The sequence below is a fragment of the Plecotus auritus genome (genome assembly GCF_963455305.1).
Source record: "Plecotus auritus genome assembly, chromosome: 10".
NCBI lineage: Eukaryota > Metazoa > Chordata > Mammalia > Chiroptera > Vespertilionidae > Plecotus > Plecotus auritus.
Genome location: NC_137785.1, coordinates 20,119,722 through 20,177,637, shown reverse-complemented (window position 1 = coordinate 20,177,637; position 57,916 = coordinate 20,119,722). Strand labels below are relative to the sequence as shown.

Below are 57,916 nucleotides of genomic sequence, written 5' to 3'. Positions count from 1 at the left end.
AAGAAGTCTTTTATTATTTTCCAGTAGGTAGCGCTGAATCACAAGAATTATTATTATTATTATTATTTTAACCTCTGTTACCTCCAAGTGCTGCCCTTCTTGGCTTCTATCAGACAGGACAGCTGCACTGATTGGGTGTGGGGTTTATTTTGCCCTGGGCCTCTGCGAGGTCCTCCCCACCCCTGCCTTAGCCGGGGATCAATCACGGAGGGTAATAGTGATTCTACTGCAATAGCTCTGTTTGCAGATAATGTGCTCCTCCACTGGACACCAAGGGCAACTGGAGGTGAGTTTTGGGAGTCCAAGGGGGTGGCAGGGCTCTGTGGCTCCATTTCTTTGTCGGAAACACCATCACTTGACAGCGGACAGCCATGGCAGAACCCCTAAGCTGTGTCCTTACTTGGGCATTTCTCCTGGCTCAGCCTCTGTTTGTACCGCTCACTCTGCTGGAGAGCCCACCAAGACTCTCTGTTCCTCCCTGCCCACTGAAGCACCTGCTACCATGGGCTACCTCCACCCTCACACCGTCTCCAGGCCAACCTGGTCGCCAGCTCCCAGCTACAGGGCTGCATACATGGCGTTCTGAGCTCTCTTCCCTTCTCGCCTCTTCATTTATTCCTGGTTGCTCACCTTTAGAAAATTCATGCGCAGGTCTCTCAGGTGCATTTCTATCTTGAGTAGGAAATCGTTTGTTGAGTTATAGTTGATTAACTAGTTGAAGTTTCAGGGGGAGAGGAGGGGATCTCTCATGCTGCCTTTCCTCTGATGTCACCTATATATTTTTATGTTGCTAGTTAGCATCATTTCATTTAAGTCTGAAGAACTTTCCAGCATTTTTTTATAGGGCAGGTCTAGTGATAATGAACTTCCTTTTATTTTTTTAATCCTCACTCAAGAATATTTTTTCCATCTTTCTTTTAGTGTTTTTTTTTTTTTTAAGAGAGAGTGGAAGGGAATGTGTGTGTGTGTGTGTGTGTGTGAGAGAGAAAGAGAGAGAGAGAGAGAGAAAGAGAGAGAGAGAGAGAGAGAGAGAGAGAGAACATAGATGTGAGAGAGACACACCAACTGGTTGCCTTCCACATGCATCCCTAATGGGGCAGGGAGGGAACCTCCCACCTGGGAATTGAACCTGCAACCATTCTGTGCATGGGCTGCCCACTGAACCACACCTGCCAGGGCAATGAACTTCCTCCTTTTGGTTGTCTAGCAAAGTCTTTAGCTCTCCTTTATTTCTGAGTAACATCTTTGCTGAATAAAGTAAATGTTTTTATTGCAGTATTTTGAATATATCATCTCACTTTGCCCTGCCAGATTGCTGCTGAAAAATCTGCTGGTATGCTTATGAGGGTAGCTTTTTATGTGAGAGATTATTTTTCTCTTGCTGCTTTTAAAATTCTCTCTTTATCTGATTTTAGACAAGTTTATTATATTATCATTTTTGCTTAATTACATAATTTTATTTAATTTTAGTAATAGTCTTTTACAGGTAAATGAAATATGGCTTCAGAGGAAAAGTCTTTCTCCAAGGACACATGCCGAGTATATTGTGAATCTAACATTGCCAACTCTCCCATGGCTTTACTTTTCTTCCCCTTCTCCTACCTCATGTACAGATGAAGAAAAAGTAATTTTTAAGCAAACGATCACATTGTGGCTTATTTGTGCAAGAATAAGCCAGGGAAGTGTTTAGAGTCTTATATTTAAAATTAATTTTCATGTTAGATAGGGTTAAACAGGAGAAATACATTAATGTAAGGCTTATGTCTAACTTACTTTTCTAGGTAAGTGAACTAAAACATTAAATGTTTTGAAATTGAGCTTTTAAGAAGTGTATTTATTATCTTTATTAAATTATATTATGTCTTGGAGAAGATAATTTTAGGTTGACATTTTAGGGGGACACATGGGTTTCATGAATTTGAATATCTAAATTTCTCCAGAGGTTCGGTAAGTTCTCAGTCATTATTTCAAGCATTCTGACCCTTTCTACCCTTTTTTATCATCCTGGCACTAATAGTGCACAGATTATTTCTGCTTAATGGTATCCTACAATTCATGCAGGCTTTCTTCACTCTTTTTTCTTTGTTCTCCTCTGACTGAATAATTTCAAATGACCTATCTTCTAGTTCACTAATTCTTTCTTGTGCTTGGTTGAAATCAATCTTAAAGCTCTGTATTGAAATCTTCAGTTCAGGTCATTATATTCTTCAACTCTAGGATTTTTGCTTTGCTTTAAAATGAGTTCTATTTCTTTCTTGAACTTCATATTTGTTCATTCATTGTATTTACTAATTTTGTTTAGTTGTCTTTTTTATTGTAGTTCACTGAATTTTTAAGAGGATTATTTGAGTTATTTGTCAGACACTTTGTAGGTATCCATTTCTTTAGGGTCATTCATTGGATGGAGCTGTATTAGTTTTCTTTGATAGTGTCATATTTTCTTGATTATTCATGATCCTTGTGGCCTTGCATTGGTGTATGCACATTTGCAGGAGTAGGCACCTCTTCTAGTCTTTACAGAATGGCTTAGACAGAAAATCCATTCACCTATCAGCCATTCTCGAGAGTCTGGGTGGGCCATCTGTGATGTCCATAGTGGGCTTGCCACTGGTGCCCTTGGCAGGGAGGTCTGGAGCCTTGGTCAACAGGTAGAAAGACATGATGCTTGGATTCATGATGCTAAGATATGGGTCTGTGTAGCTGTGCCTAGATTCAGGATCCATGGGGGCCACCTAGTGCTGGGTCAGGCTGGGAGCCAGCTTGGTACAGGCCAGAGCTGAGGTCCGTGGTAAGTCCAATTCTTACCTCACTTTCCCTCCTTCATGGAAAGGGTCCCTTTCTCTGCTCTGGGCTTCCTGGGGTGGAGGAGGTAATGCAAAACTGTCTTTCATACTCACCTCAAAGCATCTTTTCTTATTTCTCTGCCCCACACAGGTGCTGTAATCTCTCACTTAGAATCTTAGGTCTTGTGAAGATATTTTCGTGTGTGATTAGTTGTTCACATTGATATTTCTGGGAGGGGACATGTACTGAAAACTCCTATATCACCATCTTGCAGACTTTCTTCAAAGAGGTATTTCCTGGTCACCCTCTCATTCTTTTATTGCAAGCTTTTGTTTATGGGTTAATTTGCATTAATTTTCTTCCTCCTGACCCTCTTACTAGAATGTAGTATCTTATTCACTGTCAAATCCCCACTGCCTGGAACAGAATGGATACACAGTAAATAATGAACGAATGAGTGAATGGGCACAATTTTATATAAACTGGAAAATATAAACATGCAGTTTTGGTGTTTAGGTAAATCTATTTACTATGTAATTGTATTTATCTGAAAGAATATGAGTTTTATAAAATGCCGGGGCTAACCAGCAGACCCTGAGCATCAAATGAATGGATTACTTTGACACAACATTTGTTGTGAAAGAGAGGGCTAAGGGACTGCCTGGCTAAAGGAACCACATAGCCTTGATTGCCTGCCTCATTAGGCTTTTATGTAGCAGCAGTTTGAGATAAATTTATCTTTAAGATACAATCAGTAGGGTCAGTAATATTGGGAGGACACATGTGTTTGTAGTGTCTTTTAAGCAAGGACACACAAAGATTAAGTATAAGGATTCCAGTAAACACCCAGGGGTCTGCACATTCACAGACTTGTTTGGAAAGGTCAAGGAATAATTAGGGGCACCGCCTAAGTCGAAATTCCGATAAACAGAGCAGGCGGCCTTCTGCACACTTCCCTTTTCTATGAATGTCTTCCTTACAAACTTTCCAGTCAAGTCTCCTATGCTTCCCAACAATAAAACTTACAGTAATATTCCTAGGGCAATCTACTATAAGTCTGAGGCATTTCTTTGCCTATATTTAATCTCTATAACATATGAAAAAGGGAGGAAATAAAAGTATGATGTCTGGCCCTAACCAGTTTGGCTCAGTGGATAGAGCATCGGCCTGCAGACTGAAGGATCCCAGGTTCGATTCCGGTCAAGGGCATGTACCTTGGTTGCGGGCACATTCCCAGTAGGGGGTGTGCAGGATGCAGCTGATCCATGTTTCTCTCTCATCGATGTTTCTCACTCTCTATCCCTCTCCCTTCCTCTCCGTAAAAATCAATAAAATATATATTTAAAAAAAAGTATGGTGTCTGTAGAATTTTTATATATTGCTCTCTGTTCTGAGAAAACATGATGCATATTGGCTTCTTCATTATATTTCTTCTAAAGCATCTATTATTCAATAGGGAAATAGAGCATGCCACATATGTAATTTAAAATTTATTTTTAAATTTACATACCGTGAAATCCATTTTTTGACATGCAGTTTTATGAGTTTTGGCAAATACCTAAAGTCATGCAATTACCATCACAATCAAGATAGAGAACAGTTTTATCACTCCCCAAAATTCTGTCTTCCACACCCTTTGTAGTCAAATTCTCCTCTTACTCCCAATCCCAGGCAACCACACATCCATTTTCTGCTCCTAGAATTTTTCCTTCTCTGTAATCTTATATAGTGGAAGCATATTGTATGAAGCTTTTGAGTCTGGATTTTTTCACATAGCATACTGTATCCATTTCATAACATGTATCAGTACTTCATTTCTTTTTCATTGCTGAGTAGTATGCTATTATATAGATATATTGAAGTCCATTTACCAATTGAAGGACATTTGGGTTGGGTATGGTTTTTGGCAATTAAAAATAAAGTTGCACCCTGGCTGGAGTGTGTTGAGCATTATCCATGTACTGAAAGGTTGCCAGTTCAATTCCTGGTAAGGACACATATCTAGATTGCCGGCTTGATCCCCAGTAGGGGGTGTGCAGGAGTCAACTGGCTGATTTTTTGCTTTCATATCCATGTTTCTCTCTCTTTCTCCTTCTCTCTTCCTCTCTCTCTAAAATTCAATTTAAAAAAATAAAGTTGCTATAAACATCAGCATACTGGTTTTTGCGTGTGGTTCGTTTTTCAAATTGTTATTTCTGGGAGGGGACAAGTACTAGAAACTCCTATACGACCATCTTTCAGAGTTTCTCTCAAGAGGTGTTTTCATTTGTCTGGTGTAAATATTTACAAGGGGGATTGCTGGGTCATTTGATAAGTGTATGTTTAACTTTATAAGAATCTGCCAAACTCTTTTCCAGAGTGTCTATACTACTATACTCCTCCTCCCTCAGCCAAAATGAGGAAGGAAAATTTGTAATTAGGGGTCATTGAAGTCACTTATTTCAGTGGATAAAAAGATACTCTTAAAAAAAAACATATTTTATTGATTTTTTACAGAGAGGAAGGGAGAGGGATAGAGAGTTAGAAACATCCATGAGAGAGAAACATCCATCAGCTGCCTCCTGCACACCCCCCACTGGGGATGTGCCTGCAACCAAGGTACATGCCCTTGACTGGAATCAAACCCGGGACCCTTCAGTCCGCAGGCCAATGCTCTATCCACTGAGCCAAAGCAGTCAGGGAAAAAAGATACTCTTGATAACTTGTCCGTTGTGAGCAGTGGAGCGGTCATCCTTCTCCTTTAATAGGAATCTGTTTTGCATACCCCTCTTACACTGGGAGGGCCCCTCCAATGCTCAGATCCTTGAGACCAAGGGAAGAAACCCCAGCAGCAGAGAACTAAGAAAATTGTGCAGTTAACATCCAATTTTACTTGATATTATACTAAGTAGAAATTGAAGGAGACTTCATTGAAACATTTTTTAGTAATGTCTTTCTCAAGTTCTGAATTTTTTTTATTGAAGGAAAAGTACCAATTTATTTACAGCCTGGTAAGAAAGATGGAGTCTTCTGTCATGTTTGTCCAAGTATTTCCAGAAGGCAGTTTCGTAACACAAATATTTCACTAGAAATTATTATGTAATTTTATGTCTAAATTTTTGTTTTAACTTTTTATTAATTGCATAGCACCTCATTGTGTAATATACCATTCCCCAATAGATGGATGTTGGGAAAGGCTGTCTTATGTGTGGAGTCTTTCCAACCCTGCTTGGCCACATAAGAAAGATTCTTGAACAATTCCTTACCAAGAGATAAAAAGCTCACACAAAGTCTGTGCTGGGCTTCTAATCTTGGATAGGAATACCTTTTGCTATTTAAGCTAAACACACCTTTGAGCACACCTTTGTTCTGCTTGAGGATATTTATCATATGGTGCCTGGCAAACCCCACTGCTGTAACTGTCCCCATGGGGAGGGAATGTGGTGTTTCCATATGCTACAAGAGATGTAAACCATAGGTGAATTGCCCTATTGGCTACTAGGAGACACCTGTTGTCCATAGGGGACAATGGGCATTATTGAAGCTGACCTTGATCTGTCTCTTGTCTGTGTAAGTAAAGTGTTGCTTCATCCAGTGCTTGACTAGATTGTGTTTTCCTTGGTGACTCAAACCAAGACGCAGTGGCTAGAAGTATTTGGCCTTCTACTCCTGCTGGTTGGTACAGTGATGGTCTCTGCAGTCCTCCAGATAGGTGAAGTCCTTCCCTGGGACTGATAACCTATGCATGCTGTTCTGTTCGACAATGGACATATGATTATTTACTTTATCTTTATAAGCATTGTTGAAACGAATATCCTTGTGTTTCCATCTTTGCACATTTTTTTGAAGTGCAATTGTAGGGTCAAAAGGTATGTACAGAGAAGATTATTTCTATAACTAGAGATAATTGTACAAATCATAAAAGAAAGATTAGAAAGATTTTGACTTCATATGAAATAATTTTATGTTTAAAAATATCCAAATTCTAAAGCAAACACATCATGAGAATCTCTTTACCCAATACACAAAATAAGGGTAAGCATCTTCATTGTATCATAGAAGCAATGAGAAAAATTCTGAATGTAGAGTAGGTACATGAACCAAGGAGGTGATCAACAACTAATAAAAGTAGAAATGCAAAGGATAAACACATTTGTCCTCTCATTACTAATCAAAGCAATAAAAATTTACACCATAATATATCACCTTTCTTTCTTTTTAAAAAAAATTGATTTGAGAGAGAGAGAGAGAGAGAGAGAGAGAGGCATGGGTTATGCATATCCTATATAATAGGGCTGGGGTGGGGGTGGGAGCAAGGTAGAGGGGACTAATGGGGGAGGGGACTGCAATACTTTCAACAATAAAGATAAATTTAAGAAAACAAAAAACCGATTTTATGTCAGTAAACTGACATAACATTGTCTCAAGAAGGGAATTAATCTGATTATAAGTTCTCTTGAAATTTAATGGAGTGGATAATATTTCAATAGATTTTTAGAAACAATGTCAATATATTAAGTATATACTGTTCAAATAATTGAATTGATATCCCCTCCCCTGGGAATTTACCTTTAGGCCACTTCACAATGGACATTCCTCTTGCTTAGACCACATTCCACTTGCTAAGACCATTATCTCTCCCCTCTGGAGTTTCCCAGAATCTGGACCTGCACAGAGAATTCTTTGCCCAAAAAACCCCGCTTAGAGTCCTTTAAAAACCTCTGGCTCCCTGTCTTTGGGTGCTGGCACCATTTTGGGGTTCAGCCCATCTGGTATCCAGATGACCTAATAAATTTACAATCTTTACTCCATTTGGCCTCATGCGTTCCTCCTTCAGTGACCCTAACACATACAGAAACTTAAAAATACAGAAAATAAAAGATTTATACCTTTTTAAACTTTATATACCTTTAAAATGTTGGTTCCATATTTTTTTTCTTGACAAAGCTGTAATTTGGCAGGGGGTGGGGGGAAGCAAAAGGATGTTAGTTATCAGTTTAATTAATGACTTTGATTACTAAGTTTCAAGATATAATGCACCAAAAATTACTATTAAGCAACTATACATATTTAAAAGTTCTGGTAATATTCCTAGTTGATATGATTAACTGATTTAATAGTTTTTGTGTAAAATAACTCTATGTCTTCTCTTTGCTTTTACCACCATGTAAAAATAATGTTGGCATAATAATCGAGTCTGTTTATATTCTCGTTTTATTATCTTGTGAATACCTTAGTTATTTTGAATACTCCTATTTTTCCTGTGTTTTTTTTTTCTTCAGGTCAGATTAACTATCATCATTGTATTAAGATTACATATCATGTGTTTAATGGAATTAAATTATCATAATTAATGTCTTTATAAAAGGATCACATTCTTTTTTTTTAAATATATTTTATTGATTTTTTACAGAGAGGAAGGAAGAGGAATAGATAGTCAGAAACATCGATGAGAGAGAAACATCGATCAGCTGCCTCTTGCACACCTCCCACTGGGGATGTGCCTGCAACCAAGTTACATGCCTTTGACCAGAATCGAATCTGGGACCTCTCAGTCCGCAGGCTGACGCTCTATCCACTGAGCCAAACCGGTTTTGGCAAGGATCACATTCTTAAAATGCTACAGCCATAAGAACTAAATTTTTCTTTTTTTTTTTTTTTAAATATATTTTATTGATATTTTACAGAGAAGAAGGGAAAGGGATAGAGAGCTAGAAACATCGATGAGAGAGAAACATCGATCAGTTGCCTCCTGCACACCTCCCACTGGGGATGTGCCCGCAACCAAGGTACGTGCCCTTGACCGGAATCGAACCTGGGACCCTTCAGTCCGCAGGCTGACGCTCCATCCACTGAGCCAAACCGGTTTCAGCAGAACTAAATTTTTCAATGCAATTTCAGATTCTTAGTTAACTTTAAGAGCTTAGACTAATATTACTTTGAGGGGAGCTAATCCTATATAATAAAGAGGTAGTATGCAAATTAACCCTCATGCCCTCACAAGATAGCTGCCTACCACCAGGCCGGCAGGGGGGTTAGTGAGAAACGACCAAACGACTGAACAGAGGGCTGCGTGGGGTGACCAGGCTGGCGGAGGGGGGGGGGGGGAGGATGAGGAGTGACCAGGCCAGCAGGGGGGGCAGTTGGGGGCAACCAGGCCAGCAGGGGGGGGGCAGTTAGGGGTGACCAGGCCAGCAGCAAGGGACAGTTGAGGGTGACCAGGCCAGCAGCAGGGGGCAGTTATGGGTGACCAGGTTGGCAGAGGGGGGCAGTTGGGGGCAACTAGGCCAGCAGGGGGGGCAATAAGAGGCGACCAGGCCAGCGGGGGTGGGGTGGGGGGGCAGTTGGGGGTGATTAGGCTGGCGGGGGGGCAATGAGGGGTGACTAGGCTGGCAGGGAGGGGGCAGTTGGGGGTGACCTGGTCTGCAGTAGGGGGTAGTTAGGGGTGACCAGGCAGGCAGGCAGGTGAACAATTAGGAGCCAGTGGTCCAGGATTGTGAGAGGGATGTTTGAAGAGTCCCAGATTGGAGAGGGTGCAGGCTGGGCTAAGGGGACCCCCCACCCCAATGTACGAATTTTGTGCACCGAGCCTCTAGTTAATAAATAATCTTTGGATATCTAGACAATTTCAAATTAAGAACAAAGATACAAAAGACTGAGTCAGTAAACATAGTTTTATTTTTATTTTATTTTTTAATATATTTTATTGATTTTTTACAGAGAGGAAGGGAGAGGGATAGAGAGTTAGAAACATCAATGAGAGAGAAACATTGATCAGCTGCCTCCTGCACACCCCCTACTGGGGATGTGCCTGCAACCAAGGTACATGCCCTTGACTGGAATCGAACCTGGGACCCTTCAGGCCGCAGGCCGATGCTCTATGCACTGATCCAAATGAGTTAGGGCAACATAGTTTTAATTTATGCTTGTTGATTAAACTTACATATTGTAGAATGGTGATAAATTAATAAGATAAAGCATATAAAACTGCCATTGGATGATGTTAGTACCCATGTCCTTTTTTCCACCTTATAATTTTAAAAGTGATGTGTAAAGTATACTCATGGGCAGGTACACTTGGCATTTCTATGTTTTCTACTTCTTCCATTAAACAAAAGTTGGTTATATTGGTTAATGGCTGTAGTTAGTAGAAATGATTGAGACTATACTGTGTGCAATATTTGCAGAGAAATACGAATATGTATATAAAGGGTAAAGGATTATTTGATCTGCTTGTTTTTCAAGGGGATCACTATTGTTTATGAAGGGAATTTGAAATAGCCATGTAAGCCAAACATATGGAGGAGATAACATGTATTCAAGATAATTAACAAAAACTCAGTGAGCAAGGCTAGAGTGGATAGAGTATGAACCATGACTGATCGCTCTCTTTTTCTTTTGTTTGTTAATCCTCATCCAAGGATATTTTTTCTATTGTTTTTTTAAAATATATTTTTATTGATATTTTACAGAGAGGAAGGGAGAGGGATAGAGAGTTAGAAACATCGATGAGAGAGAAACATCGATCAGCTGCCTCCTGCACACCTCCTACTGGGGAGTCCCCGCAACCAAGGTACGTGCCCTTGACTGGAATCGAACCTGGGACCCTTCAGTCTGCAGGCCGATGCTCTATCCACTGAGCCAAACCGGTTTCGGCATTTTTTTTTTTTTAAAGAGAGAGTGGAAGGGAAGTAAAGGAGGGAGGAGGAGAGAGAGACAGAGAGAGACAGACAGAGAGAGAAACATTGATGTGAGAGAGATCCATCAATTGGTTGCCTCCTACATGCACCCCCACCATGGTTGGGGATTGAACCTGCAGCTCAGGTATGTGCCCTTGACCAGGAATCAACCCTGGACACTTCGGTGTGCAGGCTGATGCTTTAACCACAGCCACACCTGTCCAGGCTGATCTCTTCTTAGCACCTGACTCCACTCCAGACTTCTGCACTAGAACACAGGGCTCCCTCAACCCCAGATTCCAGCCAGACCTTCTTCCTGGTTGATATAAAAATGACTTTTAGTAATGCTATTGAATTCTATGAAAATTCTCTAAGAAGCAGAGGCACAAAAACTTAGATATATGTTCCTACAGATATTTTCCACCTTCTTAAAATTCACCACTGCTACCACCATGAAATGAACAAGGAAATAAAAATCCTCCATTCTGTTCATATAAACTGTCACATGTTCAAATATACCTTATCTACTTTGGAAGCTTCTTTCAAGCACCGCAATTCTGCCTTTCAAATGTCAGCCCTTAAATTTGTTAGCACTTTGAACTTCATTCACTGAGCGGAGTCGTGCCCCATGGCAAAGTCTGTGTTGTTTTCCTAAGCCACCCAGTTTGTGATAGCTTGCTGTGGTACCTAGGAAGAGACCAGCCTTGGAAGCTGATACATTCAACCACAGATAAATGGGCAAAAACAACCTGGTATATGCATACACTGAAATTTTATTCACTCCTAAAAAAGAATGAAGGTACAGTAGTCTCTCCTTATTCGCAGTTTCAATTTCTGTATTCCAGTAACCTGAGGTTAACTGTGGTCCAAAAATATTAAATGATAATTTCCAGAAATAAGCAACTCATACATTTTAAATTGTGTGCTATTCTTGAGTAGCATGAGGAAATCTTGCAATGTCTAGTTCCGCCCTTCCCAGGACATGAATTATCCCTTTGTCCAGTGTATCCACACTGTATATATGCTGCTTGCCCATAGTCACTTAGCATTTGTCAAGGTTATCAAATCAACAGTCACAGTATCACCGGGCTGGTGATCATGTAATCAATATTGTACTTAATGCCATTTATATAATTTTTATTACATCGTATTATCATAATTGTTCAATTTTATTATTAGTTATTGTTGTTAATCTTTTACTGTACCTAATGTAGAAATTAAACTTTAACATAGGGATGTATGTATAGAAGAAAAACATAGTATATGTAGGGCTTGGTGCTTTATGCATTTTCAGCCATCCACTGGGGGTCTTGAAATATATCCTCTATGGTTAAGGGGGTACTGCTCTCTATATAGTACCACTAGCATAAACCTTGAAAATACTATGCTAGATTAAAGAAGCCAGTCACAAAGACCACATGTTATATAATTCAATTCATATGAAAATCAGGAATAGATAATCTACACAGGCAGAAAGTAGATTAGTTGTTGCTTAGGGTAGGGAATGAGGTGACAGCATAGGGGAGTAATACCTAGAGGTATGACTTTTACTTTTGACATGATAAAAATGTCCTGAAGTTGACTATGGTGATGGTTGTACCTATCTATGAATATATCAAAGACCATTTAATTGTACTTTTTAAATGAGTGAATTTTATATATTTGAATTATATCTTAGTAAAACCTTTGTAAAAGACAAAAACACACAACAAAAAACAACAACACAGCAACCCATAACCCAACCCCATAATAAAGAAAATGTCCTCTCTAACGCATATGTCCTTTTTGGCTCTTCCTAGCACTGACAGTATGAAGACAGTTCATTCACCTAGTTTTTGAGAAGAATTGCTCCAGTAAAACAAATTACTTCCAAAAAATAAATGAAATATCAACTCTCTCAAACCTGTTTCCTACTACCTGGTGTTGCCCCAAACCAACCAGGCATCTCTTTGTCCATTATAGCCTTCAACACTACATTCTGTGCTTCCATCAGAGCTCTGACCACTCTGGGTTCTCATTGTCCATAGATGGGTCATTTTCCTTTACTGGACTGTGAGCCCCATGTGGCCAGTGAATGAGTCCATCCTGGTCACGGTTACATCATCAGGTTGTTCATAGGCCCTCACTTAGACCTTCTAGCCCTCAGAATTTCTAGGACCTTTGTAATGGGCTTTTATCAATAGAAGTGAAGGCTCTTTTGAGGGTCTAGAGCTCCTCCGTGCTTTACCTAGAGAGAAAGGTCAGCAGTTACCTCTCCTGTTTTCCGTTTGACTTGTACATAAGATACTTTGAGGAAGGTTTTCACAGCTAAAAGCATTTGATGACCACTGGACTTGTTGACTCTGAGAAAGAAGATACCTACCAAGAAAGGTTTTGGTGGCTAACTGGGCTCAAATTTACAAACAGAGCCTAGCAGCCATTGCTAACCAGGGGCCTTTCATACACGCTGCACGGAATTCAGCGTGTTCCTGCCCTCTCTTTCAGTACGGGTTAAGGCAGTGGTCGGCAAACTCATTAGCCAACAGAGCCAAATATCAACAGCACAACGATTGAAATTTTTTTTGAGAGCCAAATTTTTTAAACTTAAACTTCTTCTAACACCACTTCTTCAAATAGATTCTCCCAGGCCGTGGTATTTTGTGGAAAAGCCACACTCAAGGGGCATAAGAGCTGCATGTGGCTCGTGAGCCGCGGTTTGCTGACCACTGGGTTAAGGCGTTGCTGGAATTGTATTTCAACCAATAGGACTAAGACTTTCCCCATCCAGTTGGTGCTATACACCTATATCCCCATTAGCATCTTCACTGACCAATCAGAGCAGCCCCACTTTGGCCAATCAGGACAGCGCTTTTTGGGTCAAACTGAGAGTTTGGAGTCCTCATTTACATAAGGGCAAACCAATCAAGGACCAGAAGCAGGGACTTCTGTCTATAGGTACGTCCCCTGTGGCTTGGGAAGCACACCTTCCCTTTCCACAGGAGACTGTAAGCCTGCATTTTCCTGGTTGGAGCTGAGACACTGAGGATTTCCTGCCAGAATAGAGCAGTGCAGAAGGGAGCAGGCAGGAGCAGAGCTGGAGCAGACAAAAGTGGAGCAAAGCAGTTTAGCCCCCTCCCCTGAGGGCTGCCTCACCTGAGAGCAGACTCCCAGACATGTTCCAGAGTCATGCTGTCTCATAACTGAACTGCTCCATAGCCATGCTGTATCACAATTGAGCTGTTTGCACCAAATAAACTTTTCTTCTTCACTGCACTCCAAATTGGGGATTTCTATAGTCATTGAATTGGTGCCAACGCACATTGATTGACACACTGTAGCCTTATAAGGGTGTTTGTAGCTCCAAAATGCAATGCTTTTGGAAGGGGCACTATGGCTTTAATGATGTGTATTTGTATGTTTGTCAGTGGCAAGCACCGAGATGTGACACTCAGATCTGCCTCCAGTAAAGAGCTGGCCATTCAGCTGCAAGGAGTGCAGTGAGCTGACAGCCTCCAGTTGCAGCACCTTCAGGACCCACCTCAGCGTGGTGCAAAACCCATGCTCTTCCAAGGAAGCCCCAGCCAGCTACTGAGAACAGCCGGGGTCCAGGCCTGACTGCTTCTTGCCCAACATGAGACATCCTCACAGCGATCTTCACTTCAGAGCTACCATTGGGTAAACTGCAGCTCCGCATGGTGGTCTGCGTATCTCCATGGCCAGTTCTGCTTCTTCTCTTCTTTCCTTTTTTGGGTGTCAACTATGCAACTTGGTCTGAAGATTTTTCCTGACCCATTCTACTTCCTTCCTCTTTTGTATTTAACACACATTGCCCACTCCCTCCCCAACAAAATTATGTACTCCTAACTCCATCTAAGCCTCTACCTCCAAAGGGACCCAATTCACATAATGAGCAGCAGGGCATTTGCTATTTATTACATTCTCAGTCTCAAAACTCTTCCTATTTTGGAAAATCCCCTATTGTGTGACTTCATTAGTAGAAAGTCTTTGTCTCCCACCACAGAAGTTGAAAGGGCCATTGATCTTTGGGATCATTCAGTTTTCACTAGCAGCCCTATCCGGTTTGGCTCAATGAATAGTGCGTTGGCCTGCGGACTGAAGAGTCCCGGGTTTGATTCTGGCAAGGGCATATGCCTGGGTTGTGGGCTCCATCTCCAGTAGGGGGTGTGCAGGAGGCAGCCAATCAATGATCTCTCTCATCATTGATGTTTCAATCTCTCTCTCCCTCTCCCTTCCTCTCTCTGAAATCAATAAAAATATATTAAAAATTTTTTTCACCAGCATACCCTGAAACCTAAGGCTTTAATATCTGACAATGGCTTGGCCAATTGGATAATCCTTCCTGGAATTATGAATATTATTTAAGGAAGTGACAACAAAAACACAGGTACAATCAGGAAGTTGTCCACAGCGGTGGCAATGGTTCAAGAGTCTTATGGCGGGTGGGATGAGGGCATGTGACAGGGGGTAGGGGAGGCTGGGGGAAGGTCAATAGGAAAAAAAAAAAGGAGATATATGTACTAATATATGTAATACTTTAAACAATAATAAAAAAAAGAGTCTTATGGCAATGGTGTTCTGGGACCCCGGGGTGTGTGTGTGTGTGTGTGTGTGTGTGTGTGTGTGTGTGTGTAGGGTGGCAATGGAAGCAGCAGCAGCCCTTGGCTGATGGTTCTGGCTATTACCTTGATTATTTTGGCTGGCATCCTCCTGGCGCTGCCTCTTTTTTTCCCCTACTTATATTTGTAGTCTGACTTCCCATTGATTTTGTCAGCTAGCCATTCTCTTTCCAATAACCAGCAGCCTTTACTGCTTAAAATAACCAAAACTATTTTGTGTTGATTAAAAACAATGGCGTATCCTCCTAATTGATCCTTTCTTTTGTCCTACCATTTCCTTCAGTGTTTTTATTATAACAGCTAAAGTGAGCTCTTCCTTCCTTCCTTCCTTCCTTCCTTCCTTCCTTCCTTCCTTCCTTCCTCCCTCCCTCCCTCCCTCCCTCCCTCCCTCCCTCCCTCCCTTCCTTCCTTTCTCTCTCTCTCTTTTCTTTTCTTTCTTTACATTTCTTTTCTCTTTCTTTCTTTCTTTCTTTCTTTCTTTCTTTCTTTCTTTCTTTCTTTCTTGGTAAAAGTGAGACATTCAAAACATTTCAATAAATGTCCCCTATGCTCCCCCCCCCCAAAAAAAAACAACACACCCCATCTCACTCAAGTCCCCATTCAATCTGGCACTTTAACCCTCTACCCTCATCTCCTTTATTCCTACAAACTCTCTTACTCCTCCACTCCAGCCACACATGTCTCTTCCTGGATACACACACACACACACACACACACACACACACACACACATATTCTTCTCTCAGACTCTGTTCTTTTTAATTGTTTTTTTTTCCAGGAACACTCACTTCCACATATCTGTATGGCTTGCTCATCATTGCCTTATGAAACCACCCATGACCACCCATTTAAAATTCCAATCCTGGAATTCTCTATCCCACTTTCTTAGTTTGCTTTTCTAACATATTATTCATTTATTTATTATGTTTATTTTTAATTATCTACCTTACCAATTAGAATGTAAGGTTCATGAGGGAAGAATCATGTCCATTTTGTTTACTGATAAGTGCCAAATACTTGAAGAGTATGCAGGCCCACCTGCATATTCAATAAATATTGATTGAATAACATGAATGATAAGGGAAAGCTTTCATCGCTGATCAAGTTGGTGGAGTTTAGAAATGAAATAACAGAGCCATGGCCATTTAACTATTCTTTAAAATGGATTGGAGAGTGTTGGAATTGGAAGTTATAATAACACTCAGAGAAGCACGTATAGAAAGAAGAGAGGATGGGGAGGAAAAGGTAATGAGCCAGCAAGAAGGTTGAGGCTGGGTTATTACAAGGCTGGCTCAACCTGTGGGAAATCTTTGGTGGTGGGCTAGAAGAAAAGGTACATTTTAAGTGTTTGCAGTGGCCTATTGATGTCACACGCACAGTACACAATAAACATGCCACACACAACAGTATTAAACTCCTTGATGACTTTTTTATGGGGGGGGGAGGGGTATAAGATTCAAGAAAAATGGATGTGTCCTGTGTTTTGGTCAAGAACACCATAAAGACATGGAATCTACAACAAGAATTTGATACAGACACAAATCTAGCCAGAGGTGAAGGAACAATCTGCAGGCTTTTGCTGAAATTTCAGACAGGGCATGGCTTTTCCACTGGTGTAGGAGATATGCTACCAATTCACACTGCATGTTATCAGGTGACCCTCGCTGACCTGTGACCTGTAGTAATAGTGCCTTTTCTTAGGGTTGTTGACAGAATTTTGGGAGATGGGGGTGGGTGCCCTTGTACACTTGGGCAGAGCTCTGTTTTCCAATGGTTCCTTCCATACCCAGTAGGGGGGCAGTCAGCGGGCCACCAGGCAGAGCTCATAGGTTGGGGGAATGTTGCCAAAGCCTGAGATCTTGGGGGTGATATCGATGTCAGCAGGTGGCACCAGCGGGCGTAGGGAGAAGTTCTGAAGGATGGAGGTCAAGTAGAGGAAGAGTTCCATTCGGGCCATGGCCTCACCCAGGCAGATGCGCTTTCCTGTGAGCACATTGGAGGAAGGGAAGGTCAGTCACACTTGTACTGGGATAGTGGAGTCATGGGAGCCTTCTGACCCCACCACTCACCTGAGTCTCAGCTACTTCCTCGGCATCTCTGGGGTCATAACAACACTCACTTCATAGGGTTATTATAAAGACTCAGCTAGGATCGATCTGTCACTCAATATGTGGCAGCTACTTCTCTGATGGCTTAGATTCCATCATAATCCAAGATGGAATGGTTGTAAAGGAACTTTGAATATGAAGATTCTGTGCATTTCAATCTCTTAAATGTTTATCAGAAGCCTAATTGGTGCTAGATAGTGGTGAGGGGGAAAAACAAAAGCACACACGAATAGTGTGATTCACCTTCCAACGGTTTGGAGAGATTAATCTCCATTTTATAGACAGGAAGCTGAAGTAACTCCTCCATGGGCCCCACCATTTGTAAGTGGTGGAGTAGCATCCTGTTTCCTAACCATGGTCACTTTTGTACTACAATGGTGTATGTGACTGATTCACACTGCGTATTTCAGACAGAGACCATATAACTGGAAAAACCTAAAATAGTTTCTGTTTGGTCCTTAGCAGAAAAAGTTTGCTGACTCCTATACATACAGTGCTATTACTGTTCTAAATATAAGAGTCAATGATTCTAATATTCTGAGATTCAGGGATTCTAGGATTCTTTGACATAGCACTCAATTTCCCTTTCAGATATGAACCAAATATGGAGCGATGGTTGGGAGACATATCAAGCATGTTCCTGGGGGAATTCAGACCACAGAAACCTACCAGAAGAAAAAGGCACAAAGGCTTCATTCTTCTTGAAGTGGCCCTGCTCATCCAAGAAGTGTTGGGGATAGAAGGCATCTGGGTAGTGGAAGTATTTGGGGTCTTTGAGGACGGAACCAAGCAGGGGAAACACGTCAGTGCCCTGGGGTGAAAATAGGGGCAGTGAAGAGAAATCAATGTTGGAGTATAGGTTAAGGAACCAGGAGGAGAGAGGGGTATAGAGGAATATAGTGGAGGGAGAAGAGGTGCCAATGAGGGTGTACTCCACCTTGGGCAGAAGGTAGCCTCGGAAATGAGTGTCCCGAATGACATTATGTGGAACACCCATGGGCACGATATCTGTCAGTCTCTGTATCTCATGGATCACAGCATCTGTGTAGGGCATCTTGACTCGGTCTTCTACACTTGGCATCCGATGTGGTCCAATGACCTGGTCAATCTCTTCATGGATCTTTGCTGGAAGAGGCCAAAAAACATAACAAAGGACACAGGATATATTTCTAGGGGCCAGGTTTGGGCCATGGATTTGTATCTTTTTTTGTGTTTTTTGTTAATCTTCACCCAAGGATATTTTTCCCATTGATTTTCAGAGAGAGTGGAAGGGAGGAGGAGGGGGGGGGGAGAGAAAGAGATAGAGTAGAGATAGATAAATATATATATAGAGAGAGACCAGGGCTGGGCATGAAACCTACAGCCCAGGTACGTTCCCTTGACTGAGATTAAACCCACCACCCTTTGGTGTACTGGCTGACGCTCTAACCACTGAGAACACTGGCCATGGTCATGGGTTTGTATCTTCAGTACCTGTGGACCCTGAGGGAGTTGGCCATGTGTGTTTGGATTGCCTTTTTATTCACAACACTGGCACATTAGTGGGGTTAGTAAATACTCATCAGATCACTGAGAGGCACATAGCCTGGAGCCTTGAATGCCATTGTGACATTTGGTCTTCATCTTGAAAAAAAATCAAGGAGCCATGGAAGGCTGATGAACAGGGAGGAGTCCTGGTCCCAGCTGGGCTTTCATACCCAGAATTTTGACAGGATGGGGAAGAGCACGATAAATAACTAGGTCAGGACTGAAGCAAATGACAGTTATTATGTGACAGTGATTATGTGCACGTCATCAATGAGTAACACTGGGACAAATGACTTCACCTTCTGAGACTATCTTTCTTCATCTTCAAAATAGATGTGACAAGCTCTGAGAGTTTAAAATTTACATAAAATCCATTATGTAAGTAATTATGACAGTTCCTAGTACATAAAAAGTGTCCATTACATATGTGAATTCTTAGATTAGTAAGAGACAATTTGGACAATGGAGGAGACACTGAAAGAGTTTGAGTGGAAACAAGTTAGTCTTTCCCTTCATCTGTAGTAGAAAAAAATTGTCTTGTTTTGAATTGCATTAGAAGAAAGAGGGCCCAATATTGGGGATTTTTCTTAAGCAAGTAATGAGCTCCTCATTGCTGGAGATACTTAACCAGACAAGATTCCAATTGATTGGGGATGGATTCTAGTTTATTCTGACACTATAGTTAGCTAAATAGCAGTCATCAAAGACATTCACCTCCTAATTCCTGTGAATATGACCTTGTTTGACAAATAGCACTCTATAGAAATAATTAAACTAAGGATGTTGAGATGGGGAGATTATCCAGAATTATCAAGGTTGGCTCTAAATATAATCAGAAGTGTCTGTATAAGAAGGAAGCAGTAAGGTCAGAGTCAGAGAAGAAGCTGTGACAACATAATCAAGAGGGATTTGAAGATTTTTGCTGCTGGCTTTGAAGAGGAAGGGAAGATCATGAGCTCAGGAATGCAAGGAATATAGCTCTAGAACCTGGAAATGGCAAGAATCATGTTCTACCTTGGTTCAGCCCAGTGAAAGCCTATTGAGTTTATGAACTCAGGAACTATATAATAGATTTATGTTGTTTTAAGCTACTAAGTTTCTGGCAGTTGATGACAGTAGCTATGGGAAACAACACAGGCACCAAGTAGAAGACTAATTTAAATGGTCTTCCAAGATGTAAATCCCAAGATTCTGTATCCTGAGATTCTAAAGTGTGAAGAATCTAAAGCTGAGTTCCAAAATGGTGGTGGATTAAGTGGAAGCTATACTGACACCCTCCCAGGACCAAACTGGAATTTCAGCTAAAATACAGAAAAGCCATCCTGAATTATCAACTGAAGACTAGCTGGAGAGAACCCTGATAACCAAGGGTAGAAAGTGGAGACCCATAGAGGCTGGTAGGACATGTGAAGGCACAAGAGGCCTGGCTGGACTCCCACAGACAGCAGCTGATGTTCTCAGCTGTGGGGGATTCCCACTGAGAACTCTGGGGTCTAATCACCAAGCTGGGCTCGCCAGCCTAGAGCAACAGAACTGAGAAAGGTTTCCACAAAACATTTGATGGTGAAAAGCAGCAGGGTTGCTGTCTGTCAGGGAGAGATGGCTGGAAATGCAGGCACCCTCTTAAAGAGCCAATGCACAGAATCTCATGTGCAGCCACTAACCTTGGACTCTGGCAGAGGGAGGGCCGAGTGGACTAGAGCTGTGTGAGGAGAAGCCAGGGTTGGAGGCTTTGGGGTTAGAGCTTGCAAGGCAGCTGCCCCAGTTTCCTGTACTGAGTCACTCCCTCATACTGCAGAGGACATCTTTCTCAGGGAGACCTTTATCATTCAGGCAGCCTGGGGGTGGGGGTGGGGGGCGGGGACAATGAAACAATTGCCCCACTCTGTTGGAAAACCTCTTGCCTCACCCTCTGGAGCAGGCGTCCTCAAACTACGGCCCGCAGGCCACATGTGGCCCACTGAGGACATTTATCCGGCCCACTGGGTGCCGCTGCCTGTCCTGCTTAGCTGCTGACTCGTCCGGGGCCGCAGTGCACATAGGAATTTGTTCATAGTTTTTTTTTTTTAGCTATAGTCCGGCCCTCCAACGGTCTGAGGGACAGTGAACTGGCCCCCTGTTTAAAAAGTTTGAGGACCCCTGCTCTGGAGTTTAAGCCTTGCTGTGGTCTATAGCCTGAGGCTAATTAAGATGGAGAATAACAATCAGACTGCAGGTAGAGGTGGATCACTGGAGACTATGAGTCTTTGCCTGATCTCCTTCTGGACCCAGGGCTAGGAAAATCAGAAGTATCACATGATCTCATATTTTGAATCCAATGAACAAAATAAACTGATGAACAAAATAGATCCAGAGACATAGAAGCATGGAACAGACTGTCGAATCTCAGAGGAAGGTGAGGGTAGGTGGGGAGGAAGAGATTAACCAAAGAACTTGTATGCATATTTGCATAACCTATGGACACAGACATAACCCACGGACACAGACAAGGCTTGGGACTGGGGGACTGGGACCAGGTGTTGGCTAGAAAGGGCCAATAGGGAAAAGAGGGGACATATATAATACTTTCAACAGTAAAGGTTTAAAAAATAAAATGAAACTAAAATGCTACATTAATAAAAAGAGTCTAAGGCTATAGGGTTCTAAGGTTTCAAAGTTATGTCTTCTTTCCTGGTAGGAGTGGGAGTCACCAGGTGAGCAGCTCACGTGGACACTCACCTTCCACTTCAGGATGCTTCATTAGCAGCAGAAATCCATAGCGTAGTGTAGAGCTCACAGTTTCTGTGCCAGCAAAGAAGAGGTTGAGAGTGGTGAGGACCAAGTTCTTGAGGTTGAATTCTGTGTGTGGATTATTTTTGTCCTGAAAATGAAATGGATAAGAAATAGAATCCACCCTTTTCTGTCTTTATCTTCTTATTTTTCCCTTTGTGTATGGGAGGCCTTTGTGAAAACACAATAGATAGGAAAACCAAGTGGGTATCTGGGAGAGGAAATAGCCAGAGCAAAGGTTGTGAGGCAGGAGTATTCCCGGTGTGTTTGAGAACAGCAAGAAGGAGGACAGTATGGTTGGAATGGAGTGAACAATGAGGAAAGTGGGAAGAGAAGAAACTAGAGATTGCCATGTTAGATTTGAATGTTCTATGACATTAGGGTATAAAATTTTTAACTTCTAAGTACTGCTGTTTTATATTAAAATATCCAATTCTATAAATCTATGATACAGAAGTATTAAGCTTCTAATTTCTTTATCTCTATGCCTTTTTAAAAATATATATATATTATTGATTTTTTGCAGAGAGGAAAGGAGAGGGAGAGAGAATTAGAAACGTCGATGAGAGAGAAACATCAATCAGCTGCCTCCTGCACACCCCCTACTGGGGATGTGCCCACAACCAAGGTACATGCCCTTGACCGGAATCGAACCCGGGACCCTTCAGTCCCCAGGCCAATGCTCTATCCACTGAGCCAAACCAGTTAGGGCATCTCTATGACTTTTAAGTTTGAAATTTAAACTCTTAAGTTTAAAAACTTTATATGTCTAAGGGTCTCAAATTTTAAGACTCAAAAGATTCATCCTGGTTTTCTTTTGGTTTTAAATTATTTTTGTTGTTGTTGTTACTCCTCACCCAAGGATATTTTTCCATTAATTTTTTAGAGAGAGTGAAAGAAAGACAGAGAGAAACATTGGTGTGAGAGAAACACACTGATTGGTTGTCTCCTGAACAAGCCCTGACCAGGGCCTATGCAGGGGAGGAGCCTGCAATCAAGTACTTGCCCTTGACCCTTTGGTCCGCAGGCTGACGCTCTATCTACTGAGCTAAACTGGCTAGGGCTGGTTTTAAATTCTTTATTGTTTAAAGTATTACATATGTCTCCTTTTTCCCCCCATTGACCTCTCCCTGGCCATTTCCACCTCCCAGCATATGCCCTTCCCCTATACTTTCTGTGTCCATGGGTTATGCTTATATGCATGCATACAAGTCCTTTGGTTGATCTCTTACTCTTCCCTCCCTCCCCTGCCTTCCCTCTGAGGTTAGATGGTCTGTTCGATGCTTCTATGTCTCTGAATATATTTGTTCATCAATTTATGTTGTTCATTATATTCCATAAGTGAATGAGATCATGTGATATTTATCTTTCTCTGACTGACTTATCTCACTTAGCATAATGCTTTCCAGGTCCATCCATGCTGTTGCAGCATAGTATTCCATTGTGTAGAGGTACCACAGTTTTTTATTTATTTTTATTTTTTTATTTTTTTTATTTAAAAAATATATTTTATTGATATTTCACAGAAAGGAAGGGAGAGAGATAGAAAGCTAGAAACATCGATGAGAGAGAAACATCGATCAGCTGCCTCCTGCACACCTCCCACTGGGGATGTGCCCGCAACCAAGGTACATGCCCTTGACCGGAATCGAACCTGGGACCTTTCAGTCCGCAGGCCGACGCTCTATCCACTGAGCCAAACCGGTTTCGGCTGTACCACAGTTTTTTAATCCACTCATATGCGGATGGCACTTAGGCTGTTTCCAAATCTTAGCTATTGCAAATTGTGCTGCTTTGAACATAGGGGTGCATATATCCTTTCTGATTGGTGTTTCTGATTTCTTATCCTACTTTTCTACAGCTGTAAGTCTCTGGCCCTTATAATCATACATGATTAGAAACTTGTAGTTTTAAGTTTCCATGTTCTTAAAATTTTTAGATTCAACGTTTACTTTTGAAAGTGTAAGAGTTTATGCTTTTACAGTCTTTAGATCTCATTTATAAGTAAAATTACACCATGTGAAATAATGCTGGCTAATTTTTTGGTCTCTACCATATCTACAGATGAGTTTCAAGTTGCAGGTACTAGGGATTGAGAAGATGAGAGGAAAGGATTGGGGGAAGAGGATGAGTTACCTGGTGCATCTTGATGAGAAAACAGTCAATGAAGTCTCGAGGGTTCTGTGGATCAAGGGATTCCTCATTGATCTTGACTCTAGAGGCAATGAAGTCCTTGAGCTCCTCTATCAAGTAATAGATGCGATTGTGTCTTCCTGGCAAATATTGCATGATTGCAGAATACATGTCATATAGCTGTGGGGAATAGGCAAAGGTGGTTTGTCAGCAATGGGCACCCAAGGCCATTCTGGGCTGAATCTCGAGTTAGGTAGCTGGACTCAACATTCAGGGTCTGAGAACTAGGTGCGTCCATTTGCTTTTTGGAGATTCAGGGCATATTGATACTTGCCTCTTGGGGTTGTGGGGAGTATTATGCAAGATAGCAACTTATTAATTATTTGTGATTGGGGGTGGGCATAGAGGTAGCTGGTGGGAACCTGTGCCCAGGGTGTGCTCATTTCAATGAAACTCTCATTGATCATCTGCAGCAGCTTCAGGAACATCTTGTCCTCATAGTCGAAGCGGCTTCCAAAGACAACGGAACTGATGACGTTGGAGACAGTGCGGCTCAGGAAGAAAGTGGGTTCGGTGGGGGCACCTGGGTGATGAAAATTATCTATGATGGAGGCAATAATCAGGAGCCTGGGTTGTGGAATCATTTAGTCATGAATATGAGTCCTAGCTCCACTGCCTAATAGCATGTGTTAGTTATTTCATATTTATATATATATTTTTAAAATATATTTTATTGATTTTTTACAGAGAGGAAGAGAGAGGGATAGAGAGTTAGAAACATCGATGAGAGAGAAACATCGATCAGCTGCCTCCTGCACACCCCCTACTGGGGATGTGCCCGCAACCAAGGTACATGCCCTTCACCGGAATCGAACCCGGGACCCTCCAGTCCGCAGGCCGACGCTCTATCCACTGAGCCAAACCGGTTTCGGCCATATTTATATTTTGAGTCAATTCCCAATATGCAAATTGATTTAGTAACCACTTTACTGGTTCATGAGGATTCAGTAAAATTACCCATGTAAAATGCTGAACACAGTCTTTGCCATGTAGTAAACAGTAAAAACATGATGGTGGAGCATAATCATTACTTTTAGTATTGGTATTTAATTGTGTTTGTGCTGGAGAGTCACAAATTTGGAAAAGGAGTCCTAGAAAGGGATAGATTTAAAAAAAAAAAAAAATGATGGCTGGAGTTTGTCTATCTCTATCAATGGTTCCATTTGACCTATTAAGAAAATCCTTCCCGCCCTAACCTGTTGGGCTCAGTGGATAGAGCATCAACCTGTGGACTGAAGGGTCCCAGGTTTGACTCCGGTCAAGGGCATGTACCTTGGTTGCGGGCACATCCCAGTAGGGGGTGTGCAGGAGGCAGCTGATTGATGTTTCTAACTCTCTATCCCTCTTCCTTCCTCTCTGTAAAAAATCAATAAAAAAGAAAAAAAAGAAAATCCTTCCCTTGGCCTCAGCTTCACACAGGATACTTCTCAGGACAGTGCATTTGGGGGTGATTTCCCTAGAGCTGTGGTCGGCAAACTTCGGCTCGCGAGCCACATGCGGCTCTTTGGCCCCTTGAGTGTGGCTCTTCCACAAAATACCACAGCCTGGGCAAGTCTATTTTGAAGAAGTGGCATTAGAAGAAGTTTAAGTTTAAAAAATTTGGCTCTCAAAAGAAATTTCAATCGTTGTACTGTTGATATTTGGCTCTGTTGACTAATGAGTTTGCCAACCACTGCCCTAGAGTAATGCATATAATCACAAATATACAATTTTGCAAATTATTTCTGGAGATATATAGACATTCAAAGCCTTTATGTAGACTATTTAGTATCCAGGGAGTCCAGGTGAGGGACCTCTGACTTAGAGAAATTATCACCAATTCTGTCTCTTAACTATTCATCTTTGTTTTTCTCAGCCCCTGTGTGTTTTTTCTCTAGACCTCAGTGGTTCCAGATCTTATTTTTGGGTGGGGACCAGATTCCTTTAAAACTATAATGAAGGTATAGTGTTTCAGATTCTCAAGATGAAAAATTTCTAATGATCTGTTTAATAATAATGTGAATATGCTTAACATTACTGAAGAGTGCCCTTAGGAATGGTTAAGATGGTAAAATTTTATGTTATGTGGTTTTTACCACAATTGTGTGTGTTTACATTGATATGTAATTGAATTTGGTCCCATCACCAGAAAAAGGCACAAACTGACATATTGTCAAAGTCTGCATATGCTATCAGGAACTCACAAATTCCCTGAGATCCACTGATTAAAGTTTCTGGACAAGATATCTCTTAGTCTCCTTAATGTTAACTTTTTATATGGAACCTGGCTGGAAATGTCAGTGAATTCTGAATTTTCTTCATTCTCTCCCATTCCAGAACTTTCTGTCACCAAGGCCTATGTGTTCTCTACAACCACCCAGTCACTCTGTAGCTCCCTCCCTCCTTGAGGCCCATACCTTTAGTCTTCCGTAATTCCTCCAGTAGGAAGCCAGCCTCCTCCTGGATTCGCTCCTCAATGCTGCGCTTTCCCATCCCGAAGTCCCGAAGAATGGTCAGGGAGAAGCGTCGGAGAATTTTCCATCGTTGTCCATTAGCCAGAGCTACACCTGCCGGAATCTCAGTGTCAGGCTGCTGCCCGCCCTTCCCTTCCTGTGTCTAACTCTTTACTAGACTAGGATGTGGACAGATTATGACAGCTCTAGAACCTGCTTTTAGGGAAACCTTTCCCAACCCCCCCAGGCTTGATGGGGAGACTAAGATTTCTTACATATAGACCCTCAAAAAACAGTCTAGCACTGAGGTGGAGGAAAGGGAATCGGGCTCTAGTGATTGAGGAGATCAAGGAGTGTTTCCTACAGGATAAAGACTTAGAACTGGATGAATGGGATGGACACAAAGGAATGTGGAGGGAAGTGTAGATAGAATGCCATATAGAGTAGCCTGGAATGAGAAGGCTACTTCTGTTTTCTATATACCATTTGGATTCTTTTCTGTTGTTGTTGTTAATCCTCATCCAAGGATATTTTTTTTACTGATTTTTAGAAAGAGTGGAAGGAAGGGGAAGAGACAGAGAGAGAGAGAGAGAGAGAGAGAGACAGAGAGAGAGAGAGAGAGAGAGAGAGAGAGAGAGACATTGATTGGTTGCTTCCTGCACAGAAATCGAGCCTGCAAATGAGGCATGTGCCTTTGACTAGAATTGAACCCGAGACCCTTCAATTCTAGAGCTGACACTATCTACCGAGCAAAACCGGCCAGGGCTCATTTGGATTATTTTTTTAAAAACCCACATTTTTATTGATTTCAGAGAGGAAAGGAGAGGGAGAGAGAGATAGAAGCATTAATGATGAGAGAGAATCATTGATTGGCTGCCTCCTACACTATCCTCACTGGGAACTGAGCCCCCAACCCAGGCCTGTGATCTGACCAGGAATTGAACTGTGACCTCCTGGTTCATAGGTCAATGCTCAACCACTGAGTCAAGCTGGCCAGGCTCCATTTGGATTCTTTAGAAATATATATACATGTACACAGAAGCTCACGCCTGTACATCAAATATACCTACACAAAAAGAGTTATGTAGTAAAAATATTTAGAAATTATCACATGTGAATGGGTTGGTGAGTTAATATTTGGAAATTTAATGTAACGATTTTGGTGGATTAATGAAAGAAGAAAGAGTTTATGACAGGAATGACTGATGGATGGATGAAAGACTTAATGGATGAGTGAAGGATTTATGGATGGTTTGAGATGGGTGGATAAAAGGTTGGAAGGATGTGTGGACAGAAGGATTAATTCATGGATGAATGATGGAAAGATTAATGAATGGATGAATGGAATGGTGGATAGATGGGTAAATGGAAAGTTAATTGATAGATATATAGGTAAATTGGATAGAAAGATATGTGTATAGAAAGTCTAATTAATGAATGAATTTTTTAGTGGCTATGTGGATCAATGGAAAATGGATGAATGGAAGGAAAAGTATGGGGATAGATGGATGGATGGAATATAGGAAGAATAGTGTGAGGCTGCTTGGAATGGAAAGGTGTGGGCATTTAGAGATGGGTGTGTAGGTAACACTAGCAAGGTATCTACCTATGGGTTGGATCTGTGTGTATGTATAGGAAAATAAGAAGTAAGGTTGGCTATGAGGGCTTCAGTGGGTATACAGTGTAAACTAATCAATCAAAAATAAGAACAGAATTAACTCATCAGATACTGTAAAGTTGGATGGTTTAGGTTCAAAATAAAATGGTTCTACTATTTATTGTGTGATATTACCTAACCTTTCTCACCCTCACCTTCCTCATTTGCAATATTAGTAAGACATTACTAGCCCTCTCAAAGGAGTCAGTGCAATAATTCATGTAGAGTGCTTATCAAAGAACCTGGGATATAGCATGTACATTACAATCAGTTTGTTTTCATTGTTAATGTGTTGTTGTTACTTACCATAACCTTGGAAGTTCCGCTCTATTGAAGCCAATTCTCCACGGCCACTGAAATCATCTGCTCGGTCTATCAGGGCCTCCTTCACTGCTTCATGTCCACATAAAATAACTACTGGCCGGGGACCCATGTACACAGTGAAGACTGGGCCATATTTCTCACTGAGCTGGGAGTGAAGGAAGACACAAGAAGATGGGGCTGATTGGAGCACTAAATATAGACCAATAAAAGATTTTAGGAGGTTGAGATTTCAAGAGAATACAAATGTGGAATAACAGATAAAGGTAAGTCCTGAGCTTGGAAGGACTATTGAGAAAAGGGCACAGATGTCTTAGCTCTTGTGATCCTGTGCAAGACTCCCCAACACCTCCACAAGCCTTAGTTTCCTCATCTGTGAAATGATGGACCTGGATGAGATAAACCCCAAGATCCTTGCTTCTCTCTCTGAAATGCTAAATTTCTAGAATCCTAGGATTTCATGACACTCATTTTCAAAGTTCTAAGATAACTAGACTGCAAGAGTTATTGTGTTTAAGGATACAAGGTACTATGAGTCCAAAGTCCTGAGAATGTAAGTCTTAAGTTCCAATGTGCTAGGAATCTGTCTTTCCAAGAGTCTGAGATTCTGAAATGTCAGAATTCTGAGGTTCATAAAAATCTATGTTTCCAAGAGTCTGTGTTTTAGAAGTTGGAAGGTTATACATGTATTTGTCTATAGAATTAGTTACTTTCAGCTCTGATAGAGAAGGTAGACAGACTCACCTTCATGAAAGACTGAAAGGTGGCATCCGTACGAATTTGTAACAGGTTCCCCAGGAAGGGTATCGGTGTGGGACCTGGGGGTAGCTTTCCCCCCTTGTTGATCCGCTTCCAGGCAATGAGGATAAGCAGACAAGACAAGCAGAGTGCCAGAAAGATAGTGAAGGCCCCTCCCAGCTCCATGGTGCTAGATCGAGAGGTTGTATCTGAGGCTTCAGGTCTTGCCTAAATACGTTCTGGGAAATCAGCAGTGCAGAAATCTGAACACCCTGGGATTCAAGTTTTCCGGGTATGGATATCATTAAGGAAGAGATTGCTTTATCTGTGGATGGACAGTTATATAACTAATAATCTCCAACATGAATAAAGGTAGATTGAATTCACCCAGGTAAGTCCACTGGGAACATTCCCCTTTCTTCATATTTCCAGTCCCTCAATTCTCCCTCAGCTCAACCCCTGTTCAACATGTCTCGATTGGGTGTGGGAAGTATTGAACACCATTTTTAGGCTACTGCATTTAGTAATCAAACATCTGGGTTCCAATTTCAGCTCCATCTTTTCTTCACTGGGCAAGTGACCTAACCTTCTTGGCCTTAGTTTTCCTCACCTGCCTAATAAGGTAACCAAACTGTTTTTAGAAAGTCTTGATAGAGAATAGGGATGAATCTTTTCTCTTTGCCAGATCCTAATTAGTCATGTTAAAAGAGAAAAAAGAATAAAGGCAGTGAGATGAAGATTTAGGATAGCATGAGAACTCATTTGAAAGGGTTTTATTCAACAAGTTCTCTTGTTTATACTTAGGCGATACTAAATAGTAATAATCAACGATTACTTGTGTTGGTTTATCAGAACTTTGCTGGTGTGTGTGTGTGTGTGTGTGTGCGCGCGCGCACACACACACACGCACACACACACATTCATTTTCAAAGTCTGAGATGTAGATACCATCTCTGGAGGAGAAGACCAGTATTGAGGTATGGCCTAGTGATTGTTTTCTGTACTAATCTAAAGAAATGGTTTTCAACACTTTTTGTACCAAACATTTGTAAATCTTTTGTCCTGAAGCAAAATTCCTGAGTATTATATCCTACCTATACATATTATTAAACAAAACCCAGTGCCCTTCTCATGTGTCTAGATTCTCAGACTCAGAAATTGAATCTCTTAGGGAACGCACAGGTTTTTAAATAAGACTTGGCTAGCTGGGCTGAGGCAGCCTGTGTCCAGAAATGGTGAGAATTCTGGGAAAACTGAATGACTCACAAAGTGCCACCTTCTGGATCTTGGATCTCCTGCTAGGATGTCTTTTGTGGAGTAAATGTCAGTTCTAGGCTGCCTCTATTGACTCTCCCAGTGGTCACGTCTTTCTTCCATTCTGATCCCCCGCCCCCAGCAAACACACTTACAACCCATTCAGAACTAGTCTTTTGGTTATTCATGATGGTTCAGAAAAGGAGAGAGAAAGTATCCTTAGAACAGTTCCTGTTACCATGCCACTCCAGGCATAAAGCCAGGAGTGTAGGCCAAAAATCTGTGGTTTCCCACAGTTTCTATGAGTCGATGCTATTTAATGCCATAATCTATGTACCCACTAGGAAGTCTCCCCGGTTCTTACATTTACCCCCAACTTCTTTTCCACACCTCCTCTCATTCTGAGGCTCCAGCTTGGTGTTCCAGCCTAGAACTATATCATTTCAGAGCTTGAAGAGGCCTTAGAAATATTTCTAGCTCAGAGTTTCCTCTTTAATTTCCAATATATAAAGTGCAAAACTGTCATTATCTGGGGCATTTGAGATATTGTCTTGCTTCCCAGCAACTGTCATTAGTTTGGCTCAAATAAAATCTTTCTTTTTAAAAATATGTTTTTATTGATTTTTAGAGAGAGGGAGAGAGGAAAGAAGAGGGATAAGAGAAATAGAAACATCAACGAGAGAGGAACATCATAAGAGAGGAACATCATCAATCGGCTGCCTCCTGCATGCCCCCTACTGGGATTGAGCTAGCAACCCCAGCATATGTCCTGATCAGGGAATTGAACCACCGGCCTCTTGGTTCCTGGGTCGATGCTCAACCGCTGAGCCACACCAGCGAGGCTCAAATAAAATCTTTTAAAAATTCCTTACAGGTTTGGATGTTCTTACATCAAGATCTAGGAACACCCATTATGGGAGTTGTTTTACAGGGTGGTTCCAAGATCAAACTAAACAGCCTCCCCAAGTTAGCATTTTTCTGAGATACCGTGGTTCTCAGAATCTGTTGTTTTGAGGATTCCACGGTTCAATGATTTTAAGTTTCAGAAGTCTATGGGTTCTTCCCATTGGAAATGGGGGATTAGCTTTAGAAAAGTGAGCTGTGGAGAGGGGGGCTGGATGACCTTTCACCTCCTCATGGATGTTTTCATCAGGAGCAGGAAGGTACCACCAGTGCATGGTTGTTTCTTTCAGTCCCAATCAAAATCAACTTATAGAGTCTTAGAAAACAAATTCTAGAAAGTGAATTTAGCACATGGGTCATTCTTCTACTGGAGAGTTGGAAGGCTAGGGAATGGGACTTCTGAATTTCTTTCCAAAACACAGACCCAATTAAAAAAACACACAAAAAGTTAATACCAAAAACCCCACATGTAAGCATTTTATATTCAAAGTTCAGGAAACCAAAGAGGAAGGCACACTTCCAAGCTCTTTCTATGAAACCAGCATTACCCTAATCCCAAAACCAGATAAAGACACCACTACAGGCCAATATCCTCGATGAACACAGATGCTAAAATCCTCAACAAAATTCTAGCAAATCAGATCCAGCATTACATTAGAAAGATCATACACCATGACCAAGTGGGATTTATTCCGGGGATGCAAGGATGGTACAATATCTGCAAATCAATAAATGTGATACATCACATAAACAAACTGAAAGACAAAAATCACATAATCATATCAACTGATGCAGAAAAAGCATTGGACAAAATCCGACACCCTTCTTGATAAAAACTCTCAGCAAAGTGGGAATAGAGGGATCATACCTCAACATAATAAAAGCCCTATATGACAAACCTACAGTCAACATCATACTCAATGGCAAAAAACTAAACTCATTTCCCCTAAGAACAGGAACAAGACAATGATGCCCACTTCACCACTCCTGTTCAACATAGTACTGGAAGTACTAGCCATAGCAATTAGACAAGAAGAAGAAATAAAAGGCATCCAAATTGGAAAAGAAGAAGTAAAACTGTCCTTATTCACAGATGGCATGATACTATACATAGAAAACCCCAAAGACTCCATCAAAAAACTGTTAGACCTAATAAATGAATTTGGCAATGTAGCAAGATACAAAATTAACACCCAGAAATCTATGGCCTTTTTATACACCACTAATGAACTCACAGAAAGAGAAATAAAAAAAAAATCCCATTTACCATCGCACCAAAAAAATTAAGATATCGAGGAATAAACTTAACTAAGGACGTAAAAGACCTGTACCTCGGAAACTAAAGGACATTGAAAAAAGAGATAGAGGAAGACATAAACAAATGGAAGAACATACCATGTTCATGGATTGGTAGAATCAACATCATTAAAATGTCCATACTACCTAAAGCAATCTATAGATTCAATGCAATACCTATTAAAATACCAATGGCATATTTCAAAGATCAAGAACAAACTCTACAAAAATTCATCTGGAATAATAATAATAATAAAAAGACCCCAAATAGTCACAGCTATCCTGAGAAAGAAGAACAAAGTTGGAGGGATCACAGTACTAGACATCTAGCTATATTACCAAGCCACGGTTCTCAAAACTGCCTTGTACTGGCACAAGAATAGACATATAGACCAATGGAACAGAACAGAGAACCCAGAAATTGACCCAAGCCATTATACTCAATTAATGCTTGACAAAGGAGGCAAGAGCATACTATGGAGTCAAAACAGTCTCTTTAATAAATGATGCTGGGAAATTTGGTCAGATACATGCAAAAAAATGAAACTAGATCACCAACTTACACCATACACAAAAATAAACTCAAAATGGCTAAAGGACTTGAATGTAAGACAGGAAACCATAAAAATCCTACAAGACTTCATAGGCAGCAAAATTGCAGACATATGTCATAGCAATATCTTTACAGACACAGATCCTAGGGCAAGAGAGACTAAGGAGAAAATAAACAAATGGGACTACATCAAAATAAAAAGCTTCTGCACAGCAAAAGAAACCATCAACAAAACAACAAGAAAGCCCACTGCATGGGAGAACATATTTGCCAATGTTATCTCTGATAAGGGTTTAATCTCCAACATTTACAGGGAACTCATACAACTTAACAAAAGGAAGATAAACAATCCAATAAAAAAATGGGCAAAGATTCTAAATAGACACTTTTGGAAAGAGGACATACAGAAAGCCAAGAGACATATGAAAACATGCTCAAAGTCACTAATCATCTGAGAGATGCAAATCAAAACAACAATGAGGTACCTCACACCTGTCAGAATGGCTATCATCAACAAATCAACAAACCACAAGTGGCAGAGAGGATGAGGAGAAAAAGGAACCCTCCTTCACAGTTGGTGCTAATGCAGACTGGTGCAGCCATTATGGAAAACAGTATGGTGTTCCCTCAAAAATTTAAAAATAGAACTGCCATTTGACCCAGTAATCCCACTTCTAGGAATATATCCCAAGAAAACAGAAACATCAATCAGAAAGGATATATGCATCCCTATGTTCATAGCAGCACAATTTACAATAGCTAAGATTTGGAAACAGCCTAAATGCCCATCAGCAGATGAGTGGATTAGAAAACTATGCTACATCTACACAATGGAATACTACGCTGCTATAAAAAAGAAGGAATTCTTACCATTTGCAGCAGCATGGATGGACCTGGAGAGCATTATGTTAAGTGAAATAAGCCAGGCAATGAAAGAAAAATACCACATGATCTCACTCATTTATGGAAAATAAAGAGCATTATAACCTGATGAATAAAAAAGATAGATACAGAGGCAGTAAAGCACAGAACAGACTGTCAAATTACAGCGGGAAGGCTGGGGAGTGTTGGGGAGGGAGAGAAATAGATCAACCAAAGGACTTGTATGCATACATGTAAGCACACCAATGGACACAAGACATTGGGGGGGTGGGATGAGGGCATGCGACAGGGAGTAGGGAGGCTGGGGGAAGGTCAATGGGAAAAAAAGGAGATATATGTACTAATATATGTAATATTTTAAACAATAAAAATATTAAAAAAAAAAAAGAACAAAGTTGGCGGCATCACGCTACCTGATATCAAACTATACTACAAGACTATAGTTAAAAACAGCATGGTAATAGCATAAGAACAGACATAGGTTAATGGAACAGAATAGAGAGCCCAGAAATAAACCCATGCCTATATGGCCCATTAATATTTGACAAAGGAGGCAAGAATATACAGGTAATGACTATTCAATAACTGGTGTTGGGAAAATTAGACAGGTACATACAAAATATGAAACTAGACCATCTTCTTACACCATAAACTCAAGGCGGGTAAAAGACAAATGTAAGTGGCGAAACCATAAAAATTCTAGAAGAAAACATAGGCAGTAAAATATCAGACATCTCTTGTAGGACAAGGAAAACAAAGGAAAAAATAAACAAATGGGACTACATCAAATTGAAAAGCTTCTGCACAGCAAAAGAAACCCTCAACAAAATGAAAAGGGAACCCACTGTATGGGAGAACATATTTGCCAATGAAACATCTGATAATTTCCAAAATATATAATGAACTTATACAACTCAACACCAGGAAGACAATCCAATTTAAAAATGGGCAGAGGAGCTCTGGCCAGTTTGGCTCAGTGGATAGAGCATTGACCTGGGGACTGAACAGTGACAGGTTTGATTCCTCCTGGTCAAGGGCACTTACCTGGGCTGCAGGTTCTCCAGCCCCAGTAGGGACTTGTTCAGGAGACAACCAATCTCTCTCTTTCTTTCTCTCTCTCTCTCTCTTTTTTTCTCTCTCTCTTTCTCTCTCTCTCTTCCCCCTCCTCATTCCCTTCCCTCTCTGGAAATCAATGGAAAAAATATCCTTGGTTAGGATTAAAAAAAGAAAATGGGGTGGGTGGGTGGGAAGAGATCAACCAAAGAACTTGTATGCATATATGCATAACCCATGGACACAGACAATAGGGTGGTGAAGGCCTAGAGTAGGGGCTGGGTCGGGCTAGAAGGGATCATAGGGGGGAAAAGAGGGACATATGTAATACTTTCAACAATAAAAAAATGGTCAAGGGACATAGAGATGGCCAAAAGACATATGAAAAAATGCTCAAAGTCACTAATCATCAGAGAGATGCCAATTAAAACCCAAATGAGCCCTAACTGGTTTGGCTCAGTGGATAGAGCGCCGGCCTGTGGACTGAAGGGTCCCAGGTTCGATTCCGGTAAGGGCATGTACCTTGGTTGCAGGCACATCCCAGTAGGGGGTGTGCAGGAGGCAGCTGATAGATGTTTCTCATTGAGGTTTCTAACTCTCTATCCCTCTCCCTTCCTCTCTGTAAAAAATCAATAAAATGTATTTTTAAAAAAGAAGGCCATCATTTAAAAAACAAAAAACAAAATGAGATATCACCTCATAATCGTTAGAATGGCTAACATCAATAAATCAACACACAAGTGCTGGCAAGGATGTGGAGAAAAGGGAACTCTTGCGCTCTGTTGGTGGGAATGCAGACTGGTACAGCCACTGTGGAAAACAGTATGGAGTTCCCTCAAAAAATTAAAACTGGAACTGCCTTATGACTCAGTGATTCCACTTCTGGGTATACACCCCCCAAAATTCAAAATACAAGTTAAGAAAGATATATGCATCCCTATGCTCATTATAGTGTTATTTACACTAAAAGTCAATAATATTGTAAGAACTCTATCTGGTGCCAGGTGGGTATTGTAAATATTGAGGGGAACACTTTTCAAAGTATATGATTGTCTAATCACTATGTTGTACACCTGAAATTAATCCAAAATAATACTGAATGTAAACTGTAATTGAAAAATAAAATTAAAAAAATGAAGGCAAAATGTGGAGTTATTGTTTAATGGGTACAAAGTTTCAGTTTGGGATAATGAAAAAGTTCTGGAGATGAATAGTGGTGATGGCTGCACAACAATGTGAATGTACTTAATGCCACTAAACTGTACAGATAGTGTTGTAGTATACCTCCATCTTACAAAGGACACCTCAAGAAGTCGAATTATGGAGTCATTTATTAAAAGCTGGCGGCATACGAGGGAGCAAAAGCGCTCCAGACCTCGCAGCCCCGAAAAGCTTGCCATTTCTGGCTTATATGCAGAATATCACAAAAGTATCCATTACATCTTTGGGTTTGGAATGAGGAACCTGTTTCGTGAAAAGCATTCTAAAGTATTTACGAATCACTGAATCAACAGAAACATATTATCTGGGACCACCGGGGCAATTTAGAAAAATTGTGCTGTCCAGATTCCTGGACCACTGAGTCAACCGAAACTCCGTTATCTGTAGCTACTGAGACAATTTAGGATAATTGTGCTGTTCTGATTCCCAGAAGAATGTGCTTCAGTAACCAGTGAGATTACAATCCATGGGATATTCAAACCATCATCAATGGAGTATCGGGATCGCATACATAAGTTCAGAAAATCAAAATAACTTCCTATTGTTTTAGTAAACAAGTAAGTACACAACCCAAACAGCGGTTTCTACCTGAGTTGCTTGCTACCATACTTCAATAGAAATAGTTAAAATGGTAAATTTTATGTTGTGTGTATTTTGCCAATAATGAAAGGTAAATAAGGACTCTTTTGACAAAAAGAGGGAGGAGGATTCATTGCAAGCTTACTTGCCCTTTAAGAAATATTAAAGCAAGGGGGGGGGGGAGTGGCTGGGGAGAGGTCAGTGGGGGGAAAGGAGACATATGTAATACTTTAATCAGTAAAGAATAATAAAAAAAGAAATATTAAAGCAAATTCTTCAGAAAGATATGCCAAAGTAAATTTAATTTGAAGGAATATGATTAAAGTCAAAACTTGGATCTACACAAAGAAATAGAGTTAGAAATAGAATAAAGCTTCAATAGAATATTTTATTTTATTTTTAGTTTTTAATTACTGCAAAAAATAACTATTTAAGACAATACCAGTACAATGTATTGTGTTATAGCATATGAAAAATTAAAATATATGACAAGAGTGACACAAGATATAGGAAGGGAATAATGGTAATATACCATCCTGAGGTCCTTTCACTGCATATGAAATGGTGTAATTTTATTTTCAGATTAAAAAATCAACTCATATAATGTAATATTATATATTGCCCAGGGCAACCACTAAGAAAGCTTCAAAAGAGGTATAAATATGTCATATACAGAAATAAAATAGTATCATAAAATATGCTTAATTAAAATCAGGGAGGGCAGAGTAAAATAAATCAAGGAATGAAGTATGGTGCAACCATACTTGGGTAAAAATTGCTATTTAATATTTTAACCTTGCTGTTTTGGGTTCTGTACTCATTTAAAAGTTATTTTGATTTTCTGAACTTATGTATGATTGAAAACTCCATTGATGGTGGTTTGAATATCCCATTGATTGTGATCTCACTGGTCATTGAAGCACATTCCTCTGGGACCCAGGACAGATAGTGATCCTAAATTGTCTCAGCAGCTACAGATAACTGAGTTTCGGTTGACTCAGTGATCTCAGAATCTAGACAGCACAATTATTTTAAATTGTCCAGGTGGTTCCAGATAATGTGTTAGATAACTAAGTTGCTTAATTTCGCTTCTAAAATAAAAATGCTTTTTTTGCGAAACAGGTTCCTCATTCCAGACCCAAAGATGTAATCAATACTTCTGTGATTTTTGTGATATTCTGCCAATATAAGCCAGAAATGGCAAGCTGTTCGGGGCTGCAAGGTCTGGAGCGCTTTTGCTCCCTTGTATGCTGCCGGCTTTTAATAAATGACTCCATAATTCGACCTTTTTTTGAGGCGTCCTCTGTAAGATGGGGGTTACACTACAACAGGAACAATATAATACTAGTGAGCAATGGAGATTGTGGGGAGGGGGTGAGGGGTTGGGTAAACGTGGAAGATGGTATAGGGGGGATAAATGGTGATAGAAAAAAAATAAAAATTAAGAAAAGAATTAACTCGTTAAAAAAACAGCAGCAAAATGGTAAATTTTACTTCAAATATGTAAATAATCAGTTTAATGTGAATGGTTTAAATACACAAACTTAAACACAGAGATTGTCAGATTGCATAAAAAACAGCTGTTGTCTTTATGCTGTCTATAAAAAAGTGCACTTCCAATATAAGAACTAGATGAAAAAAAATCAATGAAATAGAGAAAGATATGCCATGTAAACTTAATTCGAAGAAAACTGGAGAGCTATATTAATTTTGGACAATGTAAATTTCAGAACAAAGATTACCAGGGACAAAAATGAAAAAGGGGTAAATTCTTCATGGATATGTAATATAATGTGTATGCACATAACAACAGAGCTTCAAAATACAAAAGACAAAAATTGATAGATCTGAAAGGAAAAGTAGATAAATCCACATTTATGATTGGGATGTCAGCATTCCTCTGTCAATAATTGCTCAAAAGCAGGCATAAAATCGGTAAGGTTGTAGATGACCCAATAGCACTATCAACCAACTTGACCTACTTAGCATTCATAGAAGGCTCCATTTACAACAGCAGAATACACTTTTTCTCAAGCAAACATGAAACATTCACTAAGATAGACCATATTCTTGTCTGGGAAACAAATCTTGACAAATTTTTAAAAGAATAGAAATAACATACTGTGCATTCTTGGATCATAAATAAATTAAACTAGAAATCTGTGGGAACCCCTTTCACGTCCGTGTGGTTCAGGGTTCAGGTTCAGGTGGAGAAGGCCGCACACAAATGAAAGAGACTAGAAAAGAATTAATTTGGGATTATTGGGGACCTGGCGGGAGCCCACCTCTAGGGGGAGGACTACACCCCACTCTAGCCTTGCTATCCCTTTTATTAAGGTTATGGGATACACCCATAGCCTTAAGGCAGGAAATTCCAATAATAGACAATCAGCAAGAATTTACATAAGACTAACAGGTGGAGGCTGCTTCAGCTACCAATGTCTCAACTAAACAATGAGTGAGTGATTAGCTCCGACCTTTCAGAGCATTTAAGGTTGACCAGCCTTCCGGAGTCCCTGTCCACATCTCTCTATTAGTGGGACAATGATCGGTTTCCGGCAGAAATCAATAAGAGAACAATATTTAGAAAAAACACAAATATTTGGAAACTACATAGCACACTAAAAAAAATGAGTCAGAGAGGAAGTCTCAAAGGTAACTAAGCATATTTGAACTAAATAAAAGTAAAAATTTATGGGGTGCAGCTGAGTAATACTTAAGCATTGAAATTATATATATGTATTAGAAAAAGAGAAAGATCTGGTATTAAAAAACCTAAGTTTCCACCTTAGGAAACTAGAGAAAGTAGAATAAATTAAATCTAAGGTAATCAAAGAATGTAAATAATAAAATTTAAAATTAAAGCAGAAATCAATGAAATTGATAGTGTGGAAAAAATAGAATTAATACAACCAGAATCTGATTCTCTTGAAAAGAGCAACACAATTGATCTAGTCAGGTTAAAGGGAGGAGGGGGGCGGGAGGGGGGGGGGAGAAAAGGGACGAAGACACACATAACCAATATCAGGAACAAAAAAGGGGAGCATTATTACTGTCCATAGACATTCTAATGGTAACAGGAGACTATTAAAAACAACTCTATGCCCATACATTTGAAAACTTAGATGAAATATGCCTATTCTTTGAAAGACACAAACTACCAAAACTCACAAAAGAAGAAATAGATAATTAGAATAGCCCTGTGCCTATTAAAGAAATTGATATACATAATCGAAAACCTGAAAAACGAAGGAAGAGGAGGAGAAGGCGGAGAAAACTAGAGGCTCAGATGGTTTCCCTGGAGAATTCTACTAAAGAAGAAATAAAACCAATTCCAAATGGCCTCTTTCAGAGGAAGAGAGAGCACTTCCCAACTAATTTCATGAGGCCAGCATTACCCTAATACTGACAACAGACAAGACACTAAATAAGAAAATGACACCCCAATATCTCTCATAAACATAGATATAAAAAAAAACTCTTAACAAAACCTTAATAAATCAAGTCTAGCAATATATGAAAAGAATAATACATCACAAAAAAACCTATTAATGATTTAACCATATTAATAAATAAAAAAGATTATATCAATAGTTGCAAAAAAAGAGCTTTTGAAAAAATTCAACATCTATTCATGATAAAGAAGCTCAGCAAATTAAGAATAGAAGGACATTTTCTTAATCTAATAAAGGATATCTTTGTAAAACCTACAGGTGACATCATAATTGTGAAAGATTAAATGCTTTCCCCCTAATATCTGGAACAAGGCAAGGATGCTCTTTTTTTTTCTTTATTGATTAAGGTATTACATACATGCCCTTATCCCCCCCCCCCCATTGCTCCCCCTGAACCCCCTATTCATGCCCTCAGACCCCTGGTGTCTGTGTCCATTGGTTAGGCTTATATGCATGCATACAAGTCCTTTGGTTGATCTCTCCCCCTTACTCCCACCCTCCCCTACCTTCCCTCTGAGGTTTGACAGTCTGTTCAATGCTTCTCTGTCTCTGGATCTGTTATTGTTCATCAGTTTATGTTGTTCATTATATTCCACAAATGAGTGAGATCATGTGATATTTATCTTTCTCTGACTGGCTTATTTCACTTAGCATAATGCTCTCCAGTTCCATCCATGCTGTTGCAAATGGTAAGAATTCCTTCTTTTTTACCTCTGCGTAGTACTCCATTGTGTAGATGTACCACAGTTTTTTAATCCACTCGTCTGCTGATGGGCACTTAAGCTGTTTCCAAATCTTAGCTATGATAAATGGTGCTGCTATGAAGGATGCTCTTTCTCATCACTTTTATTCTACACTAGAGGCCCAGTGCACAAATTCGTGCACGGGTGGGTTCTGGCCAGCCCGGCCCCAATCAGTGGATCGGGGCTGGGCCTGTCAAGAGGAGGAGACATTGGAGGTTGGCTGGCTGGCCTGCCCCAATTGGGGCCTGGTCAGGGCCAGGCTGGCTGAGGGGATGGGCTGTGGGTGATTGGCTGGCGGGCCCCGCTCCTGATTGGGGTGAGGGGGTTGATCAGGGGTCAGCAGCTGGGGAGGGGCCATGGAAGGTTGGCCGGCTGGCCCCACCCCCGATTGGTATGTGTGGGGGGCCGATTGGGGGCCAGTGACCTGGGGGAGGAGCCATGAGTGGTTGGCCGGCAGGCCCTGCTCCTGATCAGAGTTGGAGGCTAATCAGGGGGTGAAGCTGGCTGGGGGGAGGGGCCTTGGGCTGATTGGGATGGTGGGGGCCCATCGGGGAAGGACCGGGAAGGGGGAGGTGCCACAAGCAGTTGGCCGGCCAGCCCTGCCCTGGATTGGGGTGGAGGAGCCGAGCTGGCATGGGGCCAGGCAGGAAGAGGTGCTGTGGGATAATTGGGTGGTGGGGGCCCATCGGGGGTGGGGCTGGCCAGGGGAAGGGGCTTCAGGAGATTGGTTAGCAGGCCCTGCCCCCCAATTGGGCCGGTTTGCTGGCCGCAGTGGGCGTCATAGCGACTGGTCATTCTGGTCGTTATGGCGTTCCGGTCGCTGGCTTTTTTATATATATAGATTATGCTGGCAGTGCTAACTAACACAATAAGGTGAGAAAAAGAAATAAACAGCACATGGATAGGAAAGGAAGAAATGCAACTGTCCTTATTTGCAGATGATCTGGAATGTTTCAGTAGAAAATCCTGAAGAATACACAAACAAAAATAGAGGTAATACGTGAGTTTTGTGAGGTCATAGAATACAAGACAAATATATTACTACTAGAGGCCCAGTGCATGAAATTCGTGCATGGGGATTGGGGGTCCCTCAGCCTGGCCTGTGCCTTCTCACAATCTGGAACCCCATGGGGATGTCCGACTGCCCCAAGGGATGCTGCATGCACCAATGACCATACTTTTCATACAGGTGAAAGGCATCTTGCTGTTATATAGGCAGCTACATTTTTTTGCCGATTATAAAAAGTAGTGCATAACATGATCCTTCTGCGGCAGTAGTACCATTTTCCCCATCTTATGGGTGGAAAAACTGGAAAAACTGAAGCAGAGAGAAGTTAAGTAATTGGCTTTGTCACACAGTTATAAGTGTCAGAATCAGGGCTGACCACAAAATGTGCAAGCCAGAGTCCATGCATGTCATCGCTGCATCATCCTATTTTTTCAGTGTTAGAGTAGCCTTGCCAGGTTTTAATTTTTAAATCTAAGAGACTGTTCCCAAGATATAAGGTAAGGTCCCTAGGCCTGGCCGGCAATCAGGACCTATTTGTGGGGCAACTGGCGGGGTAATGGGAGGGGCCACGCTGGCACCCGCCTTGGCTGGTGGCCTGGCGCCACCCACTTACCGGCCCGACTGGGGGCAGCTCCTGTGTTGAGCATCTGCCCCCTGGTGGTCAGTGTGCATCATAGGGACCAGTCGTTCCACTGGTTTTGCTGTTCGGTTAATTTGCATATTAGGGTTTTATTATATAAGATATGTCAGCAGTAAACAATTGGAATCTAAAATTTTTTAAATGCAGTTTAAGTGAACACCTAAAATTAAACATTAAGTTCTAAATATTACAAAAGTTGTGCAAGATTTGTGTACAAAAAAACTATAAAACAAGTCAAAGGAAATCTAAACAAATGGAGAAATTACCATGTTCATGATTAAAGACTCAATATTGTGAAGATGTCAATTCTCCCCAGTTTGCTCTATAGATTTTATACAACCCCATTAAAAATCTCAGTAAAATTTTTTAGATATCAACAAGCTGATTGTAACATTTATATGAAAAGGCAAAGGAACTAGAAGAGTCAAAACAATTCTGAAAAAGAACAGAGTTGGAGGACTCACTGAATATCCTATCTAATAAAAGGGCAATATACAAATTAACTGTCACTCTGTCACAAAGATGGTGGTGCCCATAGCCACAAGACGGCAGTGCCCAGTCCTCTCAGCCCCGCTGGAGTCCCCCAGGCCTGGGGGGGCGGCACTGAGAGCGGGCAGCATTCCACACCCGACCGCGGATGGGCCTCTGGGCCGCGGAGAGCCTCTGGGCTGCGGAGAGCCTCTGGGCAGCAGGTGCGGAGTGGCCAGGCCCTGCAGAGAGCTATTGGTGCACAGATTCATGCGCAGGGCTACTGGTTTTTACTATAAAGATACAGTAATTAAGACAGGGTACTATTTGCAAAAGAATAGACATATTAATCAGTGTAATAAAATAGACCCATACAAATTTTTTACAGAAAAATACAGTGAGGAAAGGATAATATTTTCAAGAAATGATGCTGTAACAACTAGCAATCAGATTAAAAAGACACATCCTCAATAAAGCAAAACCAAAACAAAACCCATAGGTACATGTCTCACTCCTTATACAAAAATTAACTGAAAATGTATCATAGACCTAAATATGAAATGTCAAACTATAAAATTTCTAGAAGAAAATTTAAGAGAAAATCTCTATTACCTTGGTTTGGTAATAAGCTTTTAGATACAACATCAAAAGCACACTCCATGGAAAATTTAGTAAATGATACTTAATAAAAATAAAAAATGTTTGCTCTGAAAAAGACACCGATAAAATGAAAGTACAGCCCTGGCCAGTTTGGCTCAGTGGATAGAGCATGGGCCCGCAGACTGTTTCTCTCTATTTGTTTCTCCCCCTCCCTTCCACTTTCTAAAAATCAATGGAAAAATACCCTCAAGTGAGGATTAATAACAACAATAAAAAAAGTAAAGTGAAAGTATAAATTAAAAACTGAGAGAAAATATTTCAAAATCATATATCTGATAAAATACTACTATCCAACAATTTTTAAAATTCCAATATTTAAAATGGGCAAAAGATTGAAACAGATACTTTATGAAAAAGATATATGGATGGCAAAAAAGTGTACGAAAAGATGCTCAAGACCATATGTCATTAGAGAAATGCAAGTTAAAACCAATCAGGCCCGAGCTGGTTTGGCTCAGTGGATAGAGGGTCAGCCTGCTGACTGAAGGGTCCCAGGTTTGATTCCAGTCAAGGGCACATGCCGGGGTTTCGGGCTCAATCCCCAGTAGGGGGCTAGTAGAAGGCAGCTGATCAATGATTCTCATCATTGATGTTTCTCTTTCTCCTTCTCCCTTCCTCTCTGAAATCAATAATGATATACTTTAAAAAAAATTCATGGATGCATACAATTTTGCATAAAATTTCAGGGTAAGGTCCAAGATCACCCCAGCAAGTCCATGCCCGAACTATTTATTTCTGTTCCTGAAATATTTACACAGTCTCCAGGTGAGGGATGTAGTCAGCTGATTTCTCTACCCAATCCAGGAGGAATGTAGCTGGAAGAGTTGTCTATAAGGCTAGGTTGATGAACTGAGGCAAAAAGAGAGGGCTAAGAAGAAAATGTTCTTTTCTGGCCCCCTACTCATCCCTCACCCCATTATACTAGTATACATACCCCTTCAACCCCCGACTAGCCCAGGCCAGACTAAGTTTGATTATACAACAAACAGTTATATAATCAGCTCCGCCTTACCCCCTCCAAGGGCAGTGAGCCAGGAGGCGTAGTGGGGGCAAAGATCATGTGTAAGTAAGAAGGGAGCAAGAGAACAGGTTTCAGGGTGACAGAAAAGACGAGAAAGAGCAGCACTGGGCAGAGAGAGTAAAAGCCAGGGAGACCCAGAAAGAGAAAGACACAGACAGAGTCAGAGAGAGGTGACTACTGGCTGATGGGGTGGGGGCTGCTTTAGATTGCTGGTCAGGGAGGGCTTCTTTGAGGAGGTCACCCCCCTCCACGTGGCTCCACCTGCCTGGCTCCACCTTTAACCTAAAACTGTGAAGACCTTCCAGGCTGACTCGGTGATCAGGCTCCTAACAGTGACTTCCTCACAGGGTGACTCCCTCCTCATGGCCTTCCCAGGTCCAAGGCCCTGCAGGGGCCCATCACACCCTGTTCGCAGGCACAGCAGGCCTGCAGCATACCAAGCCCCCCCCCCCCCCCCCCCCCCCCCCGCACCGACCCCTCTACCCTGCCACCAGCCCAGGCCAGGAGCAGAAATTAGGGAGAGGAAGGTGATTGGGGTTCCTGGGGGAACTGGCAGGCAGGGTGAATAGCCCAGGATTGGCTAATTTGAATAACTGCGGTAGCTGTGGGGCATAGGGGCTACCCCTAGTTGTCCGGTACTCCGCCCTGATTTAAGGAAGTTAATTTTAGGGAAAATGTTGGCTTAGTGTGTGAGAGTTAGCTGGAGAGGGTGGCTGGGAACCTTGGTTGGCTTGTATATGAACGGCAGGCTCACCAACAGGTGGTTCACCATCTCTAGGAGTCAGCTGGCCCTGGAAGGGGCAGTCTTTCTCCAGCAGCAAGGCCACAGTGCCAGAGCATCAAGAATACAGAAAATATATTAATACAATCGGCCCTGGAATAATGGGATGTCAAATAGACAAACACTGAATCTAAGAAAATACAGTTAGAACAAGGGTTGAGAACCAGACCTTAAACCATGGTGAGTTATCAGAGTAAAAAAATGCCAGCCTGGCATCCTTTAGAAAGAGAGACTCCCTTCCTTCAAGTTTATCAGAAATCTTAAGGCTCTTGGTGCTGGGTTCGCAGCAGTGACTTCCAGCCCAGTCCCTCACTGTGTTCCCCAGTCCCCAGGCAGGCACCCTCTCCCGCCTCACTCCTGCTGACATAGCAACATGGACACATCCCAACCCTCAGCTCTTTCAGCCTCACACTCTGCTCACATTTCTGGGCTGAGGGAGGTGTGTTGGCGGGTGGGAGTGAACTTCCCACCTAGCTCGGATGACATATATGAGGAAGGTGGGAGAACAGGAGAAGGGAGACAAGAGGAGAAGGCAGCAGGTGTGCATGCCAGGAAGACAGGGGGGCAGGGAGGAGAGGCTGGCTGTGCAAACCCCTGAGATGTCATCTTCCAGCCGGACCCCTCTGGCCCAGCACCCTTCGGCAGGCTCGTCTCTCCCATTGGGCTGTGCCTCCTCGGTGAGGGCAGGGACACAGGCTGTCTCAGTCTTTGCTGTGTCCGCACCCCTTGAGAGGCCATTTAATTCATATTCAATAAATGACAACGTAATTAAAAAGACGCCAGGTTACTGCAACATTCCAGGTGAGGAGCCTGAGCTGGGACTGGAGAGGTGGTGGCTGGGTCTCCTTCCCCTTCCTCCTTCCTCCTCCTCCTTCTGCTCCTCCTCCTCTCCCTCTTTCCTGCCCCCTGTCCCCATCCCTGCTTCCCCCATTGCCAACCTGGCCAAACCTTTGATTATATAACCTCAGTTCTTGTTTATGCTCTTGCCTAGGGGCGGTCCATTCCCCACCCCCACACAGACCGGTCCTGGCAGAAGAAGGGCTGATTCACAGGCCAGTGGCTGAGACAGGTGAGTAAGCAGGGCAAGTGGAATAGGGAAACTGATGCAGGTAGTTAAAAGGCCACGCAGTTTACAGCCATCTAGTAAATCGCAAAGTCCGACCTTTCCTAAACTAAGGACACTTAAGAGTAAGCGGGGGAGATCAACCAAAGGACTTGTATGCATGCATATAAGCCTAACCAATGGACACAGACAACAGGGGGTGAGGGCATGAGTGGGAGGGGGGATAGTGGGGGAATAAGGACACATGTAATACCTTAAGCAATAAATTTTATTTTATTTATTTTTTTTTTTTAAATATGGAATGCTTCACGAATTTGGGTGTCATCCTTGCGCAGGGGCCATGCTAATCTTCTCTGTATCGTTCCAATTTTAGTATATGTGCTGCCGAAGCGAGCACAACAATAAAGAAATTTTTTTAAAAAAGAGTAAATGGTTTACATTTCTACCCAATCAGAGGGTAAGTAGCTTAAATCACCCTACTCAGGGACACAGCAGAAATCCAAGTAGTGCCATTTGTGCCAACCACACCCAAAATCTCATTTTGGTGCACCAGCATAAAGCTAATGAATATTCTATTGTCCTCCCTAAGACCTCCCATAAACCTCCCAGCCTTTAAAAACCCTCAAAAAGTAAAATAAAATAAAAATCCTCAAAACAAAGGTCCCAGCACAGGCTCTCCCTCCCAGGAGCACCCCTGTGCCTTTCCCTTCACCCTCTTCTTCCCCCACAGGCATGCACCTCCTAAACTCTAAGGGTCCCACGAGACTTGCAACCAGGGAGCAATAGGCAGTGGCAGCTTGTCCTGGGCCAACTGCCTGTCCCTGTCCCCACGGCCCCCCTTCCTCTGACTTCTTAGTGAGCCAAAGCAGCCCAGCCTAGACTTGTAGTAGGCAGTGGGAATGGCACCAGGTGTGGTCCCATGGGACCCAGGTTCAGCAGTTCTGGGTAGGAAAGAATTAAGAGCCAAGACTCAAACTATAAGAGAACATTTATTTTCGAAAATCACAGAGGAAGGAGAAGTAATTCATAGAAGAAATGGCTTAGGAAACAAGTTATAGAGGTAAAGGGAGGACCCTAGGAGTTGGGAGTGAGGAAGGTAAAGGTGACTCATCTGTGGGGAGAGAGGGAAGGGCAGGGGAAGGGAAAGGCTCCGGTGTGCCCCCCGGGGAAGGACAGCACTCTGGGACCTCTGTCCTAAGGGTGTTAAGGGTGGAGATTTTAGGGGAGGTCCCAGGGGAAGATCTCAATAGAATATTCATCAGCTCTCCAGGTGTGACCTTTCAGGGTGTAGGTCTCCACTGATGGATTGGTCGGCACCAGGGCAGGAGGTCATTATCCAGTGCAGCTGGTCCTGAGGTCAGCTCGTGGCGTTGCTTGTCTGTTTTTGCTGCTTTTTTGGGCCTGGAGCTGAAATACAACTGAGGCCTAGATGTCATCTTTAAGGAGGATAAGGTCAGGAGTCTAAACCACATGACCAGTGATATGGTAGGGGAGGCAAGGTCATCCTGGGAATGAGGTCCCACCTTACAATTGTCCTTTGCTAGGCACCCAGGGCTTTCTGCCCTGCTGACCTTCCGTACCTGGCCCATTGTCCTTGCTTGCTCATGTTTGACTAACTGCCTACCACAGGTTCATTTCCCCATCTAGTCCCTCTCTTGTTGCTTCTTCTACCCTAGGCCCTTCCTTGTTTCACTGTTCCCAGCTTTAATAAATGTTCCCTCTCCCCCCGTCGATGTGGCTCAGTGATTGAGTGTTGACCTATATGAACCAGGAGGTCATGGTTTGATTCCTGGTCAAGGGCACATACCTGGGTTGTGGGCTCGGTCCCCACTGGGGGGCATACAGGAGGCAACTGATCAATGATTCTCTCTCATCATTGATGTTTCTATCTCTCTCTCCCTATTCCCTTCCTCTCTGAAATCAATAAAAATATATTAAAAAAATAATAATAAATAAAAATCCTCTCAAAATCACCTATGAAATCTTTTCTGTACGAAGTCAAGAACTCAAACACTATAGACAGACCTGCTCAGGGCCAGGTCTCATGTCCGGTAACAGGAGGAGGGTTGCAACTGCACAGGCTGGTTGGGACGTGAAGGGGGTGCTGGAAGGTCAGGGGCCTCCATACACTGCAGCCAGCAGGCAGGATGTGCCCAGAAGAGAGGTCAGAATCTTTGTTCTTCTGAAATGTTCTAGAAGTACCACACTGACTTCAGACTCCTACAATTTAACTCAATTCTGACACTATCTACCTAGACATAGTGTCAGATTTCCACAAGTCTGCCCCCTGCCGCCACTTCAGTGGCCAGTAGCAAGTAGTAGGTCCCCAGGTTACCCACAACTTCTGTCTTATTTGGCTGCTAATTAGAGGCTTTCACGAATACCTCCTCAGGTTTGATTAAATTGCTAGAGTGGCTCACAGAACTCAGGGAAACACTTTACCAGTTTATTAAAAAACTAGAGGCCCAATGCACGAAATTTGTGTAAGGGGCTTGATCCTCCACAACCCCGGCTGCCTCGCGGCCCCGTGGCCCTGCTCACATGTCGTTCAGGAAGGTCGTCGGGAAGGTTGTTCCTCTGTCCAGTCTAATTAGCATATTAGCTCTTTATTATGTAGATTAAGATAAAAGATACAGATGAAGGGATACAGAGGGCGAGGTCTGGGAAGATCCTGAGCACAGGAGCTTTGTCCCCGTAGACCCGAGGTGTGTCAGCCTCCTGTAGATGTGTTCGCCCACCTGTAAGCTCTCCAAACCTCGTACTATGTTATGGAGGCTTCCTCACATGGGCATGGTCAATGTTAACTCTGTTTCCAGCCGACTCCCCTCTCTGGAGAAGGAAGGAGGGGCTGAAAATTCCAAGCTTTAAGCATGGCTTGGCCTTTCTGGTGACCAGTCCCCTCCAGGAGCCAGCCAGGATGGGGTCAGAGACCAAACATTAGAACAATAGATACTCCTAGTATTCTTATCACTTAGGACATTGCAAGGATTTTAGGACTCCTGTGGCAGGAACAGGGTGGCAAAACCCAATATATATATTTTTGTTCTTTCTTTTTAAAAATTTAATAAATCTTTATTGTTCAGATTATTACAATTGTTCCTCTTTTTTTCCCCCCATAGCTCCCCTCCACCTGGTTCCCACCCCACCCTCTGCCCTTACCTCCCCCACACTGTCCTCATCCATAGGTGTACGACCTTGGCCCAGTCTCTTCCCGCACCCCCCACACCCCTTTCCCCCTGAGAATTGTCAGTCCACTCCCTTTCTATGCCCCAGATTCTATTATATTCACCAGTTTATTCTGTTCATCATACTTTTTATTCACTTGATTTTTTTTTTTTTTAGACGAAGGCTACTTTTATTAAATGACTGAACCACGTAACTGCCAAGGCCACTATGTACAGGTAAGAGAGGCGAAGCTTTATTTCTTGGTCTCTTCCTTCTTGGACAGAGTCTTGATGATCTTCTCCTTCTTGGCCTGGAGCCGCTCTTCATGGTGCTTACGGGCTTCCTTGGTCTTAGACCTGCGGGCCTCGGCCTGGTCAGCCAGAAGCTTCTTGCGAGCCTTGTCTGCCTTCAGCTTGTGGATGTGTTCCATGAGAATCCGCTTGTTTTTTAACACATTACCCTTCACTTTGAGGTACAGGCTGTGGTACATGTGGCGGTCAATCTTCTTAGATTCACAGTATCTTCTGAGTAGCCGGCGAAGAATTCTCATCCTCCTCGTCCAGGTTACTTTCTCAGGCATTTGAGCATTGGCAGTACCCTTTCGCTTACCTATGCCCATATGCCTGCCCTTCCTGCGGGCCAAGGTGTTTTTCCGGCATCGAGCCCAGGAATGGACAGTCACAGGCTTCCGGATGATCAGCCCATCTTTGATCAGCTTCCGAATCTGCTGCCAGGAGTTGGCATTGGCGATTTCATTGGTCTCATTGGGGTCCAACCAGACCTTCTTTTTGCCACAGCAGAGGACACTGGAGGCAAGCCTCTTCTGAAGCCTGAGCATACTCATGGCTGCTGCCACAGTGGCGAAAGGTCACTTGATTTTTAGATTCACTTGTTGATAGATATGTATTTGTTGTTCATAATTTTTATCTTTACCTTTTTCTTCTTCTTCCTCTTCTTACAGAATACCCTTCAGCATTTCATATGATACTGGATTGGTGGTGGTGAACTCCTTTAGCTTTTTCTTATCTGTGAAGCTCTTTATCTGCCCTTCAATTCTGAATGATAGCTTTGCTGGGTAGAGTAATCTTGGTTGTGGGTTCTTGCTATTTATCACTTTGAGTATTTCTTGCCACTCCCGTCTGGCCTGCATAGTTTCTGTTGAGAAATCAGCTGACAGTTGTATGGGTGCTCCCTTGTAGGTAACTAACTGTTTTTCTCTTGCTGCTTTTAAGATTCTCTCTTTGTCTTTTGCTCATGGCATTTTAATTATGATGTGTCTTGGTGTGGTCCTCTTTGGATTCCTTTTGTTTGGGGTTCTGTGCACTTCCTGGACTTGTAAGTCTATTTCTTTCACCAAGTGGGAGAAGTTTTTGGTCATTATTTCTTCAAATAGGTTTTCAGTATCTTGCTCTCTCTCTTCTTCTGGCACCCCCATAATTCTGATGTTGGTACGCTTGAAGTTGTCCCAGAGGTTCCTTACACTATCTTCAAATTTTTGGATTCTTTTTTTCTTTTTGCTTTTCTAGTTGAGTGTTTTTTGCTTCTTCATATTTCAAATCTTTTACTTGATTTTTGTGTTCCTCTAGTCTGCTGTTAGGTCTCTGTATAATATTTTTTATTACAGTCAGTGTATGTTTAATTTCTAGTTGGTCCTTTTTCATATCCTTGAGGGTCTCGCTAAATTTATCAGCCTTTTCTAGAAAATTCTTGAAAAGCCTTATAACCGTGGTTTTGAACTCTATATCCAGTAGTTTGCTTTCCTCCATTTCTTTCGTTTGTGATCTGTTTCTTTGTCTCTGCATTTTAGTTGCTTCCCTGAGTTGGTAGAGTAGCTTTGTGTGTTAGGTGTCCTATAGGACCCAGTGGCTCAGCCACCCCAATTACCTGAGATGGACACTCTTGGTGCACCCCTTTGTGGGCTGTGTGCACAGTCATGCTGTAGTTAAGTCTTGATTGTTGTTGGTATCACTGAGAGGAATTGACCTCCAGGCCAATTGGCTGTGAGGATCATCTGTGTCTATGCCGAGACAGCCTTATGAGACAAGACTTGCAAAATTGCAAAAGCCTCTGTGCTCAGCTTGGATGGGGCAGTCTCAGGGCTGAGCAGATAGCCTTGGCTTCCCATCAGCCCTGCCCTATGAGGCCCCTGGGTCTCAGTGTCCCTCGGTCATAGCTGCAAGCACCTCTGAGAAAAAGCCGCCCTCAAGTTTTGCCCACTGCCAGACAGTCCAGTTCCTCCCCCAATGAATCTGGATTCCCAGATTCTCTCCTGGAACTGGAGTTCAGCGCAGTCGGGAGCTTCCGTCTTCCTCCCACTAGAGAAAGCCAGTGGCACACCCAGCAGTCAGTCCTCTCTGCGCACACTCGTGCACGCACCTCCAGACCTCTGCCTTTTGTGGCTCCCCTGAGTTTCCGTGCGCTCCTCTCTTTTCCCAACAGTCCAGACTCCCCCCATATGAGTCTGGGACCCCAGGGTCTCGCCCAGAACTGGGGTTCAGTGCAGTCGGAACTGGGGTTCAGTGCAGTCAGGAGTTTCCATCTCTCTCCCGCTAGAGAAAGCTAGCCAGGCACTCAGCCGCTCGTCCTCTCCACGCATGTGTCTCCGTACCTCAGCCTTTTGCAGCTCTTCTGAGTCTCCGTGTGCCCCTCTCTTTCCTTCCACTTGTAGAATTTCCACTCAGCCAGCTTTCCTGTGGTTCTGGATGATGTCCGTTCTGTCTTTTAGCTGTAGTTTTGAAACTGTTGTGCAAGGCAGCAGTTTAGGTGTTCACCTATGCTGCTATCTTGGTTTCTCCCCCAATATATATATTTTCTATTATCTCACAACACCACAGCTTAACTTTTCCCTCTGCCCACTCCCTCAATTTCCTCTCCTTTCCACAGGGGTTTGTTCCTCCCCACAGCACTCCTTAAGAAATATTCTGCCACCAAACTCCATCTCAGAGTTTGATTTCCAAAGAATCCAACATACAACAGCCATGAGCTACACAAAAATGGTCATCCATGTGTACAGAAGTTAGCCCTGTGCTCCATTAGGAGAGCACCCATCCTTGTGAATGCATCCAGATGTCCCTTTGGGACATACCTACCTCAGGACAGGGTCACATCTCAAGGTCATCAGCTAGGAGCCAGGAATCAACACCCTGGCTCCAACCGGTCATTTTAACTCTTCCACTTCCAAGTGAGAGAGATGGGGACTTTGGAAATGTGGCCCCCAAATTTGGAGAAGTGAGGGTTCTTAGCCTAGAGTCCAAAGATTGCTGAAAGGAGACGATGAACTCCCTGAAACAATCGTGCAACGTGGGGCTGGGTCGCACCCACCCAGAGAAACTGTGTTCAAGTATTTTGGATCCTTGGAAGGGACAGCACTTACTTGTTCTATTCATGGTTATTATGAACCCTTCTGTGTGCCAGGAGGGCACTATTCTGAGGGATGGAAGGTCTACACTGACCAAAGCAGACAAGCACAACAATGAGCAAATCAGCGAGAATCTCTGTCCTCACAGGGCTGTCAGTTAGGCAGGAGGATACATTGTCCAATGGCTCCTGGAGTGTCAGGTCCTTGGTGTTTCCTCTGTGGGAATGCTTCTCCCCACACCTACCCATTGCTGGCTCTCAGAAGTCATCCCCTCAAAGAAGCCTCCCTGACCACCCAATCTGAAACAGCCCACACCCCCATCAGTCAGTAGCCATCATATTTTCTTGTTTAATTGCTTCATGGCCTCTACCACTAGCTGAGGTTACATTATTTGTTCAGTATGCTGGTTACTTTTAGTCTGTCTTGCCTGCTAGAATTTACAAACTCCACAAAGGAAGTGACTTTGATTTTTGTGTTCTCTGCTGTAGCCCCTAGGTATCCATTAACATGTAGTGTGTGCTCACTAAAACTTTGTTGATCAATAATGAGAATTAACTCACATATAATGCTCCCCATGGACCATGAGCTACTTCATGCTTCTCACATGTATTAATTCAGGCAATCTCCCAATGACCTTTGGAGGACGGAATTACAGAATAGTCACCAGGATGTATTACAGCACAGGGAATATACATATATAAAAGCCTAAGTGATGGGCTGACCAGCCAAACGGTAGCTATGACAAGCACTGACCACCCGGGGGCAGATGCTCAGTGCAGGAGCGGGAACCATAGGCATGAAAACATGGAACAGACTGATGAATCTCAGAGGGATAGGGGGAGGGGGCAGGGCAGGAGGAGATTAACCAAACATTTTATATGCATACTAGAGGATTTGTGCACTGATGGGGTCCCTCAGCCTGGCCTGCGGGGATCAGCTGAAACTGGCTCTCCAACATCCCCCAAGGGGTCCTGGATTGCAAGAGGGCACAGGCCACACCGAGGGACCCCACCAGTGCACGAATCCATGCACCAGGCCTCTAGTAGTCAATAAAATTGTAATAACTATGTATGGTGTTAGCTGGAAACTAGACTTACAGGGGGAAATCACTTCATAAGTTATATAAAAGTCTAACCACTATACTATATACCTGAAATTTATATAATATTAAATGTCAACTAAAATGGAAAACTTTTTTAAAATTAAAAAAGAAAGGAAGAATGGCATCTGCTTCACTTCTGCCTCACAAATCTTGCCCATTGTCATTCTAACCTAAGACCACACAGGGAAGTGAAACCAGGTAGATGAAAGCACAACATAGAAATAAATGCCATCTGCTTAAAGTGGCAGAGCAGAAAGACAGAAGGCACTTATATCCTTGAAGGTTTCATGGAGCTGTCATTCTAGCCCTAGTATATCTACCTCCAGGCATCCTTTATGTGGAAGAGAAATAAAATTTGATTTGATATAAGTATACATGGCAAAATGATCACCACGATAAGTCTAGTTAACATTCCTCATGAAACATAGTACAGAATTAGTGTTTTTCTTGTGGTGAGGACTTTTAATATTTACTTCTCTTAGCAACTTTCAAATATGCAATATGGAATTATTGACTGTAGTCACCATGCTGTACATTATATCCTCATGACTTATTTGCTTTATAACTGGAAGTTTGTACCTTTTGGTCCCCTTCACTCATTTTGGCTATCCCCATCCCCCATCTCTGGCAACCACTATTTTCTCTCTTTCTATGTGGTTGGGTTTTGTTTGTTTTTCAGATTCTACAAGTGTGATCATGTAATATTTGTCTTTCTCTGTTCACTTATTTTGCTTAGAACAATACCCTCAGGATCCATCCATGTTGTCACAAATGGCAATCTTTCATTCTTTTTCTAGGGCTGAATAATATTCCATTGTATATATGCCACAATTTCCTTATTCATTCATCCATCAACAGACACTGAGGTTGATTAATAAACATAGGGGTGCATATATATTTTTTAATTAGTATTTTTTTCTCTTCAGATAAATACTCGAAGGAGGGACTGCTGGATATGGTAGTTCTGATTTTAACTTTTTTAGGTAGCTTTGTCCTGTTTTCCATAGTGGCTGTACCAATTTACATTCCCAACAGTGCACAAAGGTTCCTTTTTGTCCACATCACTGTCAACATGTATTATTTCTTGTCTTTTTGATAATAGCTATACTAACAGCTGTTATCTCATTGTGGTTTTGATTTGTATTTTCCTTATAATTAGTGATTTTTTTTAGCACCTTTTCATGTACCTGTTGGCCATCTGTATGTCTTCTTTAGAAAACTGTCTGTTAAGATCCTCTGCCCATTTTTAATTGGATTATTTGTTTTTTGCTGTTAAGGTGTGTAAGTGTATATTTTGTATATTAGCCCTTTCTCCAATGTGATTTGCAAACATTTTCTCCCATTTTGTGTATCTCAGCCCCATTGATGTTGGGCTTGACAATGTGACTTGTTATCCAACAGGAAGCAAACAGTCTCTAAATTTGGTGGCCCAGCTTTGGTAGCTTTTTGTGCTGCTGTCATCAGTATGAGAAGAACTTGCCTCAGGGACCTGCTTCCCCATCAGCTTGGGTCCCAGGTTAAAAGACTTGAGTCTTTCATTTGGGTTCAGGTCTTTATTAACAGATTTTCCTGTATCCAAGTATAGGATATACTTTTATTTTTAAATTAAATTTATTGGGGTGACATTGGTTAATAAGATCATATAGGTTTCAAGTGTACATTTCTATGATATCATGATCTGTATGTGGCATTGTGTGCCCACCACCCTGTAGAGGGCTGCCTGGGAAGGCACATGGGCATTCTTTAAATTGTTGTCAGCTGAGCCCGAGGCGACTGGCAGAGCCGCGTCTCGGTTACGCCCTCCCCAAAGAGGTGGAGGGTGTTATCAGTACTGACTTTTTACCTTTGTCCAGGTGCCAGGGAGCGGGCTTTGATATGTAAATCCAGGCAAGCACCAGGAATGCTAAGGCCTACTCAAGAATGCAAATAAGCTCCTTTGATCCTAAGTTTTGGTGATACTTCCTGGTATTTGGGGGTATAAAATAAATGTGCTGCGTGGGCTTCGGGGTCCCTGCCTCTCCATCAGAAAGGATGGCGTCCCACCTGGCTCCCAGCTTTGTTTCTATATTTCTATCTGGTCTCTTTCTTTTATTTCTTAATCCCCAGCTCCTCCACTCAGGAACCGGACCTGTTCCTTTTCCGTGCTGGACGCGGAAAAGAGAGAACACCTCTACACCACCCAAAGTCAAATCATCTTCTGTCACCATATATATGACCCCCTCTAGGTGAGGTATAAGAACACGCCTACTATAAGAACATTAACTGGCACATTAAAGGTCATTCATTCATCATCTTTTGTGTTTCTTTGTCTCATCTTATTCTTGTCCTTTCTTTCCTTTAGCCCTCCTCCTCTCTTTTTTCTCCCCAGTAATCTTTTCCTCAATACTCTTATTGCCCCTGTGTCTGCCTTGCCATCAATTCTCTGACACCAATGAGGCATCTTACAATTCAGTTCTATTCTGAGACTAACTACCTGGAGTTAGCATCAGATTTAGCAGGTATAAGGGCTCCATCCCACAATACTAACCCCATGTTCCTTTCTGTGAACATGGATTGTGATGGCGTGTGTCAAGCAGGAGGAGCCTAGAATCCTCAGTTCCAAGTTTGGCCCGTCCATTGATCTCCTTTGAGACATTGAATATCCATCTCACTTTTAGGCCTTAGTCTCCTAATGTCTGATAGTGGGGTTGGACTAGATAGCATCTTTTATTATTTTTTAAAATATATTTTATTGATTTTTTACAGAGAGGAAGGGAGAGGGAACAGAGAGCTAGAAACATCGATGAGAGAGAAACATCGATCAGCCGCCTCCTGCACACCCCCCACTGGGGATGTGCCCACAACCAAGGTACATGCCCTCAACCGGAATCGAACCCAGGACCCTTCAGTCCGCAGGCCAATGCTCTATCCACTGAGCCAAACTGGTTAGGGCTAGATAACATCTTTTAGAACCAACACTCGCTTATGATGTTTATTCACCTCCCAAAGTTAATTTAGAGTCAAGTGTGGTGATGACTTCCAAAGTGCTTTCTAAACAGGAAAGCACATTGTAGATAGCCACTTGCTTGGGAAAGTATTCTTGCATTGCCCTGTGAATGAAAGCCTTTGCTCTAAATAAGCTCCCCAACCTTTCATATTCACTATCATTGCCACTCTGTCCTCTCCCCATGGCACTTATCACTGTCTGCCATTATCTTGTTTAGCTATTTTCTCCCGCACTTGATGTCAGTTTCAATAGGGCAGGACATCTCCCTGTTGGAACTGACATCAAGTGGGGGAGAAAATAACTACCAGTCTCAGCATGCTGCCTGACCCACCGTAGACACTCAGTGAACAGTTATCAAATGAGTCCTGGGTGTTTTGTCAACTCCCGTCAGGTGGCTTGGAAACACTTAAGCCATCGCTAAGCACTGTTCTATTTTGATGCTTTCTGTAGGGAGAAGTAAAGACCTTCTGAATGGCAACTTCTTTGTAAACACTAGAAAGGAATTAATAAGATATGTGTGTGTGTTTTGTAATACGGGAAATTACTTTATAACAATACATGCTGCTAAGGTGTTTGGAAACAGAAGAAGTGTTGTAAGTTGTGAAATGTTTTGTTAAACCACAAAGTGATTATAAATGCTTATTCTGTGTGCCATCTAAAATCTTTGTACAAAATGTTCTATAAACAACAAGGAGCTTTTATACCGCAGAATACTATGTAAACAGAAAAAGGTTTTTGCTCAGGACAACACAGTTTATAAATTGCGAAACTACCTGCCTACATTGAATTGTTGTGTAATTTTGAAGAGCTCTTAAACTACGAAGTGCTTTATAATGTGGAACAATAAATTGCTTTATGCTTTATAAGAATAAATTATTTACAAGAGGCAAAGTCTCTTACACAGTGCAGTAAGCCCCTCCT

General features: G+C 42.0%; 2 protein-coding genes across 2 annotated transcripts; both read right to left on the bottom strand.

Annotated features, from left to right (window-relative positions):
• Positions 1–16,859: 16,859 nt before the first annotated feature.
• On the bottom strand, positions 16,860–28,989 carry LOC308236176 (cytochrome P450 2G1; the record flags this gene model as incomplete). Its single annotated transcript, XM_080645553.1, has 9 exons — positions 16,860–17,041; positions 17,836–17,977; positions 18,104–18,291; positions 21,412–21,553; positions 23,599–23,775; positions 24,018–24,178; positions 26,052–26,201; positions 28,051–28,213; positions 28,810–28,989. The coding sequence occupies 9 exons, from the start codon at positions 28,987–28,989 to the stop codon at positions 16,860–16,862; spliced, it is 1,485 nt and encodes a 494-aa protein (XP_080501679.1).
• Positions 28,990–49,789: 20,800 nt separating this feature from the next.
• LOC308236177 (large ribosomal subunit protein eL19-like) lies at positions 49,790–50,397 on the bottom strand. The gene has a single exon (XM_080645554.1). It carries the CDS (start codon positions 50,391–50,393, stop codon positions 49,803–49,805), a length of 591 nt encoding a protein of 196 aa, XP_080501680.1. The 5' UTR covers positions 50,394–50,397; the 3' UTR covers positions 49,790–49,802.
• Between the last annotated feature and the right edge of the window lie 7,519 nt (positions 50,398–57,916).

Excerpts from the sequence above, each read along its gene's own strand:
- LOC308236177 (XM_080645554.1), bottom strand. The coding sequence starts at position 50,393 with ATGAGTATGCTCAGGCTTCAGAAGAGGCTTGCCTCCAGTGTCCTCTGC.